This window comes from Protobothrops mucrosquamatus, unplaced genomic scaffold (genome assembly GCF_001527695.2).
Source record: "Protobothrops mucrosquamatus isolate PMUCROS unplaced genomic scaffold, P.Mucros_1.0 scaffold337, whole genome shotgun sequence".
Classification (NCBI taxonomy): Eukaryota; Metazoa; Chordata; class Lepidosauria; order Squamata; family Viperidae; genus Protobothrops; species Protobothrops mucrosquamatus.
In genome coordinates, this window is record NW_015386675.1 from 204,161 (window position 1) to 273,110 (window position 68,950).

The 68,950-nt window shown below is 37.8% G+C and overlaps 1 protein-coding gene across 1 annotated transcript; it reads left to right on the forward strand.

Moving 5' to 3' along the window:
- Positions 1-27,873: 27,873 nt before the first annotated feature.
- Positions 27,874-60,537, forward strand: LOC107286906 (transient receptor potential cation channel subfamily V member 6). Its single transcript, XM_015815349.1, has 15 exons — positions 27,874-28,159; positions 39,886-39,983; positions 40,731-40,853; positions 41,754-41,894; positions 42,753-42,851; positions 43,290-43,465; positions 44,391-44,537; positions 49,696-49,908; positions 50,704-50,790; positions 52,026-52,102; positions 52,556-52,721; positions 53,331-53,397; positions 54,624-54,892; positions 58,146-58,252; positions 59,144-60,537. Exons 1-15 carry the CDS (start codon positions 28,023-28,025, stop codon positions 59,412-59,414), a joined length of 2,178 nt encoding a protein of 725 aa, XP_015670835.1. The 5' UTR covers positions 27,874-28,022; the 3' UTR covers positions 59,415-60,537.
- Positions 60,538-68,950: the final 8,413 nt, after the last annotated feature.

Here is a 68,950-nt window from a genome sequence, read left to right on the forward strand (position 1 = left end):
CATGTCTGCTTTAGATAATCCCCCAACTGATAGCCAAATACTGTCACTTTGAATTCTTTATCTCCCCTCTAGCCCTGTAAATTTGAAAACTTGCCTGGCTGTTGCTCAGCTAATTATAACATGCACCAATATAGGATATTAATTTCATTAACATTTTAGAAATTATTATCCTTCAAGGTGAGCACTATACAGATGCTTTGGTGCATCTGAACAGTAGCATATAATTAAGTAAGTCTTAAGTAACCCTAATTTTCTGTTCAATTGTCCTTGAACCTGTCAGTTAATTAGCTACACTGGATTGCCTCTTAGTCTTCAGGTTTCAAAATCTTCTTTATCAATAATGAAGAAAAATGGGTGAGGGGTGGCTAAATGCTCTCTGGAGGGATAGTGCATTCTTGAGGACCTTAACTCCCATAGCTTTGATCCTTGAGTATGCCAACTGGGGCTTTTGGAAATTGTAATTCAGACGATATGGAAATTAGTTGCTTAACTCAATGTGCAACTTCTGTTATCTATTTTTTTTAAAATAATATTTTATTAGTTTTCTAATTTTACAATTAAGCATTCAAAAAGCAACATGGTGACTGGGTAATCAATAATTCAATAACATACATAAATCTTTAGCACAAATCTCAAGTTACAACATTAGATATTTCCTCCTTTTTTCCCAACTTCTGTTATCTATTGATCAAGTCTAAAATCAGGTTGCTCTTAAGATGCCATCCTACAAGCAAGGATGTGCAAAGCCATGCTGGTAAATGTTGTTGATCTCATTGAAATGGGTTTCCTTTGGAGAAAAAAAAGTTACCTCAAATATTGCTTTGGGGGATAATTTTCAGTGGCATGTTCAATCTCTCTGGGAAATGTTGCTGGACTTGCTTTTTTTCTTACTTACTGGAAACACCTCGTATGTTTTGCTCTCAGTATATGAACCCATCAAATTTGGGGCTAATGACTGGAAGTAATATGAAATTTCAAGAAGGAATGGCATCTATTCCACTCATGGGCTCCACATTTGTGAAAATGTGGCTTAGATATTTTTTTGTCAGAAGAAAGCTGAGCTCCACCGATGGTATCTGCACCATTGGTGTCCAATCATTCCAACCAAAATGGTGTTCAGAAGAAACTGGTTTCCTTTGATGTCTTAGGTAATATTCTCATGTGCAGTTCAATTCAGAATAGAGCTGGAAGGGACCTTGGAGATCATCTAGTCCAACCATCTGCTCAGGCAAGAAACCCTATGCCAGTGATGGCGAACCTTTTAGAGACCAAGTGCCCAAACTGCAACCCTTATTTATCACCAGGTACCAGGTGGGCGGGCCCACTGGGTGGTCATGGCTGTGGTGGTCATGACTGGATGGGTGTGGCCAAGGTGGGCATAGTCACCTCAATGTTGCTCATGGGGAGGGACGCCTGTGGGGGCCGGGCAGGGTTGAGGGAAATCCAAGGGGTCTCTGGCAGGTGGGGTGGTGGGCAGGAGGCTTGTCCTGCGGGGTGAGGCGAGGCAAGGCAAGGCAGGGGTACCATTGTCGCAGGGCAAGGTGAGGCAGGGGCCGGGGCGGCTGCTGCCCGACACCATCGGCCCCCGCACACAGAGGCCAGTGAGCGCATGGGGCCAACAGTGTCCGTCAGCAGCCACAGCCTGCTGGCCCCTCGACCGGCACACTCTGGGGCTCCGCAGCCTGCCGACAGCAGTTCAGAGAAGCCACCTCTGAGCTGGACAGATAGCCGACAGCTGAGGAGGCGATGTAGTGGGTCGTGCCCTGGAAAAGGAGAGCATGCGAGGCCAGGAGGGATGGGATGGAGGGGATGGAAACCAGCCATGCTGGGCTGCATCTGGCCACATGGGACCTCGGCGAGTTAGCGGGCGGCTGGTTGAAGAGGGACAGTTGCCATCTCTGGGACATGGCATACGTGCCCACAGAGAGGGCTCTGAGTGCTGCCTCTGGCACACGTGCCATAGGTTCGCCACCACTGCCCTATGCCATTTCAGACAGATAGTTGGCCAATCTCTTCTTAAAAACTTCCAGTGATGGAGCATTCATAACTTCTGGAGGCAAGTTGTTCCACCGATTAATTGTTCTAACTGTCAGGAAATTTCTCCTTAATTCTAGGTTGCTTTTCTCCTTGATTAGTTTCCATCTATTGTTTCTTGTCTTGCCCTCTGGTGTGTGTGTGAGAGAGAGACGGGGGGAGGGGAAGTTCTACAAATCTAAGGAACACTGTGTGGTCTACAATGGTAGGTTTGTAATTGGTCATATTGGGGGTGGAGGAAGGTGGGCTGTGTAAAGTAGCTAGTGATGTACCTCAAGATAAAACCAGTGACATTAAAAGGTTTAGCATGGAAAATGCCTTTGGGTCAACCAAGGATGCTCAGGTGGAAAAAAAAACCACCCACTTTTATTACTGAGGCAAACATTGTTCCAGGTATAGAATGTGTTTTGACCTGACCTTATCCACCTTTTTGTTTATAATGCTATTGGGAGAATATATTTTTTTCTGATTTACACATTATGGAACATAGCCAAAAGTATGCAAAGTGAGGCGATTGACTGACACGGTACATATTTCTGGTTCCTATTGTGAACTAGCTGAACTTAAAAAACAAACTTTCCATCCATCCATGTACAAAATAATAGACACCCACACTGAGAAATCTCCCTTGACTCTACAGCGTTGCTTGCTTTGTATTGAACATCTACTGTAGCTGCATGAAAGCCTAGTCAACATAGCTTTTTCTTCCCTTTAACAGTGGCACAGAAGAAATAGCAATAGCACTTAGACTTATATACCAGTCCATGGTGCTTTACAGCCCTCTCTGGGCAATGTTAGCATGTTGCCCCCAACAATCTGGGTCCTCATTTTACCAGCCTTGGATGGAAGGCTGAGTCAACCTTGAGCCAGTCAGAATCGAACTCCAGACTATGGGCAGAGTTAGCCTGCAATACTGTGTTCTAACCACTTGTGCCACCGGGGATCCTTTTTTACTTTAATAAGGGCTTTAATAAATGCTATAATAAGGGTCAGAGATATTTTTGGCATCCTGTACTCCTCTGTGAAGATTGTTATGTAGCATACTGAAGCATGCACTTAAGGAATAATCAATTAATTATAACAATACACAATTCAGCAAATTGTTCAAAAACAATTCAGGTTCCTCTCAAAAGTGTGCTGTACTTGTATCACAGTATTTGTTAATAAAAAGAGAGTGTGTGAGAGAGGAAGAAGTTGATGATGTTGAGTATAAATCCATGAAACATCACTTTGTATGTTTACAGTATGTGTATCATTTGCTTAATGGCATTCTGCTGATGGCTATGTACATTGCAATCTCTATTAGTTTTTAAACTAATTTAAAAGTTTACATAAGCTCAGAGAAATGAAAGAGAGGGGGGGATCAATCTATATTTTTGAATAATGTTTTGGATAAAATAGTTTTTGGCAAGAGAAGCCAATTTTCTAACAAATAATATTAAATTAATATTTAATTGTCTTGTCACAAGTTTTGTAATAATTTTTGAATCGATTTGATATTAAAACATAAAACTGTATGCTTCTTTTTTATTCATAACTAGTCCATATCTGATTTGTATGTATATATGTAATAAACATATAAAAATATGCATAAATATTAAAAAGAAATCACTAAATTCATAATAATAATTTCTTACTTATGGATTAGTTATATCTTGTTCCTACCTGATTTTAATGTGTTGATGTATTATTAGACAAAAGGTAAAGGTAAAGATAAAATTTTTCCCTATCCCAGTGGTGGCGAACCTATGGCACACACTGTGGGCACGCGTGCCATCGCCCCAGCACCACCTCCCCCCGTGGCCCCCTCCTCACCAGCAGTCCTCCCAGAGGAGAGTCACCCCCAAGCGTGGCCTGCGCGGAGCAGTGCAGCCAAGGACATGGAAGCCAGGCAGCGGGGAGAAGACTCCGCCCTCGTGCTCCATTGTGTGCAGTTGATGCTGCGGGGCGTGGGTAGAGGGTGTGGCCACCATGGTGCTGCTGGGCCGCCTGGGCAATCTGTGGAGGTGGTGAGTGGACCTGGGGGCAGGTGGGGCTGGGAGTGGGGCTGGGGGTGGGGCAGGAGCAGAGCGGAGCTGGTGGGGCAGGGGTGGTTTTTGGGCACTCAGTCTCTAAAAGGTTTACCATCACTGCCCTATCCAGTTGTGTCCAACTCNCCGGGATCACCCGGATCTCTGGGGGCAGCTCGTTCCAGAGGGTGGGTGCTCCGACAGAGAAGGCTCTCCCCCTGGGGGTCGCCAGCCGACACTGTCTGGCTGACGGCACCCTGAGGAGGCCCTCTCTGTGGGAGCGTATCGGCCGGTGGGAGGCAATCTGTGGCAGAAGGCGGTCTCGGAGGTAACCAGGTCCAATGTCTTAGGTAATATTCTCATGTGCAGTTCAATTCAGAATAGAGCTGGAAGGGACCTTGGAGATCATCTAGTCCAACCATCTGCTCAGGCAAGAAACCCTATGCCAGTGATGGCGAACCTTTTAGAGAGCAAGTGCCCAAACTGCAACCCTTATTTATTGCCAGGTACCAGGTGGGCGGGCCCACTGGGTGGTCATGGCTGTGGTGGTCATGACTGGATGGGTGTGGCCAAGGTGGGCGTAGTCACCTCAATGTTGCTCATGGGGAGGGATGCCTGTGGGGGCCGGGCAGGGTTGAGGGAAATCCAAGGGGTCTCTGGCAGGTGGGGTGGTGGGCAGGAGGCTTGTCCTGCGGGGTGAGGCGAGGCAAGGCAAGGCAGGGCAGGGGTGCCATTGTCGCAGGGCAAGGTGAGGCAGGGGCCGGGGCGGCTGCTGCCCGACACCATCGGCCCCCGCACACAGAGGCCAGTGAGCACATGGGGCCAACAGTGTCCGTCAGCAGCCACAGCCTGCTGGCCCCTCGACCGGCACACTCTGGGGCTCCGCAGCCTGCCAACAGCAGTTCAGAGAAGCCGCCTCTGAGCTGGACAGATAGCCGACAGCTGAGGAGGCGATGCAGTGGGTCGTGCCCTGGAAAAGGAGAGCATGTGAGGCCAGGAGGGATGGGATGGAGGGGATGGAAACCAGCCATGCTGGGCTGCATCTGGCCACATGGGACCTCGGCGAGTTAGCGGGCGGCTGGTTGAAGAGGGACAGTTGCCATCTCTGGGACATGGCACACGTGCCCACAGAGAGGGCTCTGAGTGCTGCCTCTGGCACACGTGCCATAGGTTTGCCACCACTGCCCTATGCCATTTCAGACAGATAGTTGGCCAATCTCTTCTTAAAAACTTCCAGTGTTGGAGCATTCATAACTTCTGGAGGCAAGTTGTTCCACCGATTAATTGTTCTAACTGTCAGGAAATTTCTCCTTAATTCTAGGTTGCTTTTCTCCTTGATTAGTTTCCATCTATTGTTTCTTGTCTTGCCCTCTGGTGTGTGTGTGAGAGAGAGACGGGGGGAGGGGAAGTTCTACAAATCTAAGGAACACTGCTTTCAACAAAATTGTGTGGTCTACAATGGTAGGTTTGTAATTGGTCATATTGGGGGTGGAGGAAGGTGGGCTGTGTAAAGTAGCTAGTGATGTACCTCAAGATAAAACTAGTGACATTAAAAGGTTTAGCATGGAAAATGCCTTTGGGTCAACCAAGGATGCTCAGGTGGAAAAAAAAACCACCCACTTTTATTACTGAGGCAAACATTGTTCCAGGTATAGAATGTGTTTTGACCTGACCTTATCCACCTTTTTGTTTATAATGCTATTGGGAGAATATATTTTTTTCTGATTTACACATTATGGAACATAGCCAAAAGTATGCAAAGTGAGGCGATTGACTGACATGGTACATATTTCTGGTTCCTATTCTGAACTAGCTGAACTTAAAAAACAAACTTTCCATCCATCCATGTACAAAATAATAGACACCCACACTGAGAAATCTCCCTTGACTCTACAGCGTTGCTTGCTTTGTATTGAACATCTACTGTAGCTGCATGAAAGCCTAGTCAACATAGCTTTTTCTTCCCTTTAACAGTGGCACAGAAGAAATAGCAATAGCACTTAGACTTATATACCAGTTCATGGTGCTTTACAGCCCTCTCTGGGCAATGTTAGCATGTTGCCCCCAACAATCTGGGTCCTCATTTTACCAGCCTTGGATGGAAGGCTGAGTCAACCTTGAGCCAGTCAGAATCGAACTCCAGACTATGGGCAGAGTTAGCCTGCAATACTGTGTTCTAACCACTTGTGCCACCGGGGATCCTTTTTTACTTTAATAAGGGCTTTAATAAATGCTATAATAAGGGTCAGAGATATTTTTGGCATCCTGTACTCCTCTGTGAAGATTGTTATGTAGCATACTGAAGCATGCACTTAAGGAATAATCAATTAATTATAACAATACACAATTCAGCAAATTGTTCAAAAATAATTCAGGTTCCTCTCAAAAGTGTGCTGTACTTGTATCACAGTATTTGTTAATAAAAAGAGAGTGTGTGAGAGAGGAAGAAGTTGATGATGTTGAGGATAAATCCATGAAACATCACTTTGTATGTTTACAGTATGTGTATCATTTGCTTAATGGCATTCTGCTGATGGCTATGTACATTGCAATCTCTATTAGTTTTTAAACTAATTTAAAAGTTTACATAAGCTCAGAGAAATGAAAGAGAGGGGGGATCAATCTATATTTTTGAATAATGTTTTGGATAAAATAGTTTTTGGCAAGAGAAGCCAATTTTCTAACAAATAATATTAAATTAATATTTAATTGTCTTGTCACAAGTTTTGTAATAATTTTTGAATCGATTTGATATTAAAACATAAAACTGTATGCTTCTTTTTTATTCATAACTAGTCCATATCTGATTTGTATGTATATATGTAATAAACATATAAAATATGCATAAATATTAAAAAGAAATCACTAAATTCATAATAATAATTTCTTACTTATGGATTAGTTATATTTTGTTCCTACCTGATTTCAATGTGTTGATGTATTATTAGACAAAAGGTAAAGGTAAAGATAAAATTTTTCCCTATCCCAGTGGTGGCGAACCTATGGCACACACTGTGGGCACGCGTGCCATCACCCCAGCACCGCCTCCCCCGTGGCCCCCTCCTCACCAGCAGTCCTCCCAGAGGAGAGTCACCCCCAAGCGTGGCCCGCGCGGAGCAGTGCAGCCAAGGACATGGAAGCCAGGCAGCGGGGAGAAGACTCCGCCCTCGTGCTCCATTGTGTGCAGTTGATGCTGCGGGGCGTGGGTGGAGGGTGTGGCCACCATGGTGCTGCTGGGCCGCCTGGGCAATCTGTGGAGGTGGTGAGTGGACCTGGGGGCAGGTGGGGCTGGGAGTGGGGCTGGGGGTGGGGCAGGAGCAGAGCGGAGCTGGTGGGGCAGGGGTGGTTTTTGGGCACTCAGTCTCTAAAAGGTTTACCATCACTGCCCTATCCAGTTGTGTCCAACTCGAGGGGGCATGATTTATTTCTTGGCCGAGGGAGCCAGCATTATCCGAAAACATTTCCATGGTCATGTGGTTAGTGTTGACATGTGGCCACAGTGTTGACTATACGTAAGGCATGGTACCTATTTATCTACTTGCATTTGCATGCTTTCAAATTGCTAGGTAGGCAGGAGCTGGGCAAGAAATGGGAGCTCACCCAAAGAAATATAATCATGTGGTTTTTCTAAATCGATGTGCGGCTTACAAGGATCCCTATATATGGTTTAGTGGTCCCATTTTAATACCACCGAACTAGAAAATCCTTGTGATTCTTTTCAACTCTATAATTTGAAGATTTTCCCCATTATTAGTCATAAGTATTAATAATGGCTTAATGGTTTATATAAAAACATAAACCATAGCTGTGGTACAAATGCATAATTTCATTCATATAGCTTAATTAGATGTAGAAAATTGTTCATGCCCATTTTTCCCAATTGTATCTCTGCTTGTAATGGCTACCTAATACATAGAAATTGGCAAATAAAGCTCCCCCCCCCACTTATTACTGCCAAGGAATAACATATGTCCAGTCCCAGAAAAAAAATGATAAAACAGGAATGATGGAGATATATATTTTTTTTTCTTCCCTTCCTACTTCTGGTACCTATTCCACAGCTATTTAGTTTACTAAGTGAATCTAGTGTTTCTCGATCTCAGCAACTTTAAGATGTATGGACGTCAATGATGGCTAGGGAATTCTGGGAATTAACATCCATATATCTTAAAGATGCTAAGATAGAGAAACAGAGATCTAGATAATGTACATTTCCTAAGATCTATTGATAATTACAGCAATGTTTGGGAAAACGACATATCCCATTCTTTCTCTGTCAAGCCAATCAAGGCCAGCTAATTATTTGAAAGATGATTAAAAATAAAGCAGCAAAAGTCCTTTGATGATTCTACTATGGCAAAAGTAGATAGATAGATAGATAGATAGATAGATAGATAGATAGATAGATAGATAGATAGATAGATAGATAGATAGATAGATAGATAGATGGATGGATGGATGGATGGATGGATGGATGGATGGATGGATGGATGGATGGATGGATGGATGGATAACCCAGTTTATGTGTTTGATCACCGAAAAATACAGACAAAACTCAAATAATGGGTGCTCATTCTCTAACAATACTATGGCAAAAGTAGATAGATAGATAGATAGATAGATAGATAGATAGATAGATAGATAGATAGATAGATAGATAGATAGATAGATAGATAGATGGATGGATGGATGGATGGATGGATGGATGGATGGATGGATGGATGGATGGATGGATGGATAACCCAGTTTATGTGTTTGATCACCGAAAAATACAGACAAAACTCAAATAATGGGTGCTCATTCTCTAACAATCCTTCTGCCCTCTCCCCCTTAAACACCCTCTGATATTCTCATGAGTTTTTGATGATTCTTTCAGTGAAAAAAAGCACATAATAATATGGAATCCTTGATGCTCTCTGAGCTTGGTTGTTTGCTTGCAGACATTTTGTTACCTGATTACGTAGTGCATCTTCTAGCAACTTTAATGCTAGAAGGGAGTGGAGTGTGTTCTCTCTTAGCTTGGTGGGGGTGTTGTTTGCTTCTTGGTAGTTTCTTGATTAGGTTGTTGTTTATTGCTTGATTGTTTGTCTGATGTTAATTCTGGTGCTAATCCCTGCTTCTCTGGGTGTTGAATTTGCTGATTAGGAGGCAGTGCACATTACACTAGAGGGCAGCAGTACTTAGCAAGATGCATTGAAATAGTAGATGGCTAGGGACAGTAGAACAGTGGTACATTATATTATTGCATTTTCCAGTCACTCCCTAAGGCTGTGATCTGCTCCCATAACAAAGCAGGGTCAAGTAGGGACATTTCTGTTAGAGGCAACTAGCAAAACTTTACATGCACGGGAGAAAACTGTAACAAGAAAGCAGCCATAAAATAGCAGCACCACCTTGATAGCCTTGATGAACTCAAAAAGATAAACAGAGTCGGAGCTAATTGATAGTTGGAGAGGAGATCAAGACATTCCAGGCCTATAAACTAGGCAGGGCAGCTGAAAAAGAAGCTCACAAGATAGGCTTCCATATTGCCAAGAAAACAACATTACATCTTCATGTACTCAGTAGGAATCAAACCTGATGCCAGCAGTTTGAGGAGAACACAGAGAGGAAAGTCTACAATATTTCCCCTACGTTTGATATGTGGAGCTCATAGCTGATATGTAGATTAGAACTACAGGCATTAATTAGAAATAGCAGATACTGTAAATAGATAGAGACAGGCAGACAGGCAGACAAACTCAGTTCCCAGAAAAATACATAGAAATTGGCAAGTAAAGTTTTTTTCCACCACCTATTACTGCCAAGGAAGAACATAGGTCCAGTGCCAGAAAAAGAAACTGATAAAACAGGAATGATGAAGAGAGAAGATTTTTTCTTCTCTTCCCACTTCTGGTACTTGTTCCACAGCTGTTTAGTATACTAAGTGAATCTAGTGTTTCTCGACCTCAGCAACTTTAAGATGTATGGACATCAATGCTGGCTGGGGAATTCTGGGAATTGACTCCAAGTTAATACGGCTTCCAAGAAACCCTCTGCCATTTTCAGTCATTCAGCACAAAAGAGTAACACTCTTTTCTTCACAGAATTACAGGTAATCCTCAACTTACAACCACAGCTGAGCCCCAAATTTCTGTTGCTAAGTGAAATAGCTGTTAAGTGAGTAGTAGTAGTAGTAGTAGTAGTAGTAGTAATAGTAATAATAATAAAACTGGAAGGGACCTTGGAGGTCATCTAGTCCAACCCCCTGCTCAGGCAAGAAACCCTATACCATTTCAGACAAATGGCTGTCCAGTCTCTTCTTAAAAACCTCCAGTGTTGGAGCATTCACCACTTCTGGAGGCAGGTTGTTCCACTGGTTAATTGTTCTAACTGTCAGGAAGTTTCTCCTTAGTTCTAGGTTGCTTCTCTCCTTGATTAGCTTCCATCCATTGCTTCTTGTCCTGCCTTCAGGTGCTTTGGAGAATAGCTTGACTCCCTCTTCTTTGTGGCAGCCCCTGAGATATTGGAACACTGCTATCATGTCCCCCCTCATCCTTCTCTTCATTAAATTAGACATACCCAATTCCAGCAGCCGTTCCTTATGTGTTTTAGCCTCCAGTCCCCTGATCATCTTTGTTGCTCTTCTCTGAACTCTTTCTAGAGTGTCAATGTCTTTTTTACATCGTGGTGACCAAAACTGGATGCAGTATTCCAAGTGTGGCCTTACCAAGGCATTATAAAGTGGTATTGAACTTGATTCTATCTTTCTGTTAATGCAGCCTAGCACTGTGTTGGCTTTTTTGGCAGCTGCAGCACACTGCTGACTCATATCTAAGTGATTGTCTTAGCTTTTCTTGCCACAGTTGTTAAGTGAATCACTGCAGTCGTTAAGTTAGTAACATGGTTGTTAAGTGAATGTACTTCCTCATTGTCTTTGCTTGTCAGTAGATCACAAAAGGGGATCACATGACCCCGGGACACTTCCACCATCATAAATATATGCCAGTTGTCAAGCATCCCAGTTTTGATCACGTGACCATGGAGATGCTGCAATGGTCATAAGTGTAAAAAATGGTCATAATTCACTTTATTCCATGCTGCTGTAACTTTGAATGGTCACTAAATGAATTGTTGTGAGTCAAGGACTACCTGTATGATATTTCTGTGCTTATTGACACACCGTTGATGGCCCACAATCCACAAGATGTCAAGGTCTTCATCGAAATCGATGGACGAACAACAATTAAAATCAAGAAAGACAAAGATCCCAAGAAAGAACTAATGAAGAATTTCAGAGAAGAAACAGAGAAGAACAAGAAGCAGTATTATGAGACTAAAGATGAAAATAGCAATGGGGGAAAAAAAGAAAAGTTTAAAAAAAAAATCTGGGAAGATTTTTAACTTTGAATTGATGTGCTATTTAATTAGCACTCGTCATTATTACAAGGTACAGGAATTAATAGAATATCTATAGAAACATGGTTAGCAAAAGAAGAATCAGTGAGACTTTAATCAAAGTATGCCAGAAAGTGTGGGAAATGAAACAGTGGCTATCAAAATACAATATATCAACCAAAGAAAGAAGACTTAAGAGCATTCAGAATATTGCACAATGGCCTTAATATTACATGCTGGCAAAATATTGTTTAGAATCATCCACAAAGAAAGTGGAGGTGTGAGATGTTTAAGGTATTTTTTTTTTAAAAAAAGCAGAGGAACAAGATATATTAGTGCTGATGGACACTAGATAATTGAGAAACCAAAGAAGTCATTACATGCTTCATTGACTGTAGAAAGGGCTTTGAATGTGCTTAGGAAAATGGAACCTCCCGAACATCTCACTGATCTCTTGTGAAGCCGATACACAAGACAAGATGCCACAATCTGGGTGGAACATGGCCATCGAGTGAGACAAGGCTGTCTGCTCTCTCATTCATTCAACTGTATGTTGAATTATTCTTATATTGAAGGAAACTGATTGGAAGAAGATAGATGTATTTTAAACTGGAGGAAGAAGCATAAAAACCCATGCTATGCTGTTTTGATATCTGTAAACAATTTGCAAAGTCTAGTAATCAAAGTCAATGAACATCTACAAGTAAATATAAAGGACCAATGACAGTGAATCTAATAACCAGCCTTTGAATTGACAATAAGGTAGTGGATAACTTTTGCTTTTATGATTATCAGTACTAACTGAGAGCCAGTTTGGTGTAGTAGTTAAGGTATCAGGCTAGAAACTGGGAGACTTGTGAGTTCTAGCCCTGTCTTAGACACAAAGCCAACTGGGTGATCTTGGGCCAGACCCTGTCTCTCAGCCCTAGGAAGGAGGCAATCGCAAATCAGTTCTGAAAAACCTTGCACAGAAAGCTGCAGGTTTTTGTCTGTTGCTCTGAGAATCATACATGATTGAACAGAGGAAAAGAAAAGGGCTAGAGGAACTGGCAGTTAAGAAATACATTGCAGACTAGCATGTGCAAGAGTAGTAATAAAAGTCTTTGGAAAATACATTCATAGGTGATTATATGTCTATACCTGCAAACATCAGAATTATATAGGTAATTATTTTCCTAACATACTGTGGATGCAGAAGCTGAGCTTTGAAAAAGCAGAATAGGAAGAATATTAGTATCTTTAAACTATAGTATTGGAGAAGATTCTTCTGTATATTATGTATAGCTATCAAAACAAGCAAATGGATCAAAAAGCAAATTAATCTAGTGTTCTTACTTGAGGCATGCATGACTAAGCCCAAAGTATCATATTTTGGACACATATTGTGTGAAGACCCAGGTTTCTTGAGGGCAGTAATGCTGAGAAAGTTGGAAAGAAAGAGAAGAAGAGGATCCACGATATGATAGATGGACTTGGTTACAGTGTTCATGAGAAGAACACTGGTTGATGTCAGATCATCTTACAGAAAGTCTATCTATGTGGCTGGAGTCAACATGGACTTGATGTTCCAATATCCCTCCATCCATCCATCCATCCATCCATCCATCCATCCATCCATCCATCCATCCTATTACTGTATAATCAAGGTCTGAATCAACATACCCCAATCTATTCCCTTCATCCCTTACTAGTGTGAGATGATTGTTCCAGTGTGGATTGGAGATCATAAAAGATGTAATCCATGATATCAGCATCAAAGTGTGGGAGTTTATCATATAATGCCCAAATTGAAACTGGACGCAGTCTCTGATTGTATATTTCTTTCAATATTATTTCAATAAAATAATTGCTTTTATTGTGATATGGTAAACATGCCTTTGATCCTATGAAAAACAAACATGTTTAGTAAACCCACAGAAGATATTGAGATTTTGAACACTGACATAATAGCGGTGTTCCAATATTTGAGGGCTGCCACAAAGAAAAGGGGGTCAACCTATTTTTTTAAAGTACCAGAAGGCAGGACAAGAATCAATGAATGGAAACTAATCAAGGAGAGAAGCAACCTAGAACTAAGGAGAAATTTCCTGACAATGAAAACAATTAACCAGTGGAACGACTTGCCTCCAGAAGTTGTGGATGCTCCATTACTGGAAGTTTTTATTTATTTGTTTTATTTAGTTTAGAAAATTTATATAGCCATCTACTCATTCACAGCAACTCTAGGCAGCTTACAAACAGTAAAAATGGAAAATAAATAAAAATAAAAAACAATCCCCCCATTTTAAAAAAGAGATTGGACAGCCATTTGTCCAGAATAATATAGGGTCTTCCTGCTTGTGCAGGGTGTTGTACTAGAACAAATTATACTCTGGTAGTTGTGTGTTGTTGTTTTTCTTTTCTTTTTTAAAAAAAGTTTTTTATTTACAATACAATTAAAAGAAAAAAGAAAACATTGGACATGACGTAACATTCCAGTTTGAACATTTCTATCAAATTATTTCTCCTCTTAAATTCAATTCTTTATCTCTATAAATATATATAAACTTTTTATACAATACTAAATACATTTTCTCTATTTGCTAACCTAGGAATATATATATTTCCATCTTATCGCTAATCTATAACCCCAACAGTCCTCTTCGATTCCCACCAATGGTACAATTTATCCCAGATTTCAAAATATTCTGATCTGTTTTTATCTTTCAATTCCATCGTAAGCCTGTCCATTTCAGCACAAGATAGTATTTTATGCAGTATCTCTTCATCTGTGGGAGTTTCTTTGTTCTTCCATTTTTGTGCAAAAGCCAGTCTAGCAGCAGTCAAGATGTGCAACATCAAATAGACTATTCCCTTGTCATATTTATCTGTGGTTATACCCAATAAAAAGAGTTCAGGTTTTAGCTCTATCTCCAACATTAATATTTCTTTCAACCATTTTCTTATCCTATTCCAATAATCACGGACTTTAGGACATCCCCACCACATGTGATAATAGGTCCCTATTGCTATTTTACATTTCCAACATATAGGTGAAAGATTTGGGCCCATTTTGTTGTTGTTTTTCAAAAGCATGAAGAAATTCACTTATAAACCAATCTCCTTCAAGCTGCTGTCCTTCAGCTATTGGGAGGTGCCCTCCAGATGTCCCAATTTAATAGCCATCTGGTGAGGAACATAGTTCTAACATTTTTGGAAGGCAAAAAAAAGCTGCTTCCATTGCAAACTCATTTTAAATTTACAACAGCTGACACAATGTGTTCCTTGATTCCATCTCCCTTTCAGAGGTAGTTGAGTTTTTGCTGGTGGACAAATAACCCCAGTGCCCCCATCTAGTGTACCAATTGGTCTTTTCAAGATAACACATTTTTGAAGGGAAGACAGATAATAGCACGTTGTGTGACATTCCTGGAATCTCAGTTCAGTATATTTGGATGCCCCAGGCTCTGGCTTCAATTTTGCATGCTCCATTTCTATAACTAATATGGCCTTTGCAGGAAATTACTTCTTTGGTGCTTTATAAACTAAACCTCATGCTGTTATTTTTGCATTTTGAAATGGACAAATCAATTATTTTAAATTATCTACTACTGGAATAATTTTGTTGTCTATAGGAATTTTGGGAAAATGTAGGATAGGTATTTATACATTGCTAAAAAAAATAGGATGAGACTATAGACTATCATAAAATAAACACAATTAAATGTGTACTAATATAATCAGCAGAAAGATTAACTGGAAATAGAGTATATCTCAACACTGTAACTATGTCAGTCTGTCTTTTAGAAGTAATTCTAGAGAATGTCGGACATTTGCTGAAATAAATTTTTGGACAATGGAAATATAGATTATTCCTTACCTGGAAATATCTAGGAATAGTTTTCATTTGCTATCAAAAACCAGACCATGAGCTACTTAAGAAAGTGATGCATAAGAATGCTCATATATTTCACTAATCTCTTATATCTATTTCATACAAAATGCCATAAGAAATTTACCCATTCATGTATCTTCCATTCAACACCTTAAAAACCTTGGACTTTAAATTTCTCATTAATATTTTGTTTTGCTCTTTGGAAAGTAATTTTGCATTCTCCCTGGATGCATTTGTTCCTATATGGGCTCAGTGAAATTATTAGACTCAGGAGAACAAAAAAAGACTGGAAGGAGTGAATGCTAAGCCTTGGTATCATATCTGAGTATGATATCAAAACATTTAAAAGAAAAGGACCTTGTTTGCTGACTTCACACCTAGCATTTCTAATTTTCTCAGTTTAAATTATCAGATTATACTTTTGTTTTCTTAAGTGACATAGAATCCTGCATATTACCAGGAACACTGATGGACTGAATGTAATAATATGTAGTAAAAAAGCTGTACTGTATATACAGTAGCTTGCCCTGTCAACATTCAGTCTTGCTGTGCCAACTTAATGGATAGTTCTTGGTGTTATCATTTTCTTTTATAATCTCCTGATTCTAGAGATCTCTTAATAAATGAACAATGGGTGGTAGGGTCTACTTGCCTTGGTGAAAAGGTCATAAATGGGTGTTAGAGGGAAAGCTTTGGCTGCAGGAAGCCCCAGTTTGAATTTCTAGCATCTCTAATACTACTAAGTGCTCTCTGAATTGTAGATTTGCTGCCAATATATATTGACTTGGCATACTGTTGTTAGATGGACTTATCCAAGTATTTTCTAGGTGAGGGAAGAACTGAATATAAAGTTTGTTTAAACATATGGTTTGTTACTTATCCATGTTTTTTAATGAGTATATGTATATATATGAGTATATATATGAGTATCTATATATGTTCAATAATATACAATCTTCGAACTCCGAAAGGAATATAAATCAGCTGTTTATTGTTAAAAAAAATTAAAACAATAAAAGCAACTATTTACAATACTAAAACAAACTTAGCTTTTGCTGATCCACTGTCAGTGTCTTCAGAGTAAAGTGTTGGGGGTGGAGAGATCTCTTATAAACCTTGCTAACCTAGTTTCTTACTCTTTGACTGTGTGATAGGGCCATTCGTCCTGACTGACCATTTGTTTTAGTATTGTAAATAGTTGCTTTTATTGTTTTAAATTTTTTTAACAATAAACAGCTGATTTATATTCCTCCCGGAGTTCGAGGATTGTATATTATTGAACAGATATGCCCAGGATTCGGATTTTTGCAGTCATTAAGGACATATATGTGTGTGTGTGTGTGTGTGTGTGTGTGTGTGTGTGTGTATGCTGGCTGAGGAATTCTGGGAGTTGAAGTCCACAAGTTTTAAAGCTGCCAAGTTTGGAGACACCTGCCTTATACTATCCCAGACAAATGATTGTCTAAGCTTGAAAACCTCCAATGATTGAGCAACCACAACTCTGGAAGGCAGGCTGTTCCACTGATTGATTATGCTTACTGTCAAGAAATTCCTCCTTAGTTCCAGGTTGAATCTCCCTCTAACAAGCTTCCATCCATTGCTTCTTGTCCTCTTCCCTCTGATTGCCCTTCAAGTACTGGAAGACTGCTACCGTGTCTCCCCTGAGCCTTCTCTTCATTAGGCTAAACATATCTAGTCCAGCCTAATAAAGAGAAGGCTGAGGAGAGACACAATAGCAGTCTTCCAATACTTCTTCATAGCTATACTGCACAAATACAGACAGTCCTTGACTTACGGCCATAATTGAGCCCAAAAATTCAGCTACTATACTAGACAGTTGTTAAGTGAGTTTTGCCCCATTCTTGACACAAGTGTTAAGTGAATCAGTGCAGTTAACTTTCTAACACAGTTATTAAGTGAATCTGGCTTCCCCATTGACTTTGCTTGTCAGAAGGTTGCAAAAGGTGATCACATGAACCCAGAACGCTGCAACCGTCATAAATCCAACTCAATTGCCAAGCATCTAAATTTAGATCACATGACCATGGGCATGCTGCAATGGTCATAAGTGTGAAACATAGTCGTAGATCATTTTTTCAGTGCCATTGTAACTTCAAATGGTCACTAAATGAACTGTTGTAATTCGAGGACTGCCTGTATCACCTTAGAATACATAGCATCTGTCAGGGATTTTTGATAGAAAAATGTAGTAGCCCTGCAAATTTTAGACTCGAATGCAGCTGCTTTTGCCTTGCAATAATACTGAGATTATTTAATGCATTATTTAATTTTAAATAAGTTTTGTTAAATATAGCTTAATCCTCAGGTTTTGAGATTCATTTTTTTCAACTTTTTTTCCTTATTGAACTGTTTATAAATAGTGCAAGAATTGATAGATGCAATCATTTTAATGTCAAGGTTAAATATTTTAATAATTTCTAAAAGAATACTAAGCACATCATCAAAGGAGACAGAGGAAAGAGACGGAAAATGCACCACTGTCTCCTGACAGCCTTTGTAATAAAGGACTATCCTTCATTATGTAACATATCTGGCAAAATAAAAATTTATCTCGTCTGTCTTCATTCTTCTGGAATGATAAAGTAGTCATCTTTTTTTAAAAAAGGGGCCCATTCTTACTTATAGAATATGTCTTTTACTGTTTGAGATTTTAAATCCCAACCCTAAAAAATGCTGGGAAAGATGCAAGGAAGGATAGGTGGATGACCCAGAACAAAGTGGATAGGCTCAATTGTAGTGATGATGGGTGCATTGGAAGGACCCTTGAAAACTGGGATGGATCCTTCTGGAGAAAATGTATCCAGGTGGTTACTACAAATAAACGCTATCTTGAAATCACATAAGGAGCCCTGGTGGTGCAGTGGTTAGAATCAGTATTACAGGCAAATTTTGCCCATAGCCTGGAGTTCAATCCTGCTGGGGCTCAAGGTTGACTCAGCCTTACATCTTTCTGAAATTGGTAAAATGAGGACCCAAATTGTTGGAAGCAATATGCAAATAATGCTGACCTTATAAACCATCCAGAGAGTGCTGTAAAGCACTAAGGGGCAGATGTGAGTCTAAATGCTATTGCTATAATTTATCAACCCTATAAAAAGGTTTTCACCTAAACTCAAACACAGATCATCTCTTCCATCAAGGTTAAAAATATTTGTTTCACTTCACTTTGAAGAAATACGAAATCGTCCCTAAGGCAAATTTTGGACAAAAAGTGTGATCTAATCTTTCCTTCCTATCTGCCCTTCTCAGACAAATGACTTAACAGAACTGCAGAATACCGAAGATCAGATAAACAGGAGAAATGTCAGAACAAATAATAATTAAAGAATATGACAAATGGACTGCCAATTTTGATCACTGAAACGGCTAATGCAGTTTCTCATACTATTTCCCCAAAATCAAACAAAACCAAAACATATTTCTGACATATAGCAAGAAACACAGCAAAAATTTCATTAAACTAAATTCATAGTTTGTAAAGGGCATAGTATTTATTAATCCATCCAAAAAAGGAAACACGAAAGACTTCTGTGAAACATGTATTTATGGCTCTTGCTATCCATTAGAGGAATTCATGATGTTTGAAGTACAAATGACAAAAGAATTCTAAAATCCACCTTAGGACTGACATGCTCAAAGCTTAATCTGCACAGCCCAGGATCATCATATTACTACATTTTCTGTTTTTGTTTTAATCTTGCAGCATAATATGCGTTTCACAGCAAATGATCATGTTGGTAAAGTGGTGGGCAGTGAAGCCTCATTGATTATTTGGATGGTCTTTGGAAGGAGCTTAAGAAAAGACTGAGCTCAAGAACCAAACACTGCTTTAGGCCCAATTGCAAATGTCTTGTTTTATTGCAGCTATACATTTCTAACTTGACAGAGTGTGTGCTATGGATGAAGACAGGATGAGACAGTATAAACAAAGTTTACCAGCGGTCTCATAATAATGGAGACAAGGTGGCATGATGAATGGCATACTGGCAATGATTAAATTACACATAACATATAATAATGTTAATAGCTGCATATTAGGAATGGCTGAACCATCTCTGCTATGCTATTATAGCAAGAAAGTGCAATAGAGCAAGGCTTACCCACAATCTATAAGTCCTCAGGTAAACAATTTTCAACATAATATTGTACTTTAAATGTACATGACCTATCATTATATAGGAATTTCCTTTCATTTTCCTAAATGAAACACATGTACTCTAAGCATATGCTTATTGTTCAATTTTTGCTGAGTGGGTTTTTAACAGAATAACAGAGTTGAAAGGGACCTTGGAGGTTTTCTAGTTCAACCCCTTACTCAAATAAGAAATCCTATACCACTTCAGAAAAATGGTTGTCCAGTCTCTTGTAAAATTTATTAGCCACCCATCTTACCACATGGTAACTCTGGGTGACTTACAATATTAAAAGACAAAACTGTACAACAGTATAGTAAATACAGTACTATACAAATCAACCTAGCTAAAAAGATGGGGAGGGATAGAGGGCCTATGATGAGAAGGGGAGGGGGTGGGATCTGTTGTTAATCTATCAACTACCTCCAGTGTGAAACCGTGCTGTTGGAGCCCTAAGCCAACTGGCAGAACCAGGTCTTATGAAAGATAAGGAGCGTTGGAGCTGACCTCACTCGGGGGGAGGGGGGTTAAGATGTTCTAAAGGGCAAGTGCAATGGCAAAGAAGGGTTTTCTCCTGGACCCCTCCCTCCAGACAGAATACCTTGGCTGATGGGGCCTGCAGCATGCATCCTCTGCTGGCATGTTGGGGAAGGCCAGTCCCAGTGGGATGATACGGTCCTTCAAATAACCTGGATATGGTCCTTCAAGTAGCCTTCTAAGTTTTCAGTAAACAGATCTTTCAATAATATGACTCACATTTTTAAAAATTCCTTTGTGATGATGATTATGCACGTTCAAATCATTGTAAAATCTTAGCGGCCACATAGGTGGATTTTGTCTATGACACTCTGTTCCCAACATCAGCTCTTTCAACATCCCACTCATTGCCACTGTAATTGACTCCAGCCACCTTGCTGCTGGTCTTCTTATTCTTCTCTTTCCTTGCCCTTTTCCCAGCATTAGAGGCTTCTCCAGAGAACAGGGCTTTCACGTAAAGTGACTAAAACAGGGTCATTTGACCCTGTTCATTTGTGCCCTGAATGAAACCTCAGGGTTGATTTTATTCCTTTATACATCATTACTGCAGGCTCAAATTATCCTAGAAAAATACACAGGCACATTAATGCCATAATATCTATGTTGATCATGATAGCTTTTCTTTATCCCTTTTAAAAAAAATCCTGCACATGAAATATAGGAAATTGGCATTTTTGATGACAGCTTGATTCTAATTGTGTTATCATCTCCTTACAATTTAAAACAATTAAAAGAAGGCCTGCAAGGCATTTTACATTCTCTTATTTATTTCAAAAGAAGTGTAATCTCAAATTTAACCAATCCACAATAAAGAGGAGAAAAAAAAACCTAGAGAAAATCACAAAATACAAAACATGCGAATAGAAATAGAACAACTGTGACAAAAGAAAGCAAATATAGTGCCAAATATAGCAATAGGTGCCTTGGGTGCAATCACTTGAACACCACTGGCATTGACAAAATCATCATCAGTCAATTGCAAAAGGCAACAGTACTGGGACAAGACCTTTAACACCATCAAATAACATTTGCCTATCCCAGGTCCTTGGGAAGGACTTGATAGGTGGATAAAAATGCCAAATCCAGTCTAAACATCTGGTTGACTGTGCAACAAATCATAATAATAGTAAGCATTACATGATCAATTTCTACAAAAGATCCAGGGGAAAATGGAAATTATAGATCGTATACTCAACTTGTGCAAGAAGATTGCACAAACTGATTATAAACAACAGTATAACATATGACCAAAATGATTCACTGGAACATCCATAAAAATGATGTGTCAGTAGTAAAGAATTGGTAGGAACATACAGTTGAAAAGGTATTTGAGAATAAGCATGTTAAAATATTGTGGGATTTCTAAACACAAACTGCTAAAATCTTGGCTTGCAATACATCAAATTTAACCATGGTTGAAAAAAAGAAAGTGTGTATTATTGATGTGGCAGGAAATAGTAGACTAGAAGACAAAGAATTGGTGAAGATCACAAAGCATCAAGATCTGAACAGTGAAGCTGAAAGATTATGGCATGAACCAGCTGTGGGTGGTTCCATCAGCACACTGGATGCCATACCAAAAAATGTCACTTAGAAAATCTGTGCATTGACAAAATTTCTATCTGTCAGTTACAAAAGGTCACCGAGCTAGGATCTGCACATATACTGTGCCGATATATTATGACATCCTAGGTTCTTGGGAATAACACAATGGAGATGAAGCCAACACCAGTTAAAGAACTGGTGTTTTCACATCATTGTGTATATAATAACAATTTTCTAAATAGACAAAAATCCTCTGCAAGGTCTATCTTCTGCACTTTGACTACCCAGAATTTCCAGTTTTAGGTGAAACCATTCTAATTGGCTGTAAAATAAGGTTCAGTCAATAATTATTTGATCCTCCAGCCACATAATACCAACCATTCTTACTCTTACACAGAAGTACAGTAAGGTACTCTTGTACATCTTTGTCCTCTGTTCCAACAAAAACAGCAGTAAAGGAAAGGCTGAAGATGAGATGGAGGAAATGGAATGTTGACTGAAAAAGAAAAATAAAGGGAAAAAAATAAGGCAAGAGCAGACCTAAGTAGACAGCAAAGAAAAGACGAGAGAGAGAGAGAGAGAGAGAGAGAGAGAGAGAGAGAGAGAGAGAGAGAGAGAGAGAGAGAGAGAGAGAGGACTTAGGTCCTTCAAAACGGGTTAAATTCACCTGGCAAGTTGATCCTTATTAGCAACAACTTATCTTCTCTCTAATTTTCCAAGAGACCGAAACTTTGCAGCTGCCAAACCAAGAACTATTTCCAGGGCTTTTTTTCGCATAGAATGCCCAGAATGGAGTTCCGGCACCTTTTTTGGATGGAACCTTATAGGGTAGGCAAGGTGGGTTGTATGACGTGTGTGAGTTCCGGCACCTTTTTTTTTAGAAACAAAGCACTGACTATTTCTATCTCTTGCTCATTCTTTATTTATCAACAGCATCTTCTGTTCTTATCAGGGAATATAAAATGATCCTCTTGATTCATAGGAAACTATTGAGAAAAACAAAATCTGTTCTCAGGTAAATGCAATAAACATTGTTCTGCATTGGCCTGTTCCCTCAAGTTGCTTAACTGAGTCCTTGAGTGGGGGATGTGAAGATACTGGTCTATATAAATGGAAGGCAATTGATTCAGTGAATTAATCTCCAGAGGGCTGAGTAGAATCCCAAAGTAAACCCATCACGTACTTGATTAAACTAACCTCACAACAGCAACATTATTGTAGAGCAAATTCACTCTAGTGGTTAAGGCACCAGGCTAGAAAGTTGGAAACTGTGAGTTCAAGTCCCACCTTAACCATGAAAGCCAGTTGGGATACGTTTACTATCTTGGGTTGTTTCTAAAAATAATAAAGGCGGAATATAAATAAATAGTTAGAAAAACAATGAATGCCTACAGTAGAAGATTGGGTTGGAAAATTAACTGAACATGCAGAAATCCAGTCTAGTCAGGGAAAGAGGGAGAGGTTGGCAATGCCAAGAATCTTTGTCAATGGACTTCTGTATAAAAGATTATGAGATATGAAGCATTTCCTAAAGAAAGAGGGTGGGGAATCTGTGTTCAAAATAAGACTATTTTCTGAAATGCCTGAATCTCCTAGTTAGTACACAGTCTTAGTGGAAATTCTCTTTCTACAAGGCATCTCTTTCTTCCATATTCCTCAAAATATTTTGACCAGCATTCATTGTTTTAAATCAATTAATGGTCAATAAAGGTCTCTCACCCTATAGTTTCACTATTTAAATTGTAGGTGTAGCATTTACACATTGGATAACTTGTGATTGTTCAGATCAAAGATCTGACAATGCCCCCCAAAGACAGCAAGAATATACGGCTTATGCTCTTGGAGCCAGAAAGCCCAACTGGGAGGGTGAGGACTGCAAGCTTACAGTGCAGGAATTTATCTACTCGCCTATCTGCCTCAGGTATTTATAAGGCAGATTTAACAATGAATGTTTCATGACTTATCTGCCTTTAAACCAGTGTTGTCTTAAGACTCTTTCTCTCCTCTATGATCAATAGGTACAGGGATTTTTTTTGTCAGAATCAGCACCCACATTCTTCTTTGCTGGCCCTACAGCGCAGCTATATCAATGATGTTTAATGCTGTGGTTGGAATCAAAAAGTTAAAAAGACCACTAACACCAACATATAATGTATGTATGTATGTATGTATGTATGTATGTATGTATGTATGTATGTATGTATGTATGTATGTATGTTTGTATATATTTAATATCCAGCCTTTATTGTTTTTACAAATAACTCAAACCAGTGAACATATCCAACACACCCTCTTTCATGGCTAAGATGGGATTTGAACTTATGTTTTCCCACTTTCTAGTCTGAACCAGTAGACCAAACTAGACCATACTGGCTCTCTTAATTTATATTTATATTTCATTTGGTATTTTGCTCTAGTGATTCTTCTGGGACTTTTCATAGCCTATCTCTCCATCTTGTAGACAGACCACCACCCTGTCACTTTTTGTGTCCACTTATTGACAGGTAAACATATAACGCGCCCTGACAATTTATATTTCTGTTTTAACCCTATTTTTATGACATCTTTGAAGTTAGACTGTTGTTAAATTTCTGGTTTGATAGCTGAGCGAGATCTTTAGTGTTCATTTTCCCACTGCATGCTGCATGACTCAAAGATTTTCTGCATTTTGTAGCGATCTCATACAGGGAATTCACATTTAGTTTATAATGAACTATAATTCCAAGGTCTGTCTCACAAGTACTGTTGTTAAGTCAGATATTCCTCAGTTTACACCAGCACGTTGGCATTTCCTATGTGAAAAACTCAAGCCTTTTTATGCATTCATTGTATTATTTTCAGCCCTTTTGTGATATAGAAATCTATTTCCAACCTACTTAAATCAGTTTGGGAATGAATACAGATGCCTTTCAAAGCAATCATTCCAAGAATGATAACCTACAATTCCCGGTGTTGCCAGTTTCTGGCTGATTGGATGAAGGGGACCATAGTTTAACTTTTTAGAATATACCAGGCAAATGAGAGTTCCTTTCAGTTTTGTACAAATACCTTTAGAACGTTTTTCCATATGCCCGTAGCCTTGTCTTATAGCATAGGAATAACTTTCAAAAGCCATCACTTATGGAGGTGGTATGGGTTAAGAATGAATGCATGAACGAACGAATGAAATCCCCATTCCTGTGATCAAAGATGTTTTGTGTTCTGGCAACAGCTTAATCCAGCACCTTAAATATCCTACCTCTGAATAGGTATACGTGTGAATTGAGCAGTAAGATAATGAATGTGTTTAGACAGATCATAGGATGACTTACAAAACAGAGTAGGTCCCAACTATGAGGATATTACACTCTAAATTTCAGGAGCAAAACTGAGCTATTGGAGGAAATACAGGTGTAATAACCTCGGAAAAAGCTGTTCTGCATACCTGGGCTGGGTTGTAAGAGTAGATGAGATGACAGACAATCAGGCAAATTCATAGCATAGTTTAGGCATATTTATTCAGAAGCAAGTTCAATAGTCTCAGTGTCCTTTTAATTCCATTGAGCTATGGCTGGAGTATCCATATAATAAAGCTGCCTGTTATAAAGAATTGTTCTATTGGGCTGGAAGGAGATCGGGAGTCCAGCCACACATGCAGTTCTAAGAAATGGCAGGTCTTAGAAGTTTTAGACAAGCCTAGGCTGTATGACTTCAAACTTTGCAGTTGGGAAATAGCAATCTTGAATTCTTTTCAACATGTAAAACAAAACAAAAACAAACTATTTCTAAAAGCAAAAACCCTAACAAATCAGAGAAAAATGTTGCAGCCTAACCCTCTAATTTCTGCATTTCTTGTTTAAGAGATTTTCAATATAGGGTAGCATTCAACATGCAGATAGTGCTGTATGGTGTCAAAAGTCTTCATTCCAAGAATTTGTGCAGGCAAGGACTTACTACATCAGAAATAAATTATATTTCCTATGATTCAGGTGTTGTTTAATATGATTTTAGATAGGAGAAAACAGGTACGCACCAAAGAAAATGATTCAGCCTTGGAGTAAAGTAAAATAGTAATAAAAAATTATACTAAACATGTGTGTGTGTGCATGTGTGTGTGTGTGTATCCATCATGCTATTCCCCTTTTGGCATATTGTATGAACATTGTGCAAAAAAGAGAAAAGAAATTCACCAAACTGATAGTCAACACAGTATCTGCCACAATACTTGGAGTATTATTGTAACACTGGTAAAATGCTCTCACCTGTAAAAATATGAGCCATTAAATTTTACACCATCTGAACTTCCTGAATAGTTTTCAGGAACAGCCCAAAGAACTGTGCCTCAAATAGTTCAGTTTTAAAGGCCCTTACATTATGGAATGTCTCCCCTGTAAATCAGATTTGCCCCAACCTTGTTAGCATCCCAAATTAAGTTAAAATTTTCTTGGGGGTTTAACGTTGAAAAATGCCATTACTGTTTTATATTACCTTGTTTTAAATGTTTTGCTGAATGTTTAATTGATTATATTGATTACTGATTATTCTTTCATTATATTGCCAACAATCATATGATGGTAGTGATGTAAAAATCTAATTAAAAAATTCCAGTTTATGCATTCAGACCAGTTTTCTTCCGTTCTATTACATTCTTCCCTTTCCTCTTCAACCTATCTCTTTTTCCTTTTTTTTCTTCAGTTTAATTTAATTTGTGCTTGTCATCATTTATTCTTCTTCTTATACTTCAGGCCACAGTCTTCACTATACTATGGTCATCATCAGATAGACCCATATACCAACTTCTGCTACTCATTGTGGCTTTGATCAAAGCTTGCATGTTTTTTAAAGTGACAGGGACAGTGTAGCCTATATTACCACCCCTGATAATACAGGTCAGATCCTGACTATTATGCCACAAAGTCAAAGTTCATGTTTATCCCAAGCAGAATTCTATGCAAGCTAAGATTACCAATCTAGAGCCCACCTTTCAAGCCATCATAAATTGCATACATCTTACCAACTAAGAGTGTACACAGGAGATGGCATAGCCTGAGGACACACAAGCATGTACAATGTACTTTATTTACTTGCAAGTTTCTAAATTTCTAACCACAGACATTATAAATTAAAGTTTCTAAGCAAGCCTAGAGCTAGGTTCAACAAGTTAACTGCAAGAAAGCAAACACTTTATTACCATTCATAGATTACAGAGATAGTAAACTGTGTTATGACGGTGGCTCATAGCTGTTCTTTGTTGCTTCAGCTACCTGGAGAAAATAAGATTGCACAATGCAAACTTGAAAAAGAGAAATAGTCAGCGAAGAAGCAATTAATTAGGCAAAAACAACAAAGAACAGCCAGTGTTGTCTCTGACTCCTTCACCTGTCCTCTCCCTTTGAGAAGTGGATTGAAGGATGTTATGTAATTCAGGAGGGCAAAAACAGCTATTGTGTTAACAGCTGCAAAGAAGATTGGCACTTGCTTCTTTAAGTATTTCTTTTTCTGAATCTATGTTGTTCCCTTGTGCTTTGCTATTTTTTTTTTTTTTGCTGAAACTTCCAACTTTGTAAAAAGGTATACATTCAGCCAATACAGTGGATGATATTTTGGGAGGTCTAATAGTCTGGAGAAGTGTGTAAGCATGTTATTGGGCCAAAGTAGTAGTTGCTCTTGGAAGGAGCCATCGGCATTGCTGTTGCATACGAAATTTGGCTCCCATTTCTAAAGGTAGATTCTTCCTGCAAGTTGTCTTTCTCTTTCCTGCAAGAAGCTGTCTTTCTCTCTTCCTTGCTACCCCGTTCCCCTATTTCTCTTCCAGAAAGATTTGGACCCATGGAGGAGTGAGGTGCCATAGCTGAAAATCACCCAATTAGGGATCTATAGCTGGGCTGCAAAAACCTCGATAGCCCAAAGAAATGCAGACAATTTTGATAATCCTTGCGGTTTTAACAGTTCAATTCAGCCTAATCCTCCCAACTCTGGAACCCAGCTGGAGAAAGCCAATCCTGCAATATGTGATAGGGTGAGGAAGTTCTTCAGGGCTACAGTTACTAGATGTCCTCCAGGGCCTGCGAGGGGGCAGCCGGGCCACCTCCGACACCTGCAATCCCCAGGAGCCAACGGACCAGAGGAACTCTTCGACCCAGGGCCACTCTGGGGAAGGAGGGGGAGGGGAAGTGCCCGTCACGATTGGCCCCGCCTTCTCCAGCGCCTGTCCCTATATTTCCCTCGGCCAGGATCGCTGCTACGAGTGTGGCTCGGGCGGAGAATCCTGAGGCCAAGAGGGAAAAGGAGCGAAGGGCTGGCGAGGGGACCCGGCACGCGGGATAAAACCGCTCTTTTGCGCGCACGCCGCTCCTTTCTTTTCTCCTCGGGAAAGTCGCCCTCGCAACTCGGGACAGCGCCATTAGCCTGAGCGAGTGGGCAACGCAAGACACTCTGGCGCCAGGTTGCTGTCTGGGGGGCGGCTTCTGCTGCTTCAGACGCGCTGCCAACCAGGAGGGCGGGAGGAGAGCCATGGGGGTGCCCGTGCCAGGTGCGAACGGCCGCTTGGGCGCTGTGTGGAAGAGGCTGAGCCGCAGCTTACGACCCCTTGTTCCAACCAAGGGCGGGCGGCAGAGCTGGGACGAGTTACACCTGCTGCATCTGAAAAGGTAAACGCGGGTTTCGGATTGGGTTGTTGCTGGTCTTTGAGTCTTAGAAATCAGTCCTTGCCGGCAAATGAACAGCTGGGCGGGATAGTTTACTTCCAGGCTGCTGGACCCGATGCCTGCAGGCGCGCACGCGCCTCTTCTATTACTGATGAAGATTCAAACGCGTCGTCGTCCTGCAGAAGGAAAGGTAGCTAGCACAGGAGATAAACGGTAAAACAAAAACAAAAAAACCCTCCTTTTTTCCCTTGTAGGCTGGTTTGTTTCTTTGTTGTTCTAGACAACAAAAGGGGAGCGCTCAGAAACCGCATCCCCTCTCTTTGCAAACTGTTGGAGCCAGGATTCTGATTCTGCTCTTCCTTCTTCAGTCTGGATAAGTCCTTCTCAGGCCCCAATTGCTCTAGCACAAGGGGGCATAGTTGCATCCCTGAAGTTGTATCATTTTTGCACCAAGGAAAGTGATGAAGAGTCTTGTAACAGTTGAATTGTTTGCAACAGCATGGATTTCTGCCACCTGGAAGAAGTTGTCTCCAAGTCTCGATTTTGCAGAGATGTCTTCCTTCTCCTTGTGGTGTGCTGGGGCTTCATCAGAAATCTTTTCATGTGTACAAATACTTTAGGAGCAGTCTGATACCCCATTGGCCTTAATAATTACTTTTGGATTGCCTTGGATTACAGTCACAGTATCAAAGAATCTGAACTGAATAACTGCTTGATGTTGCCCCAGATCAGTTGCCTTAGATGACTTTCTTACTGTTGCTTATAAAAAAATGAGCTCTGGACTGGTTTATCAACATTTTTATAAAACAAGTTTGTAATCACCAGAGTGACCCCTTGCTTCATGGTCAAAGCTTTATAGTGATGCCAGTGGTTGTCCATACAGAATTGGTAGACGGTTCTGGATTTCAAAGTATGTTATTTACACTTTAGAAAGCAGCCCTAACCCAGGTACAGATCTCTTGTAGGGCTGTGTCTTGCAGAGTTCCCAAACTTCAGTAAACTGATTTATGCAAAAGAATTTTGCATGATTATGGTTTTTCACTTCGTTCTCAACTGATTGTTGTGAATGCAAGGCAAGACCAGAGGATGGAGGAAATCCTATTTTGAATTAAATATGAATGAAATTGTTTGTACTTGATGGAATCGCCTCAGAGAGTAGATAAAATGCAGGTTTAAACTTCTTGTGAAAGTATCTTTAGAGTCACATTAGAAATTTCAATATGAATAAAACCAATTAAAAATCTACCTCAGCCATTTCAAGCATAGTGGTCCTTCATGGCCAACATTAGTTGAGATTTAGAAAAGAATTATCTCACACAATTCAAAAACACAGTTTGGGGAATGCTGTTTCAGGCTCTTAGAAAAGCAATATATGACACAATATATGGTGGCCATTGCACCTGAGTGGTCATCTATGAGTACATAGGCTGCTGGGCTTTTTCAGACAAAGTATTACTAAAGTGTTAGTATTTTACAGAAAGCATCCGAAGCAGGGATCCTCAAACTTGGCCACTTGAAGACTTGTGGACTTCAATTCCCAGAATTCCCCAGCCAGCCATGCGGGCTGGGGAATTCTGAGAATTGAAGTGCACAAGTCTTAAAGTGGCCAAGTTTGAAGACCCCTGATCCAAAGCATTTATTTCACTGAAAATTTCCATTTATCCTATAGCTGGGATAGAATGATGTTGATTAGATTTTAAATATTGCCATGCTGAAAAATTGTCATAAATTCAATGTATAGGCAAGGGAACAACTGGTGGGAAATTTTAGTTACAGTTTGGCTTTTGAAATATTGAAATAATTCCCATGGATTATAAAATCATTATTTTAGAATTGACTATTTTGTAATTAGTGAAAATTTAAATTTGCATTTCTTTTCAGGTGTAAAAATGTCTAAGCATAATAATCAGTTAAGTAATAAATAAGGAGTTCATTACTTCATAGGAACTGCAAAGTTTACATTCCTGACTTCAATGCAGTTAGGATTAACCGGCTGCCTAAGGCAGATTCAGAATTTAATTGCTGAATTAGGGAAGCGCGAGCAAGGATATTCTTAATACCCTGATTCATAAGTTGCGGTATCAAGGGCCATGAATCCAATGCTGAAGGTCTTTGCTTATAGGTTAATCTCTCTGAAATACTATATCATATTCAAAGACATATTGCATGTATTGTGTCTCAGTGTGTTTCTGCCAAATCCTATTCATATTATTCCTGGCCATTATTTTTGGTTGCTATTCTACACAAATATACTTCAAAACAATTTCGTGTTTAGAATCCGGATACCATTGTATAATAAAATTCTTGGAGTTCTTTAAAGCTGGTCTACTACACACACAGTACAATGGATTTGCAAAATGCTAGACTTTAGACAACTATTAATTTGGCACTTCCACTCCTGCACTCCAAATTGTATTTCTCTACATAGAATATGAACTAATGCACTTCACCTGACCAAAGATATACAACTTGCATCAGTGTTCAGTATATACAGTACAACGCTATACTGTAATGTGCTGTGTGAATTGCATTATTGTGAGTTTGGGATTAGCTGCCTAATGCAAGCCAAAGCCAAGAGTTATGCAGTTGACTGCACACTTGGGGCAATAAAATCATTACTTTCCTATAGATGTAGATTACCTGGCCATACCCTGTATTTGAATTAGTTTACCAGAATTTTGATATAGGAGTGTCCTCCGTTTTAGTTTTGACTGTGCCTTCTGTTTCCATTTGAATTGTTTACAAGGTTAGTTGCAAGCATAGTCAACTGCTTTAATCTTTAGAGCTAGATTAGGCTGGAATTTGCCTAGAGAAAGAGAGAGGCTTTTATTTGTAATTCAGTAAATTCAGTTTGGCCTCCAGTGATAATTATTACAAGGAGATAAAAACCGATGGCGCTTGAGGGAATGAGATTTAAACTTGTGAGTCTTAGTATATATTTACATTGTGTTTATATGGTAAAGCTGTTGAAAGTAATTATATTGCCCAATAGCAAACATTATAGATTTGGAAATGATTATAATCCCATGTCTCTTTGAACTACTAATTCTGCTTTCCTTCTGAAAGATGCAGTGAGATCTGTGTAAAACATATGGCTGCTGAAGCTGCTACTTATGCTGTTATAATTATCATGAACATTTAGCCTAATTGATAAGACAAAGGCACGGATTGGGATATTCTAAACAGGTGTCAAATATAAAAAGACTATGAGGTAGTGCTCTTAGGACATCCCAATTAAATAATTCAATTTGTGGAGTCCTTGGTGAGGACTCTATAGTTCAAGCCTGAGCTACAGATATTCTGTTCTAATATAATTTGTGTTTCTCCCTAGTAAGATTTTGCAAACCTTCCAAACAAGGATATCTGGTAGGCATCTTTGATCTAGGTCTTCTCAGCTCTTTTATTAGGAATAATTTCAGTCAAAAATATTAACCATGTTATTATTCTATTTGTGATGAGATTCCAAAATTAGATTATTTTTACTCGAAATCTCATTTAAGGTGCAAATTCAGGATTAACACCAGTTAGCCATGTCCTGATAATTAAATGACCTGAGTACATCCTATGCCTTGTAGGATCAGATCAAAGTCCATTTAAACTAATGTTACTTGCAAGCAGTGTATCAAAATAACAAAAACTACATGACCCATACGCTGTGCTGAGCTATATGCAAAAGCAGATTACATATATATCCCATTTACTCCTCATTCTGTCTATACCATTTTATAGGTTTTTTCTGTCTTTTGATTTGAAGAATGTGAGCAATTATACTTGCGTAGATCTTACTAAACTGTTGCCTTGTTTAGCAATCATTTGCAATCCTTGCATTTATGACCTGCTCAGGTCTGTAAAGCAAAGGAAAGCTGAAGTAAGATCATAAGCACAGTTGCAGTTTCATTTAGCAACTGCTTCGTTTAACAACCAAGTTGCCGGTCCCAACTGTGATTGCTAAGCAAGCACTACTTGTACAGAATAACCCTCTCAAATGTGACACTTTCAAATGTGTGTAGAGATAATAAACATTGGGAAATGCATCTCCAAATCATGAAAGGTGCCTGGTTAGGGAATTCAGATATAAAGTTCTAAAAAGTTCTTCTCGTGAATATGTCTGTGTCCAGAATGGGAGCAACTATGAGTTACTCAACTTCATATGCTGACATCCAAAATGGTTTCTTTTCCTTTTCTCATCATCTAAGGCTATAAAAAAGAACATATATATAATGATGTCATGTTACTTAGGAGATGCTGCTACTGCAAATTCATAGGAATTAAGTGTTCTGTATAGGCCAGGGGTGTCAAACTGCCGGCCTGTGGGCCAGATGCATCACGCCAAAACTGCGCAAATCCCATTGCCAGCAATGGGAAAAAAGTCACGATATGTCGCGACACGTCATGTGACGTCATGAGTTTGACACCCGTGGTATAGACATTTCAGTACAAGCCACATCACCACTAATGAATGCATAGTTGCAAATACTTGCATTTATATGATGTTGATATGATGATATTGGATTTCAGTTATCCCATTTTTAAACAGATGTTTGTTACTTTAATACACAAAAATGGGAAAAAACCAAAATGTATAAAAAATAAAAAACAAGCAGAAAACAAAACAAATGCATGATATAATACATATAAAACAGCTCAAATTTTAAACATGGCAATAAACCGCATAGAATAATGTTGATCAGTCTTTCCATTATGTCAGTACAGAGATCATTTATAATTGAAGAGCAATCGCATATCAGTCCAAAATAATAAATCTGGAACTGTACTACCTATCCATAATAACAAAACAAACCCCCAATTTTCAGATTATAATTTAATAACATCTTGACCTCTTTCCAAAATAAATTAAGTTTAAACTTGTATTTGAAACCTTTTTTCCACTAAGGATTGAAGAAAATTCATGAGGTGTTTTTAGACTTGTCGATTGAAAGGCTCATAATAGCTAAAAAGCAGTTAACACCCAATTTCCGAAAGTGATTAGAAAAGGAAGTATGTGAACCCAGTGCCCTTTCAAAGGCACTAACCATAGTTTGAGCAAGATGGCTATTCTCTTGTCTCCTGGAGTTCTAAACCCTGTGGACAGAGACAGTCTCCTCACAAGGAGCAACTCTCTGGAACACTTGTGGGTGATCTCAAGTCCTCTCCTTGCCCAGAGAGGAATTACAAAGAGCCGGTCTACTTGCTGGTTGTTCATTCCACCTTGGTTGTCAACTCCATTCTATATGGAAGTATCTTCAGTTCACTATTTCTTTCCTGGAAGTCTACCTTTCTAAGCTTTCTCTGAGGTACTCTGTAAACATGGGGGAGGGGGGAGAGGAATTTTTTTGCTGAATTAATTCTATTTTGAGAGCTTAAAAACATACTTAAGATTCTTTTAGATTCTTAGCCTTTGAATATGAGTATATGATATTCCAATTCTTTATTTGAAAGATCTTGCAAATGACCAATATTATTTTTCCTCAGACAAGGTAATTAAAGCAGTAGAAGAGTTTCAGATGCAATCATTCTTCATAAGTCTGGTTATGGATTGTCTCTGGGGAAGGGAAGGAGAATTCCAGCATCAAACAAGAACTGTCCATAGTTTCTGTAATTAGTAACTCATCAGTGCAATTACTTTTATTTATTTGAGATTTTATGGCTATTCTAACTAGCTACCAATTCACTTTCACAGATGCTTTTGAAATACTACAAGATAAGAATCTTTGGGGCCACCTTAGATATTTAGGGTTATTTCTAACTGGCAAATTATGGCTATTAAGAATCTTGATAGAGTTTACTTTAAGAAGTCCTGTGACTTACCAAATTGCTAGCAGGAGTGGATAATGTGATACAAGGAGCTTGATGTTCCTTCCTGGCTTGCAAATTACATGTACTGAAAAGACATAATTGTTGACGAGTTCCTTAATTTTAGAACTATATGGCATAGTTTAGTGTAGAATTCAAACTGTATTATTATTACATTCTGGTCATCTCTGCATATGTTAGAAAGCCAATTCTCAGAACTCCCAACTAGCATAATGACCATGACAACTAGGGAATCCTGGTTGTTGTATCTAGGCAACGTGTCTGGAAGGTACTTAGTTGAAAAAAATTCAAAATTGGTTGTTTTTTTTTAATGATAGGTTGGCAAAGAAATATTCAAATATCCTCTTAAGTTGTACAATCTAGGAATAGCTGCTCCCAGAATATAATAATCCCAATTGTGTAGTTCTGCTCTTAATAATATCCAGGAAGAAGACTTGTGCTGTACTATGACCACGTGGGGACCATGGCGAATAATGCACTCCACTTGATGGCATCACTGGAACAGAGATGCTGTTCAACAGGGTGCATACAAAATTTCCCTTCAAGTTACTGCTGAAAGCATGGTCTGCAAATCAAGGAATGTAGAAGCCTTTCCCAGTGGGGTGTTGGTAATATTAACCAGACATAGAAGTAGTTTCTATTTTTTTTTCATAATGACAAAATTTGGATGACTGTACTGCAGTAACATCTTTATTGGCTTCAAAAAGCTGGTCTCTTAACATTTTCCCCTGTTCTAAGAGCTACATTCCCTCAAAAGAGGGTAGGAAATTTATATATAGGACAGGCAAGTTTGGTCCATTGTACCTAGGTGTGTAATGGAAAAAATAAAGTTTGGCAAGGTGGGATTTTTAAAGGCTTTCTAGTCTTAATTGCCCCACCAATGCAAACAGTGATGATAACAAAACAAGTAGTTGATATGTTTTAAGATCAAGTCTTTTTTCCACCTTCTCAATTCAGTTACCTCCTTCCCAGAGCTGAGAAGTCAACTAGCTGGCCTCTTGCCTAAGGCAGACTAGAACACAGCTCCCAATTTCTAGCCAGTGTCTTAACCCCTAAACTAAAATGACTCTACTTGCATACTACTGTTTTATAAATCCATTTCTGATCTGTAAGCTTTTGAAAGTTTCCCTCAAATTTTACAAGGTATTACTTGTTAAGAGTTTGAATATGTTGTTGTTTCCACTTTTAATGAAGAACAGAAAAGGAAGGGAAAAGGGAATCTCACTGTCTTTCTCTGTTACCTTTTTATATACATATAAAGCTACACTGGTTGTTCATAAATCTTTTGTAACATTCGTTCTTCATTCATTGGGACTATCAATTTATCTTTTCAGTGTTAGAGTCAATCTCTTAGTGACAAGTAGAGCAAGGTGAACGTTTTTATTTCTACTATTTTATTCAGTTCAGACTTAGCTGCTTCTCCGCTTTTCATAACTATTCCAGCAATGTAGAGATTATTATTGCCTTGAATACAAATTGTAATCTTTGATAGGATGTCTAGAAATGAACACCAGAGTGGGATCTGTAGCCAAATCTGCCACAAAGGATAGGTCTAATATCTCTTTCAGTCTTCAAGAAGTTGATTGTTTGTCAGAGAGCCTCTATCCTATTCTAATACTTAAATTACCTTTCCCCAACATATTCTCTATCCATCAATATTTTAGGAAATGAGATTTTACAGAGGAAAAAGTTTATGGAGTCCTATATAAAGCATTCCTCTGAATGCATCTTTAGTGGATCAATGACCGTCAATTCTTGTGAGTGCACTTGATGTTTCTTTTGTTTTCTTGAACTTGTTCACTTGACTTCTGACATGTGGAAATGTGATTTTAATTGCTCCAGGAAGAACGTCACATTATATACTAAACATCTGATTTATATGTGATGCTATACAGTTTATCTGGCCATATGCCAGAAAGTTAAACAGGAGAAGGCTCTTACTTGGGAGTGTGAGAAGAAATCTTTTTCTAAGAACATACTAAGGTGGAATATTCCAGCAATTAATGCCAAGTATATTGTAGATACTCTTTACTCTTCTTTTAATTTGCCCAGCTCTAGATAGCTATTCTAGTTCATTGTGGCTGAACTCAAAAAGCTAAACAAGGTTGGATTTTGACAGATGGGAAAGCAGGAAATGCCACTTCTGTCGGCCAGTTTGTACTAGATGGTTGTAGTGTTTAAGACGTTGGACCAGATTCAGTTCTATCCTGAATACTCTCTAAACAATTTTATGTCAATCACTCTCTTGTATTCTAACCTACCTCAAAACGTGCAGGAATAAAATGAAAGGATATTCTTTATAAACTGTCTCCTGGGGAAAGGGCAGGATATGAATCTAGCAAATAAATGCATAAATAATAAAAACCATTCCAGAAGAAGACAGTGGCAAAATACTTCTGCACTGGCTATATTCAAGAAGTCACCAGGAGTAAAAAAAGAAGTTACATGTATTGATACAGAGCCCCAGTTTCAAAAATGCTACTGTTGAAAGAAAAATCTTCATCAGGGCCCAGTCCAAGCAGCGAATAAACAAAATGGAGACTGCTTTAGAAAGAAGGTTATAGTTTATTGAAGAGCAGAGCCAGACAGAAATATGGCTCTGGGAAAGCTGACCACATGTTGCTCGGAGTGGTGGGTTTTTTTATACCTTCTTGGGCTTTTGTGTTTGGAGTTGTTCTTCCTGTTCCTGTGGTATGAACTTTGACCTGAGGTCCAGTGTGCCTTACTGGTATTCTAATGGTGGTGGGTTAATCCTGTTACGTCCCAAAGGTCATATCCTGCTCAGTGGGGCTGATGACTATGTCCTGTGTTGGATTTTTTGGGTGAGAGGTTGTTGATTCTAGGGATCTTTTGTCTTTCTAATCCTATCAGCTCTAAGCTTCCTGGCTCCAATCTTTCTGAAAAGATTATCACATCTGCATTTCTACAGACCTGGCCTCTGCTTGGGGCAGAGATAATTGGGGTGGTGGTGATTTCTGCCTAAGATTTTCTATTATTCCTTTGGAGAAATATATTCTGCCTTTGTAATATTCCCCAAAATATTTCTTTCTTGGGGAGGGGACTGACTTCCCACACTAACTTTCCTAAACAGTCTTTTAAACTTTTAAATGCAAGTATAAACTGCTTTTCAAATAAACAAATCCATTATTTAAATAATATTCATCCCTTACCATTAAAATACAGTAGCAAACATGTTTCATTGTACCTCTGCAGTATTCGTTCCTTTTAGCGTCTGAGCATAATGTCCAAGATGCAAATGGTCCTTGATCATTCCCAAGGTAAAGTAGGAAGTTTGTTTATTTGTTTATTTACTCTCCTTCTTTACCAGCCATTCATAGAGGCTCTATGTGGCTAACTAAACAATTTAACAAACACACCCTTCCAAATGCATGCAAAGGCAATCTATATAAATAAGTCACAAATGATGCATATTGTAAAGCAGCTTTCTACTGGGCCAACTAAAAGAGAAATTTTTTTACAAGTTTCTGGAAACACAGGAGAGATGAAATAGGCCAGAGTTCAGCAATGGATAAAGCTTGCCTCTGAGGCCCCGTCAGCTGATAATCTTGCCCAGATGGTACCTGTATTTGACTCTGTAAGATCTAGTTGGAAGGAGGAATGCCAGAAGAAGCAACTTCTCAAATAACCAGGACTGAAGCCATGAGGACCAGCACCTTGAATCTCTCTGGGAAGTCCATTGGTAACCAGTGGAGCTCCAAAAATATTGGAGTCATCTAATCATATTGGTGCATACCTGTCACTGCCTGGGCCACCACATTTTCTACCAGCTGCATATAGAAGAGAAATAAAAATGGAAGGAGCATAGGTAGCAAGCAAGAAGAAAGACAAAAAGGAGACTGCTGAATAGGCAATGAGACAGAGAAGAGAGATGCTCTATATCAGGGGTAGGCAACCTTGGCTCTTTTATGACTCATGGACTTCAACTCCCAGAATTCCTGAGCCATGCTGGCTGAGGAATTCTGGGAGTTGAAGTCCACGAGTCATAAAAGAGCCAGGGTTGCCTACCCCTGCTCTATATGAATTGGGTATTGAGGCTGTAGCAGGTCTAACCCAAGCCCTGGCCCAGAAAATACTAGATGCAAAACCTGGAGAAGGTTGAGATCATTTAATATTGCCCCCTTTGGTTACTCATGGCTAAATTTAGGAGTTAGTCCCAAGGATACATGTGAATGAAATAATAACATTGCTCTGCCCAAGTGCCATTTCCCTTACGAGATCAGTTCCTTCTCACTGATTTTCTTGGCAGTCTATTCCCCATTTAACTTTGTTCTAAATAAAACATTTCCTATTTTGTGCTTATGTACTTAATACACAGGCATCACCCATAATCTATGCACAAAGGAGAGATTTCAGGAATGCGAAGCTGGATAATTCTCCAGAGAAGGAAGCCCTTACTGATAACAACCACCAGTAGCAAATTGGCCTCTATAAACATAACCACAAGTGAAGCTGGTTTCAAGGATGGAATTAATATTTTGTCTTACTCTTGCCCAACCCGCTTTCATGTAGGAAATGTGTGAATGTTTTTAGTAGGCTTGGGTGAGTCTACCTTAACAAAGAACCTCATGTGGTGAATGCCACTCTTTATCAAGGCAAAGAGTTATAAGGCCTCACCTTGATTTTCCCCAAAGTTATTCTTGAGATGTTGTCTATCCATTTAAGAATCCATGATACGCATGTTTGGTATAAGTGTTTCATTATTTATTTGTATCCAAAAACTTAACCATGAACTCGTAGGGCTTTGCATATCCTTTCGAAATCACATCCAAGGAATGGAAGCCTATTTCATTTGTCAGGGTTTTTTTTTTCAATTATACTATGTAAAAACTTAATTTATAGCTGGTTTTTTATATTGTATTAGCTGGTTTTTTATATTGTATCAGGGTTTTTTTTCCAATTATACTGTGTAAAAACTTAATTTATAGCTGGTTTTTTATATTGTATTTAAATTTCTTATCTGGCCCTGGGCCAGATAACAATGTGAAATTGGGTAAACACAGAAATCTGATAGAATCTTGATACTCTTAGTTTGATTACTAATTTTGTTTTTTGTGTGTGTGTCAGATTCCTCAAACATACAATACCTTTCCTATCTTTTCTTTTCTTTTTCTTTTTAATTTTAATTTTTCCTTTTTCTCTTTACAAACAAACAAAATACACAGTACATTTTTTCTTTTTTCTTAACAATACTATGTCCTACATCTCTTACATTTATTTACATTACTTCTCATACTTTTTTATTCCTCAGTTCTAACCAGTTATAGTACATGTCCCATATCTCGTAGAATTCTGTAGCTTCTTTGTCTTTTAGTTCTAAGGTAAATTTGTTCATCTCAGCACAATCTAATATCTTACATATAATCATTGCATTTGTTGGTATATTCTCCCTTTTCCAACATTGTGCATATGCAATGCGTGCTGCAGTTATAATATGTATAATGATGTATTGGAGTCGTTTCTCGATTTTTGGGTTAATTATGCCTAATAAAAATATTTCGGGTTTGAGTTCAATTTGTTGTTTTGTTATTTCCTGTAACCATCTCCTAATCTGCTCCCAATAGGTCTTTGTTTTGGGGCATTGCCACCACATATGATAAAATGTTCCTTCTTTGTTTTTACATTTCCAACATTCCGGATTCATATTTTTGTATATTTTAGCCAATCTCGCCGGTGCTAAATGCCTTCTGTAGAACATTTTATATTGGTTTTCTTTGTATGCAGTTGACAATGTTAATTTGTAATTTCTGTTCCATGTTCTTTCCCATTCATCTAATCCTATATTTCTGTCTATGTTTTGGGCCCATGCTATCTTTTCATTAAACCTCTGTTTGCTGTTGACACAGATTATTTTGATCCACAAGAGTAATTTTCTTATTGGACTTCTTTTTCTGCAGAATCTGGGAATCTCCTCTTCTCTTGGCTGCCAAGGACAACAATGTTCAGGGTCTCAGGAAATTAATCCAAGATGGTTCTTGTGACATTTATCAAAGAGGTAATTAAACCTATTCTGAAGAGAGAATTTTCTTGGACTATCAAGTGCTGCATTAAAATTACATGCATTAATCTCTCCATTCTTTGATCCTCTGCAGTATATATGTGCAGATGTGTATACAGATGTGACTCTTCTTTCACATGACGTTGTTACATGCTGGCTGGGGAGTTCTGGGGGTTGAAGTCTACAGGTCCTAAAGTTGCTTAGATTGAGAAACACTGCACTAGGGGTGCCCAAAACAGCCATCAAGAAACATTCGGGTGCAAATTTTTTTGAAGCAGAACATTTCTAGATTATTTGAAACAGTCCATTCCAGGGTCAGAATGTTCTGTGACTTAACATTTTGCAATGCTTTAGTACACCCCCAAGACTAGTGAACACCCAGGCGCATGCCCTACTTCTGTTTTAGGCCTCTTTGCCAAGCTCTAAATTTTATATTAAAATATATCCATAAGTGAGGCAAGCCAAACTTTCTCTCCTTCCCTTTCATTTTAGAAAGGCAGACAATAGATAGATGTTTCTTAACTTACATATCTGTCAACCTGCAATGGATCAAAATGGTAGATTATAGTCCATAACCCTCAATAAAGAAACTTTCATTCTGTAGCTGATTGATTCTGTTGCTGTTGATAACGATATGTTTTTGTGTATCTGTCATGTGTATTGGACAGATATCTGAAACAACAAGCAAGGCTTGCTTTTTAACTCATTCTTAAGTGGCAATTGTGTTTTTATTATTCTGTGCAGGAGCGATTGGGGAGACGGCTCTCCATGTGGCCACCCTCTACGATTGCACAGAAGCTGCTGACTTTCTTCTGGAAGTGGCTCCCGAACTCATCAATGAGAAAATGACATCAGCACTTTATGAAGGTTATCATTATTAAGGAGCTGAGCTAGGATTTTTTTTTAAAAAAACCCATACAAAATATATAAATTTATTTCAATAGAAAATACTTATAGTTATTGAGATCTTATAGTTATTGAGATCTAAGCATGATGCCCAAATGACATATGATGCGATAGCACTTAGATTTATATATAGTGCTTCATAGTGTGGTATATAACAGGTTTTTATGTTGTGGATTGTTAATACTGTAAACCACCTGGAATCAGCTATGTGCCAATTAGATGTGAGTTTATTAAACACATTTTAAAAATTGTTTAATAAATACATAAATAAAGATTGTAATACATGTAACACTTGATTTAACCGTTGCTGTTGCTGCAAATATTCATGATCTCAAATCAGAAAACAGAATGAATGATAATAGGAACAAAATGTTTGAACACCTATTATGTATAGTAAGAATGGGAATTTTTATCTTTTTTCCTGCCTGACAAGCTAAAGCATCAAAGCTAAAATTTGCTGCTACTGTAAATCTTATGTTTTGTAGCAAAGAGTGACTGTATTAGGAAGTGGATTTTCTGTGGGAAGATGGTAAAGAAGGGAATGCTTAAAAAAAAACCTTAATTCTATCTACAATCTCAGATGCAGTGAATTTAAAAGAGAGGGAATCCTAATCATAGGATTCACAGATGTCATGAATGACATATCTAGTTTAACTGGAGCTTTGGCTTTCATTTCAATCTGAGTATTTGTTTGAACTCTGTCAGTTAGGAAAGTTTTGCAGAATATGAAAGATGTTCTTTCTAAATTCCCTGTTGAAAAACAATTGTAAAATGGTGGTTGGTTGCTTAACATTCCATAATTGAAAATATTGGGTACAAAGAATGTTCTAATTTGGATTTTTTAAAAAATATTAATTGCAGGACAAACAGCATTCCACATTGCAGCAGTTAATCAAAATGTACATTTAGTGAAATGTCTGCTGAAGAAGAGGGCTCACATTTCTACGCCTCGAGCTACAGGACACTTCTTCAGGCGTAACTCCTCACATCGTTCTTATTTTGGTATGATTCCATCTGTTGCTCCAGAGGACAGAGGTAGCTTGATTAGCAGAAGAAAGTCAGTGCTCCACAAAGTCTTTTTTTCTATCCCTCCTGTTACTGCTGGGTCTGTCACTTTAGTAAAGAAATCTTAGTAGACTGGTTTTACCTGCAGTCAATAAACAACTTCTCAAAGTTATGACAGCCTTGGAAAAAAAGACTGACTCCTGCAGTCACATGGTTGTATTTCAGGCATTTGGCAACCAGGTTTCATTTATGCCGAGTTGTAATATCCTGCAGTCACATGATCACTTTCTGTGACTTTTCCATTATCTAACGTCCATTGGATAAGCTAAATTTGGATTTACCACCACATGATTTTAATGACCATAGTGATTCGCTTTACGACCATCCTAAACATGGTTGTAAAATTGAGCCTGGTCACATGGTGACTTGACCTACAGCCACAATATCTTACAACCAAAATTCCAAGCTCAAATTTGATCATAAGTTGAGGACAGCCCGTAACTAAAGAAGAGTCCTTGAAATAATATCTTAAATCCCATTACCATGAACACTAAAGTTAATCTGGATCCAACCCATTATTTTATTTTTTAACAAATAACGGTATATATTGGTTTTAGATCATATATGCAGAGGAATGGCTTTCCTAAAAACACAGCTGCTGTCATAAGAAAAGTAAAGGATGAAAACTATTTAATGGAAATTGATTAATCAAGGGCATCTTATTCATTGATCCTCCAATATAAATGAAATCAGCTAAACAGTGAACCCCAATTATGAGTCTGAGAATAGTTTATTTATTTGTTTATTACTGAAGCTTTGTTTGAATTTTGCTTTCCCTCTCAAATTCTTCCATAGGGGAGCATATTTTATCTTTTGCCGCCAGTGTGGGCAATGAGGAAATTGTTCGTCTATTAATTGAAAATGGAGCTGATATCAGGGCACAAGATTCTCTAGGTAAGATGGCCACAGTCAGCTTGTAAAAACTGATTGTTTTTGGTAAAAACAATAAGGAATTATACCTGGTTTGAATTTGGTAGACTATTGATTAATCAAACATTTACACTTATGTACAATTATATGATACTGTAGCATTTAATTCATTTTTAATAGTTACATTTAAATTCTTAGGAATTTTTTAGTGTTTTATTTTTTTTCTGTAATACACCTCAGTCAAAATACTATATAACAAAGTATGTCTCAGTTCTCAGCCTCACCAATAAATTATCCCACTGATTCAAAATGAATATATAAAGATGAAACTTGTATTTATGAAGAGCTAATAACAACATTTGAATAATGCTTGTGAAACATTACTAAATTGGATTAATTCAGTATTAACCAATTGTGCAATTGTTTAAATGTACAGTAGTTCTCACATTGTTTCATCTCCAGGAAACACGGTTCTTCACATTCTAGTTCTTCAGCCGAACAGAACATTTGCGTGCCAGATGTACAATCTCATCCTATCCTATGACAAACAAGAAGGGAACTTGGAGCCACTCGACTTGATTCCCAACAATGAAGGTCTTACTCCATTCAAACTGGCTGGAGTTGAGGGTAACACTGTGGTGAGCATATGGCCCAGTTGATCTCTATGGGAATATTTTGGGGGGGAAAGAATTTTAATAATATAATTTGTTTACAGATCTTGTTTTGTTCTCAGAAAAGTCCTAGACATTTATATTGAGCTCCCTGACAATTTCCCATTCAAATACTAATTAGACCAAAAGCCAAATTCAGAAGTTAAGTCTTGGATTATTATGAATTATTGTTTTGTGCTGTAGCAGATTCATGTCTTAGATCCTCCTTTTCTTCATATACAAAGCAACAAAATTTAAAGTTCCATTCATGTTCTTCATGTTTTACCTAGGAATGGAAGGAGAATATACAAACCCAAGTCTCATATATATAATGTCACAGTTGGTACTTGTTTAATAATAGTATAAGCAAATCTTATTCCTTCAGATCATTTTCTGGTGTAATTGTAGTTCAAATTTATTTTTAGTATAAACACCTCTTTCTCTTAATTAGAAATGTGATTTTTTGGGGGGCGGGTCTTTTGGGTGTTTTGTTTCAAGTTGGTCTTGACTCCTGGCAACAATGTGGACTAGGTCCCTTCAGTTTTCTTGGCATAGTTTTTCAGAAGTGATTTTGCTATTGCTTTGTTCTTGGGGGTTAAAGAGAGACAGAATGACTGGCTCAAGGTCATACAATTGGCTTCATACCTAAAGCACTATTTAGTTTTTGTAGATCTAGAAAACAGACTCTTGGTTTCTAGATCAGTGCCTTTAACTACTGGATAAAGTTTTGGATCCTAAAAGATCGTAGCCCTTTGAACCATTCTGACTGTATTTCAGAATCTCTGCACTTTCATCCAATTCCAACATCCAGAGTTGAATTATTTTGAAACTCAGTGCCATCTTTAATACATTCTAGTACTGAATCTTATCAGCAATCTGATGTAAACAATCTTGTGCTCTTTTTCTTTTTCAGATGTTCCAGCATCTTATGCAAACACGTAAACAAATAATGTGGTCTTTGGGGCCCATTACCACCATTCTCTATGACCTTACAGAAATTGATTCCTGGGGTGAAAACCAATCTTTTCTGGAACTTGTTGTATCAACAAAGAAAAGAGAGGTACTATGGAGCTCAGATACTTTTAATCTTGGTAGAATGATGACTGTTTCTATTTATTGAAAAAGGAATTTGAATGTTCTGTTAGGATGTTCATATAAATTGCATTGCCTATGAACTTTTTGTCCAGCTGATGAAGAAGCAAAGATTGCTCAGATTCTGGTAATAGAATTCACATCACAGACTTCAGGGATCAGACTAAGAGAACAGTCTTTCAATGCAAATTGTACAATTACTAATACAACAGGTGGACAATTTGACTGAATAAGCTGAATCTCCTGTACTCTTGTTACATTTTTTCATTCAAATAAAGAATTAGAGTGTAGTCAAAATATTCATAGCATAAATCACCCATTTGAAAATTTGCTCCTTCTCTATTTACAGAATGTTATCTGATTTAAAAATTTAGAAAATCCAACTATATCATTCTCTGATTTATAGAAAATAATTTGTTGCATGGGCTTCTATTTGTTTTCTAATTTTATTTTTTATTCATCTCTCAAAATGATTCCAGAAAGTTCAAAATTTCCTTCAAATGGCATATAGTTAATTGGTTTATTTTGTTTATATAGCAGCTTTCTTCCTGGAGCTGAAGGTGATATACACAGTGTTTCCTCTTCCAATTTTTTTTTCTTTCCAAAACAACTCTTTGACATAAGCTGGGCTGAAAAAGTAGGACTGTCACCCAGTTCCCTAGTTCAATGTGGACTTGAACCTGTCTCTCCCAACACTAAGTTTCAAAGTTTGATGGCTAGTATTCAGCATTAACCATATTACTGTTTGTTATGGAGTCAGTGATATGATAAATATTAATCTGGAACTTGTTCCATTATTTAGCCTTATTTGATTTTTTCCAGTTTATTAACTTCTCATTACAAAGTTGTAATTTAGGTTTTGACCTTGTGTCAAAAAGTCCCTTCTTGTGTCCTTCCACACCCACCTGAATCATTTTCCAAATTTGCATTGTACTTAGGGATTCAAGAGATGCAATTGCACAGTAAAGAGTTTTAGACCAATCTGTTCTGACTGTTTTTCAGTGAGTAACAATTACTAGCAGAAGCACATAGTAAATCAGAAAAAGTGATTAGATATCTGGCCTCTTTCTAAATGTGGAAGCAGATTGCAGTAGTATTTAATGGATTTTGAGAAAGCTATTTTCAAAGTCTCTGAAATGTTATTCCAAAAATAGAAAAATCTTCACAAGTCTTTATGGAAATGTAGATGGTGATGATATTTATATCCTGCCATTATTTTATAGCTTAGTTTGGTAACTACTTTTGTTTTAAGGTAAGGACTGTAGTTCAGAGATAGATAATTTACTTTGAATTCAAAAGTTCCTGGTTTTAATTCCTGGCATGATGGAGATACCAATGAGAATCACTCCTGCCTCAAATCTGAGTAAGCCATTGTTAGTCAACTTTGTCACCTTGTAATTTTCATTCTACCTCTAGTTGTAAGTGATGAAAACAGATCAATTGTCCTGGAAAGATAAATTGTTTCCCTACTAAGACCTTGTTAACCTTACTGGATTTTGCATGTACTATCTGGTTGTCATCAGGTTAAATTTAATAACTTGTGTGGTTTATGGGAAGTTTTTTTTACACAACTTACAGTCATCATTGACTTTATAACATCAATTTTCAACTTTACTTTTGTGAAGATTATATATGACATTTGACAGTTTTTGACTTCTTTGAATCATAAACATAATCAGAAAAAGTGGCTGCATTTAGTTAAAATCATATTCACAGATGGCAGCACTCTGAGTAATGAGACAATGCACTTCAAATTTCCTTCCTTCTTATATACTTTTTTATGCACTGAGGATCATTCCACATCTTAAAGAAATTTTAGTCTTTCCACTCTTCTGTGCAATTTCAGCTGTGCAATTTCAGGTTTAGGACTGATCATTGAGTGTCATTACAGGCCCTAGATACTATCCATTGATGAATATAGCTCTACACTGGTTAGATTCATAGATTGCCATAAGCCTTGGTTTATTTCAACTACAGCTTACTGAAAAAAAATCATTTCTTAGCTTATGTGTGAAGTTAACAACATATATTCTTTAATATTTTGAAGGAAACAGGCAAATTTTTTAATTTGTGTGGTTAAAATAGAATCAGTTCATCCGTTCTTCTTATATGAGGCAAATTATATACATTTTACAAATGTAACTGAGTTCAGTGAATAATATTTGTTTTATTGATCAATAGTTTAGAATGCAGTAAGTTAATCCTAAAGTTCTTTTTATATATAATTTTTAAAGAAGTTTTTTGACAGAGTAAAAACAATACACATTTTAAGTTCAACATGAGAAAAGTAAAAATAATCAAAAAGTAAAAAAAAGAAAAAGAGATAGAAAAGAAGAAAAATAGAATAATAAAGAAGTGGATCTCAATCTTCTTAGCAGCAGTTAAAAGTACATTTACATTTTATCATCTCTCTCTAAAGATACATCAAAGTTAAATCTAAAATTCTAATTCAGAAAAAAGGTGAATGATCCAATTAGTTTAATATTAGCATCAAACTAAATCATGTTATATAAGGATTTATATGATTCACATATAATTCTAAGTCACAAGATGGCTTTCATTATCCATCCACTTAGCATTCTGATTATAATGGTGCATCGTACCTATAATTTGTGATTTCAAACTGTGATTAGAAAATATACCTTCAGTTGGGCATTCTGATTCTGTTTATTGGTCAGGAGCAAAACATGGCTTTGCAATTCAGGTTTCACTTCAAACTGTCATCAAATTTCATAGCCACGGTTAGGCATGATTCATAAAGTAAACAATTCCATATAAACAAATGATCTGCCAGTTTTCCTTCCCTGAATTCAGGAGATCTCGGTAATAAAAATAATGGATCATAATAAGTAATCAGTGATTGCAATATACAAATGTCAGACTCTGGGCCCTACAATATTACCCATCTTGAACGTCATATGAATTGAAATAGAAATAGATAGACGTTGCAAAACAAAAATAACAATAAATTCTGATTGGCAGGCAGGGACAGAGTGAGTTTCAGTAAATAAATTATCTCCAATCTTTTAAAATAAATGTGAGAGCTTGGAGGAATTAACCATCTGGCCCCAGGCTGCCGAGATCACAATGTGGTTCATAAAAATCAACTACTGATTTAAAATTTCAGCAACCATAAAAAGAGTTTTATGTTTTTCTTCATTTTTAAAAAGCATTTTTAAAGATGTGTGGAAAGAAAGGGATAAACTACATAATTTATGAAATGGAAGTCAAATCACCAAAATATAATTTTCTCACTGTTATCATGAATTTCATGATTTTAAAAGAAACGACTAATCTAGTATTACAAAAAATTTTAAGGAGGCAAACAAAGATGATAGAATAATCTGAAAATCTAGGTTGCTCGATATAATCTTATCAAAGACCAGATTTCTTGTTTGTCTAACTACACTTGGCCAAATAAAGTATTCTACTGTATTCTATTCTATTCTTCTAAAAAAACCCATTATTTATTATTGGCTAATCAATGCAACATATACTCAAGCAGTTGATTTGAAGATATATGGGGGAGAAACCTTACAATACATATTAACTTAAAAATAAAACATTGAGAGAAACCAATGAATGAGAAATGTATAACAAACTGGGCTCCAGTAGGGACATCCCTGCTGAAAAAAAGTGGTATCAAATCAAATCATCTATATAAAAAAAAGTTTTCAAGGGTAACATCAATTTGCTGGATTGGGTATGTGACAAAGGGCTCTTTAGTTCACAAATATACTGTATAAATTGTTGCTGAGTTCTCATAAGATATGCAATTGAAGTGACAGTTCAATCCAATACAAAGTTATTGATGGGTACAAACCATAAAATAGCCATTCATTGGAAAACGTTGATGAATGTCACTACACAAATCTTTGAATAAACTGTGGGAGAGTTTACTTTTAAAAAGACTCAAACACAAAATTAGCTAAAAAGACTAAACCATTGGACCCTTTAATTAATTTATTATTCATTTACCGAATGATATAATAAGAATATGGTCTAGAGATTACTTTAAATTCCGAAGATATGCTTTTTCATGTTATGGATCATTTTCTAGCATATACTGACATTAGTATATTGTCTAATTGCTGATGTATGCAACTTTGCAAAATATATTATCAAATATAGCTCTTTTTGTTGATATGGAATGAATATACCGTACATGTGTAAATGCAAGATGCCAGAATCAGAAGGGCCAAAAGAGATGCATATGAACCAGTAGTGGGATTCAGCCAGTTTGCACCACTTCAGCAGAACCGATAACTAATTTTTCATTGCCCAGGCCCAGAATGGACTGCTACACAGAGAACCCCTTGTTCACATATTTGAATCCCACCACTGATATGGACCATAACAATTATATTTACTTAGAGTAACTTTCAGATAGGATTAAAATGTTCATATTAAGTATTGAGAATAACTAAATAAGGTAAATCCACCATCAATTACATTCATGTCAACCCCCCCCCCCCAATCCATCCATGGTTAAAGGACAGCAAATCAAGAAAATCCAAGCACTGTAGACACCTCACAGGCCATAAACCCATTAATTGGTATAAGCTTCCTACTGCCATCCATAATTTAATTTAGCTCTTGTATTCACACCTTTGGAAGCCAAACGTTTACAAGGATCTTATTTTGTGTAAAGACTTTAGTTCATCGTGAAAAGAAGTTTTATTAGAACGCTAATTTGTGGATTTGTCCAGCGATTACATCATTCTGTTTTAAAAGTTGCCCATTGATTGCCAGTGGCTTCAGGACATAATTCAAAATATCTTTAAAACTTCATGACTTGTTATGAACCTGCCGATCTCTTAAGATCTGCAGTATAGATGTATAGTTTTCTCAGGACCACATGAAAAGCTCAACTGCTTTCCAATTACGGAATACACTTTCTTTTGAAAATTCAAATATCTTTATCCCGTTTTTAATGTTATCTTCTTTTTTTTCTTGGAATACTGCCTTGCAGTTCTTTGTGAAAGAAGATATATAAGTGCCCCCAATATATAAAATTAAGATAATTTAGTAAGAATGTATTTTTAGGACATCACCAGCGGCAGATTTTTGAAACATGGGTCTTTAAGAGTTAATCCTCAGTTTTTCTTTCCGCTTCTTCCTTGCAGGCTCGCCGTATCCTAGACATTACTCCTGTGAAGGAACTAGTCAACCTGAAGTGGAACACATATGGGCGTCCTTATTTCTGTTTCCTGGCTCTGTTTTATGTCCTCTATATGATTTGTTTCACCATGTGCTGTGTTTATAGACCACTGAAAAATCGCTCAGATAATCAAACGGACGAGCGGGATAACACCATCATTGTGCAGAAAACACTGCAGGTATATTAGTGTATAACTACAGGTTTCTTTGTGAATCTAGGCAAATTGTATAACAACTGTCTTCAGAATGCAGCACAGAACAATCAACAAAGTTAAATAAAATTTTAAACTTCGCACAAACACTTTTTGAAAATGCTCCAAGGGGCCGTGAGGAAAAAGGCTGCCACAATCGTGAGAACAGCTTAAAAGATGAGGAAAAAAAATTCACTGAAATTGCACTGCAACTGCAAAGCTTTGGCTTTCACTAGCCTTTCTGGGACGAGTCATTCTCACCTGATCCAGGGACAAATAATTCAAATTTCTTAGATGGAAGATTGGAAAATAAAATATCTTTCTTGGCATTCAACTGTACCTCTTAAGTCTGTAAATGGAAATTAGCATTTTATTTTATAACACTCTGCTAAAAACCAGTATCTAAGGAAAGATTCTACTCATGAATGAAGGCGAATATACGTGTCCTAGGATAATATTGCAGGATCCAATCTAGATCGGTCGCTGTGACCAGCTTCCAAGCTTTTGGACCGACCCAGATTGTTCTTGTTCTTTTACTGGCATACAATACTTGGTTTCTATGTTCAGGAAAGATTGGGGAATGTTCAGGGGAGAATGCATGTTACTTGTGCAAGGCCCCTTTGGTTCATCTTTCCAATAACAGTTTCACTATCAAGTCAATGCTGCCAAAAGAGAAATAATTACATTAAACTAAACTAAATAAATTAAACATCTTGATGACACCAGTTCCAGGTTTTTCAGATCTTTATCACTTCCTTAATTAGGATACTTTCCTGTTTTTAGGAATCGTATCTGACATATGAGGATCAACTCAGGCTTGTGGGGGAGTTAATTACAGTGATAGGAGCCATGGCAATTTTACTCTTTGAGGTAAGGACAAAGAAAAAAGTTCTAATAAACCGATCTTCATTAAAATATACCAATACAAGATATCTGCCATTTGAGAGACATTGTATTTTGACAAAATATACCTAAGCAATCATATGTTATCTGAAATCAATATAATTGTCTTGAAAAACATGATGCTACATATGCTATCTGTATTTCTGGCTTTCCTGTTGAGGGATCCAGAATTAAATTTTGTTTTAATTTTTAGTTAAAGTAAGTAATTACAAATAAACTGATTGTGGATGAATATAGCCAGTAATTGTTTGCAGGATCTGCATAAAATAAAATAATTGATCAATATTATATTTTGAATTCATTTTTTAAAATCACTGTCTTATTAAATTTTACAGGCTTAAGCCATTTTATATTTTAAATTGTACCCTTTTTGGAGCATTTTAACATCTTTTCAGCTTTTGCTTGTTTAATCACCAATATTGAAATATTTTTTGAATGTCTTTATTCTGCAAAATTACTGCTCTAACACAAAGTGGTTTAGATCACTGACTTATCAAGGTGTTGCTGACTAGTGAAAAGCAAGTGACATTTTTGCTTGCTGATAGTGTATAGCAGTGGTGGCGAACCTGTGGCACGGGTGCCAGAGGTGGCACTTGGAGCCCTCTCTGTGGGCACACGTGCCGTTGCCCCAACCTTGCCTCCCCATGCGACCCCCTCCTCTCCAGCAGCCCCCCTGAAGGAGAGTCACCCTTGAGCGTGGCCCACACGGAGCAGCACAGTCAAGGACATGGCAGCCAGCCAGCGTAGACAAGACTTTGCCCTCACACCCCATCATGCAGTTGATGCTGCAGGGCGTGGGCAGAGGGTGTGGCCGCCATAGCGCTGCTGGGCTGCCTGGGCGATCTGCGGGTCCTGGAGGCGGTGAGTGGTCCTGTGGGCAGGCAGGGCGGGGGATGGGGGGGCAGAGCGGGGGCAGGGCAGTGGGGCAGAATGGGGGCGGAGCCAGTTTTTGGGCACTCGGTCTCTAAAAGCTTCGCCATCACTGGTATATAGGTTTCCCTTTATAAAACCGTATGAGGGATTAACAGCATTGTTCTCATAATGGCTTGTTTCTCTCTATTTTTTCCTTGATTTGGGCACAAAATATGTTCAGAATTCTCTGTACTGTTGAGTCAATTTCTAGAGGTAGACTCAGCACATTGGTGATTTCAGTCCTCACTGAAGTGGTTGTTGGTTATAAATTTTGATATCATTTTTTATAGATTCCAGATATTCTAAGAGTTGGAGCCACAAAGTACTTTGGACAAACCATCCTGGGAGGACCTTTTCACATAATAATGTGAGACTCTACAGTTCCAAAACTCACAAATACTCTTTTTTTCTTATATATACTCTGGCATTGTAACTTTCATTTCACCATTTTTCTCTTCCATTTCTATCTGCTTCAAATCTAGATTTCTTTCTTTGCAAATCTGTGTCTCTCAACATCTGTTTAAGTTCTGTCTGGAAGAGTTGTCTGCTGAATCTCCTGAGAAATTTGAAATTCCTCAGATGTTTCAACCTGAGAAATAAATACTGCATGCATTAAAATTGACAGCAAACAATTTTTCGGAAGAAATGTCTTGTTCCAGCACAAGGGAATAAAGAGATTCTCCATTCTGTGAATGCGCATGAGCATATATTTACATATATTGTCTGCTCATGTATGTTTAGGGCTCAATTCTGTGTTAATTAATTTTAGGTTGTATTAATTAATTACTCATTCTCACTTAATTATATTTTTCATTTGCAGCATTACATACGCCTGTGTGATCCTGATAATCATGGTAATGCGTCTGACCAGCACAGAAGGAGAAGTGGTCCCCATGTCCTTTGCCCTGGTGTTGGGCTGGTGCAACGTCATGTACTTTGCACGAGGATTTCAGATGCTTGGGCCTTTCACCATCATGATACAAAAGGTAAGGAAAACAAAGCTAAAAACTGAAGTCAAACTGACAAAGAATTCCACAGGTATTCCTCAACTTAAAACCATAACTGAGCCTACAATTATGGTTGTAAGTTGATGCAGTCATAAATCAAGGCATTGCACAACTGAATCCAATTTTGCAATAGTTTGTGTGGTAGTTGTTAAGCAAATGTCACACTGATTAAACCAATCAGTTTTCCCCAGTGAATTTTTTTTTGTCAGAAACTGGAAGTCAACAAACTGGCAAGAAATGTCACAAATTGCAGGCATGTGACTGCGGAATGTTGCAAACGGCTGTAAAGCTGAGCTGGTTGCTAAGCACCCAAAATGCAATCACATGACTGCAAGGATGTGTGTGTGTGACTGTTGTAATTTCAAAAATGGTTTGTAAGTAGCTTTTGGGTGGGTCCAGTGTAATTTTGAATAATTCTTAAGTGACTGGTTGTGAGTTGGGAAGTACTTGAATTTCTCTCAGAAGTACTGTACATCTTTTCCAGTAATTGGAACTGAGAATTTAAAGGTCAGACAATAGTGGGTTGGGAAAAATAGAAGTTGGGGAAAAGTTAGACATAATAATATTATTGTTCTATCTTTTCTACAGATGATATTTGGTGACCTTATACGTTTTTGTGGGCTAATGGCTGTTGTCATATTTGGCTTTGCCTCAGGTGAGCTCTAAAGAAAGATGTGAACTTCCAATATCATTCCAGTATTCTTTGAATATGCAGTCTGAGAATCTGTTTATAATGTCCTTATTATGGTATTCATCATTTCTCCAGTGGGGGAAAAAAACTTTTTTTCTCTATATTCCCAGGGTTTGGTTTTTTAAAAAAATTGTACCCATGTTTTTGTAATAGCAATGGCTTTCATAAGAATCCTGGAATTTTATGGAATTTTAAAGCAAGAAATCAATATTAGCAGATAATGCAATCTAAAACATAAATGATTTGGTATTCATTGCTGAATTTTTACTGTCATGCAAATGGAGATGCTGGGCATAGGTTCAGTGAATGTGATCAGTACACTAGCTTAACAATAGTGACTAGTGTCTTCATTGAACAAAATGCATTATAATTTGGAGGGGGGAGGCAATATGCTCCTAAATATTAGTGGAAGAAATGGAGGAATAAACAGCAGGAAAGATTGTTATCAGTCTTTTGGTAGCCATTACTAAAAGGAAGTTCATCCAAAATGTATTATAATTTGGGGGCAATCTGCTCCTAAATATTAGTGGGAGAAATGGAGGAATAAATAGCAAAATAAATTGTTGCCAACTTTTGGAGGCCATTGTTAAAACTGAGAAGAACAGATCCTTTGCTCTAATTTAGCGTGGTTCTTATGTTTGGGAATTCTATAGGAAATGTACTGAGGTTTCTTGTACAACCTTTTAGGAACAGAGTGTTCTGAAGATACAAAGTTTAAAAGCCATTATTTTAGATGATGGTTTTCCCTGAGCCTTCTGTTATTCTGGCTTCTCCATATTTTTTTTAGAAAATATATTATTGCACATTGTTGCCTACTGAACACACCTGATGATAGATTTTGCTCCTTTTCATCCATATCTGTATTTGTATATCACATGTTTAAAATTGCCTGTTTTTGTGAGACTTCCGCAGCATTGAATATCAGTATCCAGATATTCAGGTTATGGAAGAGAAGAAAAGAATTTACATGCCGAGCTTAGATTTTTCATGAGAATTAAGAGAGGCTATTAACCTTCGGGATAAGTAACTCATAGAGAGAACATCAACAGAAAGATAGATAAGGAATTAAGATTCTTGTGGCAGAGTGGTTCAAAGGAATAGTGTAAATTGAGGATGTTATTATCTGGTTTTGTGTGTGTGTGTGTGTACATGTATATGTAGCTGACTGCTCATTTTTGTTTCATGAACAGCTTTCTACATCATCTTTCAGACAGAAAATCCAAGCAATCTGGGAGAATTCTATAATTATCCCATGTCTCTCTTCAGTACGTTTGAGCTCTTCCTTACCATCATAGATGGACCGGCCAACTATGATGTGGATCTGCCCTTTGTGTTCTGTGTGGTGTATGCTGCTTTTGCTATTATTGCTGCTTTGCTCATGCTCAACCTGCTCATTGCCATGATGGGTGACACTCACTGGCGAGTAGCCAATGAACAGGATGAGCTTTGGAGAGCACAGGTGAGATTATAGTCATGTTCTTGCTGCTTTGGATGTGTCTGCACTGGAAATCTAGACCACTTTACAACTGATTTCATTGCCATGGCTTCCAATGAAGTATTTCTGGGGTTTGTGACTCTAAAGGGGACTGGAGTTTCCCAGAATTATCTTTTATAATTCTCCAATATTATATATTTTAAAGAAATCATAATAATTAAGTAAACTAGTCTATGTTAAATAAAATTATAATACTGATATGCCCTTGTTATGAATGCCACTACTATTAGCTGGGAGCTAATTTAATGTTAACTCTTCCTAAAGTAATTATATTCTCCACTATTGACAATAGACTCTACCATTATCACACTTAGTTAGAAGCAGCTGCTAAATTAATCTGTAATTCTAATTCATTCCAGTTCTTTTAATGAATTCTTTTCAACATACAGGCTTACAGATATGAATGAAAAAATTTAGTTTTCAGATCTGCTGTGCATGGCTACACAAGAGGGAAGAAGAGACACTGTACTCATGTTTAAAGAACTGAGTCCAGAGACAATCTAGAGACCTCAGAATTAGATTCTAGAATCAAGGCTGCATCCTCTGTAAAATATTAAGCTCACAACAAACATGGTAGAACTCACTTCTATGTAAACATATTATATCACATTCAAATCCATTTTCCTTTTGCTTATATGAAATGTGCACTTTTAATAGTTGAAAAGGTTTTTCAAATTGTTCATAAAAACACTACGTAATATTGAGATTATCTGTTGAATAGTTAAAACTAAAACTAAGGTGCAACGATTTGAAAGATACCTAGAATAAGTAAACAACTGTGATTACTCCCCCATATCCTTTTTCTCATTCCAGCTGATGTAGTAATGCTGTGTTAATTTTGTACTCTACAAACTGCAAATGCCACTTCATGTGGTAGCATGCTCTGTCAGTCAAATTCTTTTCTGTTACAGATCAATTAACTATCCAGAAAATAAGGTCTGATCTATCTCCCCCCCATTAGTTTCCCCCCCCCCTAAATATAGAGAATTATTTTATGTTAGAAAATCATTTGATTGCTTGGTCTGTGCATGAAAGGGGAGAAATTGTTTTGAACTTGAGAAGATGAAACATGTTTTATAAGAATGTTCTGTCGGTATGTTTGAGAGGGCTGTGTTCAAAAATCAGTAATCAGTTTGGATGTTCCACCATAGGGGACAAAGGAACTCAAAGCAAGCTCTTCTACTCTGTGTTTTTCATCCTTGGAACACATTTTAGATAGCGTAGTAATTCATGCTGAATGCCTATCATCAAGGCTACAGAAAAAGTGGCCACTTAATATTAAAAAAAACAACCTCTCATAGCTCATAACAGAATCACTTGTTAAGCATGATTGTGCAGGCTGTGACCTTGCACAAACAGCCACAGAAATGATTTAAGAAAGGAAGCAAGAGCAATAGATTAATGTCAACACAGCCTATGAACAACATTAACAAAGGAAAAACATATTTCAGTGGATAATGTACACACACATATACACACAGAGTTATCTACCTAATGCACATGAGCAATGTATACATTTTGCCCTTGGTAACCCATTGTAACTCTCAACAATCAAGGCAACCTAATTTTTCAATTTGGCAACCTGAAAACTCAATAGTACAGTAACACAATGCACATGCTAAGACAACCCAGTGCAATAACATTCTATTACCAACAATCAACCTTAATTGCCCTATAGGATAACATGTACTGTAACTTAATCTCAGAACATTGCCTAACTAATTCTCCCTCACCCCTCCCTTTTCTCCTTAACCAATTCTAGATAAAGACAACAGGGATATAGCCTTTACTGCAGGGGTCTTCAAACTTGGCCCTTTTATGACTTGTGGACTTCAACTCCCAGAATTCCTCAGCCAGGCATGCCTGGCTGAGGAATTCTGGGAGTTGAAGTCCACAAGTCATAAAAGGGCCAAGTTTGAAGACCCCTGCTTTACTGTATTAGCTTACCAAACTTCTTAGTTTGGAGAATTTTTAAAAAAGAAACTAACCAATCACAGAACACTCTTTCACTCGAGATGAAACTTCAAAACACGGAGTATTTTGTTAGTTTGGAACACACAAAAGGATTAGTTTATGTTCAGGATGTTCTTGCCTATGACTGTTGAGCTGAAATCTTCAATTTGAAATCACATGCTTACAATCTGATTATGTCAGTGAGAATTCTTATACATGAAACTTTATTTTACATAACTTGCTAGTTTGTGGTTTTAACTGAATACCAGTATTTATTCAGTACATGCAAAATTAAACAGATCTGAAGAACTGTTGATTTATATGAAATATATAAAGATAGAGCTACTTCACTCTTTAAAACACAGCGAAAATAGAAAACTAATTCAAGCATAACCACATTTGCCACTGATTGTGAAGTGGAAGGAACCCCATTAGCCAAGTGCACCTGGCTCTCCCTGCTGAGAAATGTATTGTGAGGCAGAGGGAAGATTGTATTATGGGTATTTTCCCCTGAAAACTCAGCTTTCCTTTACAAAAGCTGAATTGTTTATATTCACATGAAGCCTCCACCATAGTGGAAAATTTGTTAATTTTTTAAAAACAGTTTTATTCCCTATCAAATCAAAGACTCTCAACACCATTAGCATTTAGTACAATTGAAGGATTAGTAAAATGCATCGTCTCTAGTCATCTTAAAAATCCCATATGGGAGAGAGCTTTGTAAACTTCTTGTCCATGTCCCCTAACTCCAGCCCTCCCTAAAATATTCCCACAGGATAGGTGGATTTAATTCAGACAAAGCAGTGCCTGATAAGACATAGCTACATAGACAAGGCTCTGTAGGTCATTATCAACATTTTGAACTGAGTATAGAGGCCACTTTTGGAGAGATGTTATTATGCAAGGATGGACTGCCCACCAAAAATCTTATTGCCACATTCTGGACCAGTTGTTGCCTCAGATTGACCCAGAGGTCAATCACCTAGCCAGGTGATGATCAAGACTCCTGAATAACACTTGAACCATCTTGAGTACTTGTCTATTTCTAACTGTGGCAGAAAATTGCACTGTAAAATAGATAGTTGCTTTTGGTTTTGTGTCTGGTCCCATTTGTATGATTTTTTTTGCATTTTGGTTCCATTTACTGAATTCTAATAAATTAAAACCTAATGATGTATTTGAACCATTTTCTATTTTATTTTTGAATACAACAGTTTACCTGGTTTTGTGGTGGGATTGAACTAATCTGTTTGCTTTCATGCAGGTTGTTGCTACTACAGTCATGCTTGAACGGAAACTCCCGCGATGTCTTTGGCCTCGGTCCGGTATTTGTGGCCAAGAATATGGGTTAGGAGACAGGTGGTTTCTCAGGTGAACTACTTTTACCTAGTTGTATATTGCCTACCAAATAGTTTCCAGTATAGTTAATAAAATTAGTGTCTAGGCACCTGAGTAGAGGACCATAAAAAGCTGTTTATACCAAGCAGGTACAGAACAGTAGCCTATTTAATTCAGGCTAAATTGATATCCAGCTTTTCAAACGCAGGCTATTTGTGTTCTTATTTGAAAATATCAGTGACTGAATCTCAATCTGGAAATTATATTTTCTAACTAAGGACAGAATCTGAGGCTGGCACTCAAAAGTGAAATCAGAGAATAATAATACAAGCCAGGTCCAGTAATTTTATTACTGCTTTCTACTTTGCAGGATTCAAGTTGCCTATTACAAATCCCAGATTTTCATGCCCTACAGCCAAGTGTACACCCATTCCCATGCTAGCAAAACTGGGTCCTAGGTTCAAACCAGCATTGTTGTGGCTCAAAACCTGAAGAGCTGAATAATAAGAGCTTTATTGATAGCAGCAGAATCTGGAATCTGGTTCCAGAGTCTAATGCAGGGGTCTTCAAACTTGGTCCTTTTATGACTTGTGGACTTCAACTCCCAGAATTCCCCAGCAAGGTGTGCCTGGCTGAGGAATTCTGGGAGTTGAAGTCCACAAGTCATAAAAGGGCCAAGTTTGAAGACCCCTTGTTCTGGCCTTGAACCTGTTGTTTTCATAATGAGGGATCTTGGCTAAATCTGACATGTTAGTTTTCTGATTTTTTTTAATGGGGGGGGGGAAGTGTGATGTTTGTCCTTTTAGGTTTTTTTTTCATTACTTTCTGTTTTTATTTTATAACACAAGCCACCCAGAGTCAACTGGAATTGGATAGTCTCTAAAATAAACAAATAAGTAAATTTATTTGCTCTCCTTTTCATAGGGTGGAAGAGCGTCTGGATGTCAGCAAGCACAAGATGTTACGCTATGCAGAGGCATTTAAAAACCAAGACAAGGAGGATTTTGATAGGTTTTCTAGGAAACTATACCAACCTGAGCGTTTCCAATTCAAGAAAGAAACATCACCATCGGTCTCACGAAGCACCACGCTAAGTAGCTTCCACCGTGGTTGGCAAATCCTGCGGAACAATACCTTAAGCCACCTTCATGGGGAAGCAAATCATGCTTTGGAAGATGAGATTTATCACGTCTGATATGCCTCTTGAGTGACTGGTCACATTACTGGTGCTTCGTGCGCTTCACAAATTCTTCTTCCAGTAGCTGGTGGGATCTGGGGGGCAGTGATGTCAGGATTCGGAATGACTTCAGTCTTTCTAAGTTCCTCTTTTCCTTTGTTCTCTGAAGGACAAAACTCTGCAGAAAATGTAGATTAAAACAAGAAAAAAGATAAACTCCACAAATCAGCTAATTTCTAGCATTCCAGCAACTCTTTAAGAGGTTGAGCATCAGTTTATTGCTTTCCCGTTGTTCCACCAAAAGGGTTGGAAAAAAGTTACTGTTTTTTGATACAGGACTCCAATGCACTTTACGTTAAATAGGTGAGGTGGAATTTTATCCCAGGTATAATTCTTGTGGTCAATACGATAGGATTTCTTTTCTTGGCTGAATTGAATTCTGCTAATGTTTCCCTTGGGGAGAGGAATAGGGAAAAGGTTTACAAACCTAATTGTATATAATATACAGCTGCCTCTGTTTATTCTTGCTGGCTTGGAATCAAGCCTGTTACTTCTCTTGGACCTGTTTGACTGCTATTATACAGCACCAGAATTTTGCTTAGAGCAAATCTAAAGATAAAACCCTGATTAACTAAAACCTAACTTTAAGTCTAGCTTAGTAGGTGAACTTCCCAAAAGTGCTGTATTTCCCTAAGAAGGCATCAAGATTTGCTTAAAGTAGAATACAAAAGTAATACTAAAAGTTTTTGCTCAGCTAAAAAATAACTGCAGCTAAGTTGAGGGAAATGTTTCAGAGGGATTTTCGCAGTCTCTACTTCCAAAGTGATGGTTCAGAGATGGCCTTTCCTACAGATCCAACTTGAAAAGAAGATCTTTCCAAATATAAAGTGAAGCAAAGCAGGTGCTTCTTTAATTTATCTCTAGCTTTCTTATCACTTCAAACTTTACTCCAGAAGGAAAAAGCCAATATTTCATCACTTAAAGCTACTTAATGACTTACTGCCTTCCCAGCAGCTGAGTGGAAAGTTACTCCAATTCCTTTCTAGCAGGAGCAAGAGGGAAAGTTGTAGCTGCTCATATTTGCCTTTCGATTGTCCTCCTATATTGACCTGAACCATGTAGCATTAAAGACGGATGCAGATAGTTTTGGGGCATTGGCAGTCTGATTCCTTCTTGATCTATCATTGCACGAGTTTGGCCGTGGCCTCCAAGGATGAGTTGGCTTGATTCTCATTCCATAACAAAAATGCATTTTCTATGCACAGATATATCTAGCAACTCGGGAGTTTCCAGCTGTATTTTAAGATTTGTCACAGTGATGATCTTGCCCTTGGTTGAGCATGAGAAAAGAAAGTTATGGGTGTGTTCTCAGATATGCCTTCGGGGCAGTAAAGAGACCAATTAAATGTTGGGTCGGGCTGGTGCCACTTAAATTGACTTCAAACCCAGAAGATGCCACTCTGCCCCTTCTGAACCCCTTTGAACTCCGAACTGACAGACTTGGGGTAAGAGAAGGATTTCTAAAGGAGAAATGGGGAGGAACTTTTTTTTATCCAAGGATGAAGTTCAGAAGATACCTCTTCAAGTTGAAGTTGGAGATTTGTCAAATCACTGTGATGAACTGAACTAGTCTTTATTAGTCATGGTTATATGTATTTCCTTGATAGATTTTTGCACTATATGTCTGTGAAAATACAATTTGCACATGTATAAAACTGATCTATAATGCTTTATGGAGTTTAAAAAATAATTTCATTTCATGTCTTAATATTCTGATTTCATATTCTGTCAAATAAAGTATTTATTAGTTAAAGAAATTCCTTAGGGGTTAGTAGTTAGTAATTTCTCTAGCTGGTGTAGATCTTAAAAGTTTCTCCAAATGATTGGACAAGGACTTGAATTAGATTGGACATTGGTTTGGACAAGAAAAGATTGGACAAGCACTGAAGATGTTACCAAGGCTGCTAATAAAACAACAACTATAAAACAATAAAATAAAGCAAGCAAACAACTAAGCTCAGAGACTATCAACGACTGCATGACTGGACAAGGACCTGACCTTCACCTATGATGTAATTAATGGGATATCAGGATATTTGGGGCAGTGGCACTGGTCTTTTTTCCTGGACTCTGCCAGGAAATTGTGTTTTATGGAGTATCCATTCATTAAAATATAATCTTGCCGCCTAACAGGAATAGGATACATAGTTTCAGCTCAGTCTTTCTCTCTCTAACATGCAGTCTTTGGGGAATACAGGATTTTATCAGTGGTGATTTTTTTTTTACTAAGGCAGCAATCAAGTCAAAAGTAACATAATCCAGAAAAAAACAGCACATTGAGCTGAGATTTTAATGCAGAATCCTATTGGTGTCCAATGTATTGCAAATTTGGGTCAGCTTTGAGTTAAATTTCTGGCTTCCATTTTTAATATGGAAATATGATTTATTGATGAAGCATGCAGAAAGATATGTATATAAATCACATTCTAAATCTCTTGAAGCTTATCAAGATTTGCCTTAGAGGAACTGAACATTGCTTTAACCAGCCCTAGCCCTTAAGGGAGATGAAGGGGCTCCCAACCTTTTCTATACCCCACCACCCCTAGAACGCTTCTGGTATATTCTCGTACCCCTTGGAAAAGTTCAAAATAACGGCAATGAATTATGCATATACACTATAATTTTGAAAACCCAAGTTTTTGCACCCCCTGGAATATCGTCTCGCACCCCCTGGTTGGGAACCTCTGATCTAAAGGGATCCCATTGTTAATCCCTTTTGCTCACAACGGTTTAATCATACATCTGGAGTGAATTAAGCTAATTTGTTGATGGTTTCTTGTGAGTTCATTTTGTTTAAAGTTGCACTTTCTTACTCTTGTATCATATTAATCTAGAATTTTTTACACTTTACTAAAAGCATTTAATAAAATTTGAAATTCAATAAAAATAAATTTACAATTTCATACTACAAAATGTTGCTGTCTAAATTAGAAAGTTACAACAATCATGTTAAGATTTCACATGTAAGTTCAAAAATATAATTCCTAATGAGTTAGCAACTATGTTGCCACAGGGCATTTCAAAATCTTCAATAAATTGAACTTTACAACTAAGCTAGGGCGTATTCTGAGTGGCACTAATCCCAGTGGATTTGAGCTCTTTAGAAATAGCTATCTATTTGTATATACTGTATGTTACATCATATTTTTTTTAGCAATATGTACATTTTTAATACAAACCTCACACTAAATCTTAGCTCTTCATCCAATGTTTTCTTTATGATGCAATTGTTTGTCTGCTGAGTAGTATATATAACTTTAATGGTGTGACTTGAAGAACCAGCTTTCTCACAGTCTCACGTGTCATCTGGAGAATTTTAACAGCCAAACATATCTCTTCTGAAGACCAATGAACAGTCAGTCTTGCACAGGGGAAATACCAAAGGACTGGAAAAATGTCGATGTGGTTCCAATCTACAAAAAGGTGGAAAATGGATCATGGAAATTATAAACCAGTCAGCGTGACATCAATACCTGGGAAAATCCTGGAAAGGATAATCAAGCAGAGGATTGGTTAGAATCTAGAAACAAACAAGGTGGTTACTAGAAGCCATGGGTTGTTAAAAACAGATCATACCAGACAAGCCTTATTACCTTTTTTGACAAAATGAATGGATCAGCAAAATGCTGTGGACATAGTATACTTGGATTTCAGCAAGGCATTTGACAAAATAGACCATAACCTACTTCTTGATAAGATAGAATATTGTGGGGTAGAGAATACTACCATCAGATTGATTCACAATTGGCTGACCTTCTGTACTCAGTGGGTAGTCCTCAATAGAGCTATATCTAATGGAGGGAAGCATGCAGAGGGGTACCTCAAGGATCAGTCTTGGGCCCAGTACTCTTCAACATCTTCATAAATGATCTATATGAAGTGATAGAAGGGGAACTCATCAAATTTGCAGAAGCTGGGGGAGGGAATTGCTAACACCTTGGAAGATAGACTCAAGATTCAGAAGGAATGGCACATTGGACCCTATCCAACAAGATGCAGTTCAGTGGTGAGAAAAGTAAGGTCCTGCACTTAAACAGGAAAAGCAAATGCATATGTATGGAAGTGACAGTACCTAGCTCAACAGTCATAATTGTTAGAGGGATCTAGGTGTCCTAGTGGATCACCTAGTGAGCCAGCAGTGTGCTACAAGCTCCAAAAAGCCAATGCAGTTCTAGGCTGCATCAACCACAGGACAGAGGCAAGACAATGAGAAGTGTTACACTGCGGTGGTAGGACCACACTTAGAATACTGCATACAGTTCAGGTTACCGTGACTCAAAAAAGATGTTGGGCCTCTGGAAAGTGCGCAAAGAGCAACAAAGTTGATAAAGGGTTTGGAAGCCAAATCATATGATGAACAGTTGAGGAACCTAGGGATGCCTAGCCTATCAAAGAGAAGGATTGGGGGGGGGACATGATAACTGTCTTGAAGGCTGTCACAAAGAAGAGGGGATTGATTTATTCTTGAAGGCACCTGAAGGCAAGACCAGAAGTAATTGGTGGAACCTTGTTAAAGAGAGATCCAACCTAAAGTAAGGAGAACTTCTGACAGTGAGAACAATCATTCAATGCCTCCTGGGTTGTGGGTGCTCCATAACTGGAGATTTTCAAAAATAGACTGGACAACCATTTGACTGGAATGTATAAGGCTCCCGCCTTGAGCAGGGGGTTGGCCTATAAGGCCTCCAAGTAACCTTCCAGGTCTATGATTCTATCTACAATGTGTAAAAGCTATTAACAGTAGGCTTTGTTTAAGAAAATCAGCATTTACATTATGTGTAACCTGCATAGAGGACACACTTTAAAAACAAAATCTTTGGTACATTATCATTTCATTCAGTAGTACTCAGGAGTCTTAATTGGAAAGTTTTCAAATCCATCTTAGTGTGGTAATCCTAAAGTATGTGCATAAACAATATCCAGAAAACAACAATATTTGATCAAAAGGATTTTTAAAAAAAATCAAATTATCTTTGGTGTTTGTTGTCCATGTTCCACAAAATGAAAATATTCAGAATAAATCTACTGAACCTTCTTGAACTTATCTACCTATTCCTTTATTACTATATTTGTTGCCTTGAATCAGGGGTCTTCAAACTCGGCCCTATTATGACTTGTGGACTTCAACTCCCAGAATTCTCAGCCAGCGTGCCTGGCTGAGGAATTCTGGGAATTGAAGTCCATGAGTCATAAAAGGGCTGAGTTTGAAGACCCCTGTCCTGGATAAATGCATATTATTCTTAAAATAAACTTTTAAGCAAAAAAGGGATATTCTTCTGATAAAATAGAAATGGCAGGCTCTTAGAATGATACAACCTATTTAGACAGTGAGGAGGGAAGAAAGAGTATTTATATAAATTAGTTAATCCAAAGTGAGAAAAACTGTTCAATCTAATGTTCTGTACGTATAATGACCATATTTTCTTGAAAAAATAAAGGACCAACTTGAAAAAGAGACAAATAAAGAAGTTCATAGAATCGCAATTTTTTATGTTTATAATTTTGCTTTAATTCAAGAGTAAAACCTTTACAAAAACGCATGTTTTAATAAAGATGCCTAAATAAGAAACAATATATACAAATTTATTTTTTTTAAAAGTCAATTCAATGTCCATATTTTTCACATGAATATGAAAAACTGCATTAAGTGGTACCATTTGAACCATAAAAGTTAAATGACCAAAATAAAGGACAAAAGAGAGTTATTGAAAAATAAGTAAATCTAAAGGACAGCTTTTTTAAAATAAATGGCTGTCCTTTATAACAAAGGATATGTGGTCATTGTATCTATAGCAGTGGTTCCCAACCTTTTCTATACCCCGCACCTCTAGAACGCTTCTGATATATTCTCTCACTCCTTACAAAAGTTTGAAATAGCAGCAACGAATTATGCATATACACTATAATTTTGAAAACCGAAGTTTTTGTACCCCCCTGGAATATCCTCTCATACCCCTGGTTGGGAACCCCTGATCTATACACATCATGCCAGAAAAAAATGAAGTGAGGGAGGAGCATCTTATCCACAATTATTGAAAATGTAGATTCCAGCCAATCTGGGTCCTGGGAAGTTCTGCTGAAGTTCTCTTCTCTTCACTGTTCCATATTTGTTACTTGGCATGAACATTAAGGAAGGCTTTAGCTTTGATAGTTCCTAGAATGGTAGCCAAAAAAAGAGCAATTCTTTAATTTGGGCCAAGAACTCCAATCCCACAGTATTCTAACCATCCTTAATTGCTAAATGTTTTCCTTTTGACTGAAAGACTACTTTCCTTTCATTGCATACAGTGAATGCAAATAATTTTAGACAGTTCTAAATAAGCCACATTACATTGTATCTGGAGGCATGGAAGACAGTCCCAGAGATATAGGCTCCAGCAGTCCCTCATTCCTGCCTAACTTCCTTGCAGCCATGCAGTCGTGCTATGATTTGTTTTTTTCCCCCATAGACTGGTGAAAAGATGGGAATGAAAATTCAATGTTGTATTTCTCCTTCCAATATTGGCCTCTTGAATTCGGGAGAAGATCTGGTCTTTTAGTCCTTTTAGCTCCAGAGAAAGATCTGGTCTTTCTGTAGAGCCATTAAGAGCCATTAATCTATTGCAACAAAGCTTTATGAAACTTTAAAAATTTAAATTTCTTATACCTTATTATTTCTTATATCTTATTATTTCCTATACCTTATTATTTGTTATACCTTTCTTGGCCTTGCACAGCCCATGAAAACTGAAGTCATAATAAACTGATAATTCGTCAAGATACCAGAAGATTCTCTCATTCAGTTTTACATTACAGTTTCTCAACATTTGTTTGAGGTGAAGAAGAAAATTATGTGAAAGAGGAGAAGGAAGTTTTTCCACTAGACTACCTGGGCTTGCATGTTTATTGCTGCAACAAAATCATAGCAGAATCATATTAAATCACACCTAACTGAGGTGGCAGCAACCTAACCTTCTCCTAGGATTCTCCCGGCTGACGTCTTTTTTATCCTCCATCTTTCTTGTATGAGATGGATAGGTTGTTTACTTTTTATGTTAACACATATTATCATCTTGTGAATGATAGCAATTACTGAATTAACTTGCCTTTGTGGGTAATTTAGAGCCATGTATGTTGTAGGTAATTTAGCATCACCGTCATCAACTCTGTTCTGCTACTCACATACCAATATCTACATGCTTAGGTTGATTCTACATTTAGTCATCATTTAGACCTGATGACTTCGGCTTCACAGAATCAGTCAGAATAATGCTCAGATTTTAATAGGTCAAGTCAAAATGCATGTGCATTTTGCAAATTCCTACCTCTTCATCCCTTGGGACCTGTTCACAGATTAATGCTCATTATTTGATGTCTATGAGTTGAATGTTGAGAATGTTGAGAATTTTATTTAGCTGGATATATTTTTACTTGCCTTCCTCATAAGAGCTCATGCAGTATTAGGCTTTCCTTCATTGCATCTTTACTACTGTATATCCCATCGAGGTAGATCAGTTTGTCCAAGGTAAACTTTATGACCAAGAAAGAATTTGAATCTCGGTCTCACAGGAGTAGCAGCAAGGTCCAGATAACAAAAGAAAGTTATTCTCTGTAGATTTATTTATGTAAAGTAGTTGTATAAATCCTTGGAAACAGGGGAAAATAAATCTCAACAGCTTGCAAAGCAACATGGTATTGTATAATAGTAAATGCTATAAAGTGAATGTCATGGATAAATATGAATCAGATATGAAGTCTGTTGCCCCACCATAACCATAAAGACAGTTTCCAGCCCTCCTTAGCACTCCTCTCTCACTGCTGCTGTGCCCCTATGTGCTACTGGTTTTGACAATACAGCCCAGCTTCTGGCACTTTCCTCCAGTCACATGAGATAGTATCCATCATCACACTATTGCTGGATATTTTTTATTGCTGCCTCTCCCTAAAGCTACTGTGAGTTTGTTGAGCCATAACCAGTGGTGGGATTCAGCTGGTTCGCACCACTTTGGCAAAACCGGTAGCTAATTTTTTGTTGCCCAGGCCCAGAATGGACTTCCGGAAGCGGCATCTACACAGAGAACTGGTTGTTCACATATTTGAAACCCATCACTGGCCATAACACTAACTGGCTTGGCTGTCCCCTCTCCCTCTTTCTAGTTTCTACCAAGCCAGTCTGAAAGTAAGAGAGGCTTACTTCTTCCCATCTTGCTGTGGGAGTTCAGTCTTAATTAAATTCTTCCTTTATCAGTTTGTATCTTCATAAGGGTGATGGCCAAATCTGGCTCTAGGCTTGTGCCTTGGCATGCAGAATCCAATGAAACAGACTGAGACAGGAAGATCATTTTATTAAAATTTATTCAGAACATTCTGATAAAAAGCATGAAATAATAAAATAGCTAAGACATCAAAAAAAATTACAAAATAAAAGTTGATTGGACAGGATAAAAACATCCCCCCTTTGCAAAGGAAATCAGTTACACAAAGTTAAACATGTTACATATAATAACAGAACAACACAGATGAATAATTTATTCATTTATTCATTTATAATATATATATAGCCGCCTACTTGCCCACAGTGACTCGAAGCAGCTTACAAACGATAAAAACACAGTATAGGGGGAAAAAATCCTCCCTTCTCCCAAGGGTCCCTGCTCTGGATGTTTCTCCTTCCATGCTGGAAGGAAAATCCAGCTTGCATGCTGGATTAATTGCTCTCAATAATGTACTCATTGCCATATATACTTCCCCCATCTACTCTCTCTCCTGGAAATCTCCTGAGCATTCAGAAACTTAACTTTGGGGGGCTGTTTCAAAGCCTCTCTTCCCCTCCTCTCCCCTCCTCTCCTCTCCCCTCCTCTCCCCTCCCTGCTCCCTGCTCCCCTCGCATCTCCTCTCCTCTCAGCTTTCTTCCAGCTCCTTTTCCTCAGTGGCCACCTCCATTGTACCATGTGAGAGCTTCTGATGTCACAACCAACCTCTCCCTCCAAAAAATCCTAGCAATCCCATGTCCTTATTTGAAACGTATTGGCTTCACTTCTTAACTTCTAGAAAAGTAAATATACGTGTGACATAAATATACATTTATGAGAGAGATGGAAACAGGTGGATTAAACAACCGTTACTATCCTTTCACTCCAACATTCTCATCCTTCAGTTTCAAGAATTGCCCCAGAGTTCAGTCCGGATTTTTTTTAGCCTGGTGCTGAAATGCAGATAACAGAGCATTATAGCTGAAGTGTAAGCTCAAATTTCAGTAGAAAATAAAAATGTGAAGCCTTGACTCTTAACAACATGAAGCCCTTAGTTCCACTAGATTTATTTATTTATTTATTTATTTTATTACATTTGTATCCCGCCCTTCTCCTTGCGGACTCAGGGCGGCTAACAATCAGATAAAATACAAAAATACAATACACGTTTAAAATTAATTAAAAAGAAATATTTGAATCTGTTCCACTTAAAAGTAATTAAAACCCCTTTAAAATCCCTTAGGCCAGTCCCGCAAGCTGGAA

What these genes read in the sequence shown, in the direction of transcription:
- LOC107286906 (XM_015815349.1), top strand. Translation starts at nt 28,023, where the DNA reads ATGGGGGTGCCCGTGCCAGGTGCGAACGGCCGCTTGGGCGCTGTGTGG. An exon ending in CAGGGCACAAGATTCTCTAG is followed by an intron (nt 42,852 to 43,289) that starts GTAAGATGGCCA and finishes TTTCATCTCCAG; the next exon opens with GAAACACGGTTCTTCACATT. An exon ending in TTGTGCAGAAAACACTGCAG is followed by an intron (nt 49,909 to 50,703) that starts GTATATTAGTGT and finishes TCCTGTTTTTAG; the next exon opens with GAATCGTATCTGACATATGA.